The sequence below is a fragment of the Muntiacus reevesi genome, chromosome 2, assembly GCF_963930625.1.
Source record: "Muntiacus reevesi chromosome 2, mMunRee1.1, whole genome shotgun sequence".
NCBI classification, from domain to species: domain Eukaryota; kingdom Metazoa; phylum Chordata; class Mammalia; order Artiodactyla; family Cervidae; genus Muntiacus; species Muntiacus reevesi.
Genome location: NC_089250.1, coordinates 180,888,300 through 180,947,554, shown reverse-complemented (window position 1 = coordinate 180,947,554; position 59,255 = coordinate 180,888,300). Strand labels below are relative to the sequence as shown.

Genomic DNA, 59,255 nt, shown 5'->3' with positions numbered 1-59,255 from the left:
AGCCCCCTCCACACTCCTGGGCCTCCCCAACTGACTTTTGGCAGACAGTTTGGGGCGAAGCATTGGAGATGGGGAGTTTGGCAGAGCGGGTGCCTGGCTCCCTTGAACACCTGCTGGGTTTCTTCCAGAGATCACCCAGCTTGGGGTTGGACAGGGTCCCTTCCTTCATGGTCCTTCCAGGGAGCTGGGCAGGGGCCCAGGTGATGCTTGTTTCTGCCCAGGACATTTGAGGAAAGTCCACATTCCTTGAGCACTGATAGTGTCTGGGGTTCCACCACCCTCTGTGGAGGAGGGGACTCTCTTACCCCCTCTTTCTTCAGATGGTAAATAGCCAGTCTGGGAGTTTCCTGGCTGTCCAGTGGTTAGGACTCGACACTTTCTCTGCCAAGCCTGGGTTTGATCCCTGGTCGGGGAACTAGTAAGATCGCATAAGCTATGCAACGTGACCAAGTTTAAAAAAAACAACAACACTGGTTTAGTTCCTTGATCACAGAAAGTGAAGAGCCGGGATTGAAACCCAGGTCACTACCATGCCAGGACAGATGACGCCAGTTTCTATCCAGGACATTGGGGAAAGGTGTGACCTGGTTGACTGATGCTTTGTATATCCAGTCCCATACCTTTCACCTGTCAGCAACAGTTCAGTCTCATCCATCTTCATTTCCCCTTTTACTTGATTGGTTACATTGGTGCCTAAACCTGCTGCTTCCTTCCACTCCTGAACCCTCTTCCCTCCAGCTGTCACTGCTCCTTTTAGTCCCAGGGGCAATTCAGGCACTGCCATCCTTTTCCCATCCTCCTGACGTCACCCTCTCCTCCTACTTCCTACTTCATGGGCCCTTTCTTATCTCTTTCTCTTGTTCTTCCTGTGACCTTTGAGCTTAGGAGTCCCCGTGTCTGGTCCTGGGGCTCTTCTCCCTGTTCTGTGCTCACTCTCTTGGTCTCCATGCTCACAGCTTGAGCCAGGACTTTCCCTTGAACTTGAGTCCCTCTTGTCTTAGCCTGGAAATCAGAGTCTGCTGCAGAGTTTTATTGGGAGGTGAAACTTTGAGGAAGGCAGAGTTAGGGAAGAAGGGAAGTGAGGCAGGGAAGGGGGTAGAGCCAACATGGAAGGCGTGGTCCTGAGCTGACCACAGCCCCGCTGGCTCCCAGCATGTAGGTCCCCCCGTGCTGGGGGCGTCCATCGGTGTACCGAAGAGCAGTGACTTCTCCACCACTTGCCCCTATTTCTTTGTGTCACCTGGCTCCTCTGGGCAGCCCCTGTGGAAGCCAGCACCCCTGTAGGGCCAGTATGGTGAAGATGCCAAGGAGAGGCTGTGCTAAAGGCTGGCTTTTGCCCAGTTAGGGGCTTAGACACCCTAGGGAGAGGTGACCAGAGCTTTATGATCACAGGGATGGGGCACACTGTTGCTGAGCCATTCCAGCTGGGAGCCAAGCCCTGGGAATGGGTGTGGATGAGAGGATCTGGGAAGGCCCTAAAGCTGGGTCCAGGTCACCCCCAAACCTGCCTTCTGCATCTCATTGACACACTTGGCAACTGCCTTCTTCCAGTGGCTTGGGCCACTCCATAGTCACCCTAGACTCCACCTTCAATCCAGTGATGCCTCCCACCCATCCTGGGGTGAGCTTCCCTCTCAGCTGCTGCGTAGTAGGTGTTGATCCTCCCTACTCTCGGCCACCCCTGACACATTCCAGCTAAAGTCACACCTTGCTGTCCCTCTGCTCCAGATCCTCCATGATGCATGTTTGGTCAGAGCTGGGTGTTAGAACCACTCCTTACTGGGGCCTTGAGGACCTTGTCATTCAATCTCCCCTCCTCTGATCCTTTCTCCCTCGGCTCCAGCAACTCAGCCTCCTGTTCCCAAATATCCTAGCCCACCCTTGCCTTGGAAAAGCCCCCTTCTCCGGGGGAACCAGAACCCAGATAAGGAAGCAGCAGATCACAGAGGGACGCAGGCAGCAGGCCTGTCTACTATTGCAAGTCCCAGCACAAAACACGCTGAAGCCAGGACTTCGGTCACTTCTCCAGCATTTTATTTTGGTCTCGAGTTCCATGGAACCTGTAAGGCCAGAGGCCAGACCGGAGGCGAGCAGCAGAGCTCGGCCCATAGGCCTCTTTCCTGACGTGCAAACAGTGCACAGCCTCCGGGGCTACAGTCACTATCCCCCACTGTCCCTCACTACAAGATGGGGAGACATAGGCCAGACCTGGAGGGGCAAGACGGCAGTACCCAGCCAGGCCTGTGGGGTTCCTGTGTGGAGAAGCAGGCGGCGGGGTGGGTGAGCAGGAGGCCGAATCCTGAAGGGAAGGGACATCCCGGGCTGTCCCTGCCTCCCCCGTCGGCAGCCCTGCGGGCCCCCCGTGAGAAGGCCACCACCGCATCGGACTCCTCCACTTCTCCCCCGAGCCTCAGAGGGAGAGGGTTCCAAGGGCAGGGTCTGGGGACCACCCAACAGAGACACCACAGGCTCTGTGTGTGACGGCACTTTAATAAGCCCCGCCCCTTCTGGCCGGGCCTCCCCAGGCTCTGGCCGCCGGCTAGTCACAGGAGCCGTCCTTCCAGCCGTCGCGCCAGCGCTCGTCCACCAGTGAGCAGTCGAAGTCTGGCTTGCCCAGCTTGCGGTTCACCTCGTTGTGCAGACGGCAGAGCCACTGGGTGAAGCTCACCCGAGTGCGTGTGTCTGGCTGGTCCCTGTATATCCTGCGTGAGGGGGAGCACGTGCAGGAAGGGGCAGGCGGTGCTCCCAGCGTGCCTGCCCCACCATCTCCTGGCCTGCTCAATCCAGGGAGGAGAGCTGGGGTCTAGACCCTGGGGTGCCCTCATGCTCTGAGGAATTCCCAGAAGGGGGCTGACCCTCCAGCCTCAAGGCCCGCGGGACTCTTAGACCTGCTCCAACCAGTATGTAGGGCGCGTGGCAAACCCTGACAAGAGCCCTGGGCAAGACATTAAGACACAAGGTCTCCACTTTACAACCTCATAACTATCAGGAGGCCTCACCCCAGCGTCCCTGGCCCCAGGCAGTGTGTAGAAGGGCGGGGCTGGCATAAAGGCCTACCTGAAAACCAGGTCTACTTCTTTGGCCCTGCCACACCACCTCAGCAAGAGACCTCATAAATAAATGCCCAGGCTCTAAACAGCAAGGGCTGCCCTTTCCCCCACAGCCAGCCCAGAAATGCTTATGGCTGCCAAACAACAGTTCTTGGGTTCCCCAAAAAGGCGGCTCTTGGAAGCAAAAGCAGGTGAGTTCCCAAGGCCTTGAAACTGAAGGCCCTGCTCCAGAAGTTAGGCACACGTCCCCAGAAACCTGCCAGAGGCTCCATCAGTGCTAAGCAAGGGATCTCATGAGAGTAGCCCACCCTGGGAGTGAGCTCCGTGGCTGCAAAAAGCAGCAGCCCCTAGAAGCAGCCCCAGGCCTGGCCTTTGAGGAGAAAGGCAATGGCTCTGGAATCCCTCCGCTGTTGCTGGTCCCTGCTCTCGGCAACCCGCTGCCACCTCGGCCTCTACTTCTCTAGGCTCCCCTTAATGACATCTGCCAGGGGCCCCAGACCCAGGCCGCACACCCTGCAGACACGACTCACCTTTTCCTTATGTCTTCGGCACACTCTTCACATGGGTAAAACTTGGAAAATAAATGTATGAACTGAGCCATATCCTGCTGCTGCTCTGGGGTGGGCAGGTCGGGGTAGTAGGCAGCCAGGGTGTGGAGGACAGCCCAGCTGTGGCGGCCCAGTTCTTCGCGATCCTGAGGGCAATCCTCCCTAAATTTGCTGTCCCGCTGTGGAAGGAGGCCGATCAAGGATCAGTTCGGTTTTCCCCGACCAGAAACCTACAAAACACCCCTTTTTTTCGCCCCAGCCGGAGACCCATTGACCGGAGACAGAAGTCCTGGGGCCGATCCAGCCCACACGTGGCCAAGAGCCGCAAGGCCGGGCCTACCTTGGGGGCACGGTTAGGAAGCGCCGACCCCCGGGGAGGGGACGGGCAGCCTGTCCAGGGTGCCCGAGGACAAGTTGTGGGGGCCCCCCTGCGCTTGCACCTTCTGCTGCGTGCGCATCCACGACTTGAAGTCCAGGCAGGCCCGGCAGGGCCGCCGCGGGGAGGCGAGCTCCGAGGCCGGAGGGTCGGACGCCGGTCCCGCGGATGGCGCCCGGGCCGCAGCAGCGGCTTCTCTCCGCCCCGCGCCGCGGCCGCGCGCGTCCGTCACCAGGTCGTCCGTCACCTCGGAGCGCGCGCCGCCGGGCAGGAAAGAGAAGAGGCTCCCGGCGCCGAAACGGCTGCGCTCGCTGGGCGCCGCCATGCCGCCCGCGCAGGGCCTGCCGGGCCAGCGCGGCCTCCACACCGGCATCCAGGTCGGCCTCCAGGCCAGCGCGCGCGCCGCCGCCAGGGCGCGGCCGCAGGAGCCGGGCACGCGCGCCGCGGGCGCGGAGCTGGGCCCGGGGGCGGGGCCCGGCGCGGGGGCGGGGCTGGCGGCCGGGGTCCGCGCCCCGGGAGATGCAGGAGTGCGGGAGGGGGACGTGCCGGAGGCCCAAGTCGCGGTTTGCTCGGCGCCCGAGCCCCGAGTCCTAGCCTCGCCCTTGGGCCTCGTTCCACGTCCCGGGCCAGTCTTGTGTCGGCCGTGGCGGTGCTCCTGCTTCCTCCAGTAGAAGACCAGCTTGCTGTGGACGACGCGCCGTGGGCGCGACGCGGCCTCGGGCTGTGGCCTCTTGGACCTCCTTGTTGCGGCCCGCGACGCCCCCATCTCTCCGCTCCGATCGTCTCGCGTGCCTGCGGCTTGGTTCTGTGCCCTCCGCTGGGGGCGCGCCCGGGGCCGGGTGCTTGGCGCCTGGGCAATGCGGGGCGGGGCTGTGAGCGCACAACAGGGCGGTGCGGCTGGGGTTCGGGGAGTCAGCCAAGGCGACCGGCGCCATGGCAACGGGCGCCCGCCTAGGCTGGGAGGGTCGTGCCTGCAAAGGAGGAGGTGCGTCTCTGGACTCCGGGGAGCACTGAGCAGCCCCTCTCCTCTCTGCTCAGTCCCACAGCCTATCTGAAGGGGTTAAACCCAGGTGGGGCGTGGCCTCAGGGATACCACTGCTTCCAAATGTATTAATTCCATATGTATATTAACATGTACATTAATTCATTCTGCAAATACCTGCGTAGTGCCTAATGTGTCCTTAGCACTGCTCTAGGCTCTGGACAGGGCAAGGAGCAAGATTCGTTCCTCCTTGACCTCCTCAGCCCATAGTCTAGTGGTCAAAATGGAAAAAACAAGAGTCACACTAAGTGTTTAGGTACAAGCTGTGATGGAGGCTCTGAACAGGGTGGGTTAAATCTAGGAGGCCTCCTTGAGGAGTTGACCTTTAGGCAGACAGGCCTGAAGAATGAGAAATCAGCGGAGGAGGGTAGTCAGAGCCAATGTAGGAGGGAGGAGGAGCTTGATTTCCTGCAAGGGCAGAAAGGCTAATGTGGGACAGGACCTGGGAAGGGTGGTGTGAGCAGAGGTCCTGAGGTGGCCAAGGGCCCACTGAGGACACCATCGACTGACCCAGGAGCTGGGGATGTATGCTGAGGACCCTGGGATGGTGCTGGGAAGTTTGGGGCAGGGTATCCTGCCCTGATCCCATTTTGGTTTTGCAAAGTTTCCTCTGGAGAGTGGATTTCATGGCAGCAAGTGAGGACCACAGGCTTTGGGGGGGAGCACGGAGCTGTTGTAGTGGTCCAGGTGAGAGGTGAGGGAGGGGGTGGTGGAGAGGATCTCCCTTGCTGGGAGTGGGGAACACGGGGCTGTCAGCAGTGTAGGGAGGGGCTGCAGCATCCTTCTAGGTCCCTGGCTGTGAGCCGACTGGCCCTTCTCCAACTTCACTGTTTTCCAAGGGAGCTGGAGCCGTCCCACTCTGTACCCTACCGGGCCAGCGGCCCCCACTGAGATTGGCAAGAGTGTGGCAGCCGGACAGAAGGCACTTTGCAAAAATCAGGCCTGCGTCCACAGGTGTTCATTGCCTGGGCCAATGAGGTTTGAAGGCTTCAGAGCACGCCTCTGACTGGACAGATGCACAAAGGCCTTTTGTCAGGCCCAGGTGGCTTCCTGACCCCTCCCTCATGGAGGGCTTGGGTGGAGGGGCTGGGACTGAGGCCCTCCTGCCAGAGTGGGACTGAGGGAGGAGGGGAAGGGCCATCAGAGTGCCGCCAGGCTAGCTGCCCCTCCCGGCTCTCTGAGCTGTGGGCGGGGGAAGGAAGAACCCCCGTGCGCCAGGTTTGGATGGGCTCTATTCTGCCCTATAAGGCTGTGGTTCCGAGATGTGGGCCCCTGGGCACAACATCTGTCTGGGGATTCTAGGGGCCTTCCCTTCACCACCCCAGCTTGTGGGGGGAGGGTCACTCCAGACCTCAGAGGCTGTGTCTGCAGCATACTGTGATAAAACCATGAATTCAGAGGTGATTCTCAGAACAGTCTTAGCCATTCCCAATTCCACCTCGCCATTCCCAATGCCAGTGACTAGAGATGGACCCTCTTCATCCTGCTGCAAGCCCCTCCACCACAGTGGGACCTGTGGGGTGAGCCTGTGAGGTCTGCCTCTCCCCAGCAGATGGGAGAAACCCTGACAGTATCTGTTTAACACAGATTTCCTCCTCTGCCATTTGGGGACATTAAGAGACCTTTCTTCCAATGTGAGGATTAAGCCAAACAAAGCACTTAGAGCCTTTAACACTTTCCTGGTGATGACTGCAGTCAGCTCAGGGACAGAGCCAGGGGCACACCAGGCCACTGGGCAGCTCTGCCCAGCCTGGGCACTAGCCCAGGGCATGGCGAGCCGGGAGGGGTGGCCTGGCGGCTCTCTAATGGCCCTTCCTTCTCCTCCTCCCCTCAGGCTCACACTCTGGTAGGAGGGCCTCCACCCTGGAAGCCCTGTACCCCTGCCTCCCCAGGTGAGGGGCGTGGTGTCCAGGAAGTGGGGAAAGCCCCAGTCAAGGGCAGGGGAGTGCAGCCAGGGCTGGGGTGCTGCTGGGGAATTCCAGCCTTCCGGGTGCCCAAGACCTCCCCTCCTCCCCACATGGTAGGGCGGTAGTGGGACCCAGGGTCACACCCAGCAGACTCCACAAGCCCGTCACAGACATCTAGGGAGGTCACCAGGATGGTGGGAGCCCGGCACCCGGTGTGTGTGAGCGGGTCAGCTATGGTGCAGACAGAGAGGCTCCAGGTAGGAGTGCATGGGACCCCTGCCAGCCCCAGAGGAGGTGGGGGAGCTCCTGGCCCAGTGCCTCCAAGATGCCCCTGACCTTCCCCCAGCAGATGTTCGCCTTCTCTGTGTGCTGGTCGGATGACAGCGACAGCTTCATACGCAGAAGCTGGGAGGACTTCAGGAGACTCCACGTGAGTGAGCCTGGTCACCCGACTTCCCCCAGCAGCCTGACCCACCTGAGACCACCCCCGGCCTGCCCTTGTGCCCACTCGGGTTTTCAGCCAAGGGACCCCTGCCTGCTGTCCCAGGGGAACCTAATGGGCCCTCGGAGACCGATGATGCCTCTTCTCACTCTCAGAAAACCCTCAAGGAGACCTTCCCAGTGGAGGCGGGCCTACTGCGGAGATCTGACCGCGTTCTCCCCAAGCTGCCAGGTCAGGCCAGCAGGGATCCCAGGAGGGCAGGGGCAGCAGCGGTGGGATGTGAGGGGCCGGGCGGGGCTCCCACAGCCGCCCCGTCCTACCCACAGCCGACACACCCTGGCTGGTGCGCCGAGGCCGCACCAGCCGAGGCCTGGCCCGCCTGCAGCTGCTGGAGGCCTATTTGAGGGCGCTGCTGGCGGCAGGGGAGCGTGTGTCCCGCAGCCCGGTGCTTACTGGCTTCCTTGCGCCACAACCTGCAGACTTGGAGCCTATGCTGCCACCTGACAGGTGCCTGCCCCGAGGATGGGGGAGGTGTGGTGGGGAAGGGCCCACAAGCAGGGAGACTTGGAGGCCGGACGGGTGTGTGGCAGACACTTGACACCTCTCCCCTGCACCCTGGGCCCTCACCAGCCTGGTGATCCTGCCCACCCTGCAAGAACCCCCGCCAGGCCCCTCAGGCAGCCCTGCCATCCGCACCCTGGAGGCCCAGAGCCTGCGCTGCCTGCAGCCCTTCAGCACCCAGGACACGCGGGGCCAGCCCTTCCACACTCAGGCCCAGGAGGCCCTGGATGTGCTGCTACGACACCCCTCAGGTGGGCTGGGCAGTAGGAAGGACATGCTGTCCTGCCCCTGGGATCCCAGCGGGCTGCAGAACTGAAGCCCCTGCCCGTCCCCTTCTTGGGCACAGGCTGGTGGCTGGTGGCGAACGAGGACCAGCAGACGGCGTGGTTTCCTGCTCCCTACTTGGAGGAGGCGGCCCCACACCAAGGACAGGGTGGGGGACAGCCCCTGGGGATAAGCGGTGAGAATGACCCTCCTCCCCACACCCCTGCTTTCACAAGGCAGCGTCCAGCACGAGCTGGGGAGGGAGGCCCTGCCAGCGTGTGCTTGGTCTCAGAGCAAGCCAGAGCCCGCTGGGCTTTAGAAGCGGTCTCTGGTATTAAGAGAAATGCATAGGGGTGCCCCGAGGGGGTGACTCAGCAGGGGTGGTGACCATCCAGCGTCTACCCCCAGGACCCCAGTTCTGTGCTGTCCGCGCCTATGAGAGCAGCCGGGCTGATGAGCTGTCTGTGCCCGCAGGGGCACGTGTGCGTGTGCTGGAAGCCTCTGACCGAGGTTGGTGGCTGTGCAGGTGTGTGGGCTGGGGCTCCGGCAGCTGGTCTGGTGGCAGGGCGGGGGGGACAGGGCCCAGAGCCAACCAAACCCTGTGTCCCACAGGTTCCGAGGCCGCACCGGTCTTCTCCCAGCTGCGACGCTGCAGCGTGATGGGCTGGGTACCCTCCTCAGTGGGCCGTGGCTCCACCACGGGGCTGGCACTGCGGAGGGTGGGGAGGGAGGGCAAGGCCCACGGCTCCCCCAGGTTCCCCCAGGCCGCGATGTTTCCGCCTCCTGTGCCTACCCGGCCGCCTCTGAGCACCATTCAAAGCCGCTGCTTCACCATCACCCATAAGGCACTGGAGCGGGAGCCGGGGCGGCAGGGAGCCCTCTGAGAGAGCGGTCCATCGTGGAGGGCGGTGCTGTGCACCCCAGGGACCACCCCAGGCTCCAGAGCCCAGGGATGACCGCTGGCAGCCGCCTCAGCCTCAGGGCCGTCGGAGGAGCAGTGGAGGTGGGGCTTGCTGGGCCGTGCGCCCCCGGTGTGCCCTGAGTAAAGCTCTCCTGACTGACCGCGCCGTGTCTGTGCTAAGGGAGGGGGCTGACTAGTGGGCCCACCCTCAGGCTGGCCAGCTGTGGCCCAGGACCAGGGGGTGAAATGAAGTCAAGGCGGACACAGGGAGCCGAGATAGTGAAGTCCGTGTTTCAGAGGGCCGTGGGGGCCGTAGTGGCCATGGGGAGAGTGGGCAACTTCATGTTGTGCCACAGGAAGTCCAGGAAGGTGGCTGCCTGCAGCATCCGGCTGAGCCGCTGGAAGTGCCGCTCTAGGGGAGGAACACGGGCTGTCAGGGGTGGCTGAGTGTGGCCGACAGCCCTGCCTGCTCCCAGGGCCGACCCACTCACCGGTGTAGGGCAGCAGGCCCTCCAGTGAGGCCCGCACACCGTCGTAGGCCAGCAGATTGTCCGGGGCCTCGTGCCGCAGGAGCACGCCCAGCACGGCCTGGGCCTCGTGGCAATGCCGCGAGTTGGTGTTCCACGTGACGCAGAAGCGCAGCAAAGCCTCTGTGGGCGACGGGCACAGTCACACCTGCCCCTGGGGCCCCAGCCTTACACGGCCCCATCCAGCCCGACCTGCCCACTCCAGACCTTTCTGGTCGCGCCGCAATCGGAGCACCGTGGTCTCCAGCTTCTTGCAGGACTCGGGGTCCCTTCGGATGGCTGCGGGGGAAGGGGAGGTTAAGCCCTGGGGAATGGGCAGCACAGACCCCGAGAGACCCCCACCCCGTGCGGCCCGAGGTAGCAATGACCCTGGATGACGGTCAGCACGGTGTGGGGCCGGTCCAGGGAGATGGCCAGGCCCAGCGCCCGCAGGTACCGCTTCTCGTGGAGCAGGTTGTCGAGCTCTTGCTGCCTGGAGGGCAAAGAGGGGACAGGGCACAGGGCTCCTGGGGGACACAGCCACGCCTGACCCCGCCAGGGGCGAGCGGGGTGGCTGCTCCGGAGAGGAGGGACCAGCGCGCCGACTCCAAGCTGGGGGGCAGGGAGACCCCACTCACTTGACCACCTGTTCCTCTTTCTTGGCCTGCTCCTCGGCCTGCTCCGCCTCGGTCATGTCCTGGGGTCAGAGCGGGGTCACACTGGGCTCAGACTGGCCCCCATGCTGCCCTGCCCACTGCGATGCCCTCCCTGGCCCACACACCTTCCAGAGGATGACACAGGAGTCGCTGGCACCAGTGAGGGCGCGGTCGTCCAGCCGGCTGCAGTGCAGCCCCCAGACCTTGTCCTCGTGGGCATCCAGCGTCCGCACGCACTCATTGTTCTTAATGGTCCAGAGCTTCAGGAGCCCGTCAGAGCCACTGGGGTGGGGATGGGGAGGGGTTCAGCCTGGGGCCTGCCCAGCACACCCCGGGCCTGCCCAACCCCCACTCACCTGGACAACAGCTGCGTGCCGCGGCTTACGAAGGCCACCTTCAGCACAGAGGCGTCATGCCCCTCGAAAGTCTGTGGGCAGGGTGGGGGTGGGGTGAGGCGTGGGGTGGGGGGCCGGGTCTGGGGTGGGGGGTGCCAGGCCTGGGCCAGGGGCAGTTCACCTTGAGGCAGCTGAAGTCCTGCAGGGCCCAGAGTTTGACGGTGCCGTCGGCTGAGGCCGTGGCCAACACCTGGTCCATGGGCGAGAACTGGACACACCAGAGGCCGCGCCGGTGGCCTGAGAAGACGCCCAGCAGCTGGCACTGTGGCAGGGCCCAGAGTTTGGCCGTGCGGTCCTGTGAGCCTGTGGCCAGCAGCTTGTCATTGGGGGCGACGGCCACACTGTTGATGTCCTGGTGGCGAAAGCAGGCAGCCACTCAGACCCCCGTCCTGGTGAGGGCCTGGCCATGACCCCACCCGGGCGCTGTGTGCAGTCACCTTGTCGTGGCAGCGCTGCGTGGCCTGGGCCTGCAGGAGGACCAGGCCGCCCTCGGGGCCGGTGCCCTTGGACAGCAGGGCTTCAGGGAGGGGCCAGAACTTCACAGTGCAGTCCTGGCTGCCCGTCACCAGGAAGGTCTCCTTCAGCCTGTGGCCGGATTCAGGGGAGGGGAGACACCTGCTGAGCCCTGGCCAGCCCTGCTGGCAGAGCCCCACAGCTCAGGCCTCGGGCCAGCCCGGAAAGCCTGCCCCACGACCAGAACTGCTGCGTGCCCCCCACCCTGGCCACCCCTGGTGACTCAGTCCAACAATGGGAGCCCTGCCCCGGCCATCACTCAGTGTCCTTGTACCCACTGGTCAAGGCTACTTCTAGGGAGCCGCAGCCCCTTGGGGTGCCCTGCCCTGGCCTCTGTTCTGCACCCCTGGGCTGGAGACTCGGAGAGCAAGGCGAGAGCTGCCTCTGCTTCTGCGACACCCCCGGCCCTGACCACTACCTGGAGCAACAGATGGTGCCCACGCTGTGTGTGTGCCCAGAGCCCTGAGCCACACAAGCCACCTCGCCGGCCTTGTTCATCCTCCAGAGGCGGATGCTCTGATCCTGGGGATGCAAAGGGTGAGGGGAGGCTGGGCGGGGCTTCCCCACCAGTCCCTGCCCCCCAGCTTCTGTGGTGCCTCACCTTGGCACAGCTAGCAAAGAGCCGCCCCTTCCGGAACACGTCTAGGGCCAGGACGATGTCTGGAAGAAAGTGGAGTGGCCGTGGCTAGAGGTCAGCTGAGGCCAGGCTGGGCACTCCATCCTGGTGAGGGCCCGGGGCCTGGTTGGTGCCCTCACCTGTGTGGCCGTGGAGAATCTGGCAGGCTGAGGTCTGCAGATCAAACACCTTCAGGCAGGGGCTGTTAGAGGCCACGACAACGTGGGAATCTTCGGGCCCGAGGAACCGGACATCTAGCACCTCCTCGCTGTAGCCGGCGAACTGTGGGGCGGGAGGGACACGGGGCGGGCTGGGTGAGCAGGGGGCTGGCGCCCGGGCCGGGGGCTGAGCAGGGGCAGTGCGCGCACCTGTTTCCGCAGCCTTAGGGAGCGAGCATCGTAGAGCAGCAGGTTGTGGTCGGCAGTGACGCTGAGGAGCAGGCTGGCAGCGCGGGACAGGGTGCAGTGGGTCAGCTCTCGCCCGGGGCCCGGCAGCCGCTGCTGTGTGTGGACACACCGCCCAGAGGCCACCTCCCACACGCGCAATGTGCCTGGGCAGAGACAAGGCCGCTGGCACGCTGCGTCCGCCGGCCCCCGCCCCCCTCCCGCCCAGCCCCGGCCCACACACCTTGGTCACCGGCCGTCAGGAAGTGCAGGCCTGCAGACTTCACACCCAGCTCTGGTGCCGGCTCCTCTGGCAGCAGCACGGCGGCCTCCACGCTCTGAGGACAATCAGGTCAGGGGTGGAGCCCCCAGCCCCGCTGCCCCTCCCCTCCCACTGCCCTCACTGGCCCTGGCGCCCCCACCTCAAACACCGGCACAGTCCTTGTGGCCTGGAGGCTCCGCAGGTCCCAGACGACGCAGATCTTGTCCCGGCCCGAGCTGGGGGGACACCCGCCTCAGTGCCCGGGCTGTGGCTGTGGGCCTCCCTTCCCTGCCAAGGCCGGGGGGGCTGGGCTCTGACCTGAGCATGGTGTGGCCGTCGGCGCTAAAGGTCAGAGACGTGACGGCGCTGTAGTGGGCAGTCAGCACAGCCAGGCACGACCGCTCCTGCAGCGACCACACGCGGACACTGGTGTCTGCGGCCGAGGAGAAGAGCAGCAGGCGAGCGGGGTCCGGGTGGAAGGCCACCAGGCTGCAGGCAGGCAGGCGGGACTGTGAGCTGCGCCACCCTGGCTGTGACGCCCCCTGCCCCGCCCCCCGCTGCCCCGACTCACTGCACGACACCCGGCGAGCCCCGAAAGTGGTGCGTCCCATAGTATCGCACGACGTCCCAGACGCGCACGGCCCCGTCACAGCCGCCTGTGGGAGTGGATCTGAGGTGGGGGCACTGTGGGCCCAAAGATCCCCGCCTGGCTCGCCGCCCCCAACCCAGCCGAGGTCCTACCTGTGGCTAGCAGTGTGGAGGTGGGGTCGAATGCCATGGTGGCCACAGGGGCCGTGTGTATTGCCTTCCACAGGCGGGTGACGCTGCCCTCTTGCCAGGCCCACTGAGCCAGCAGCAGGGCCCGGCTGGCTGTCACCAACACCTAGGGGAGGACGCAGTTCAGCTGGGGCATGGGTGTGTGTGTGCCATCTGCACCCACTCAGTCTGGGCGGGAGGTACCGGAGCCCGCCTCCTGTCCTGACCCCACACACCTTGTCATCGGGGCTGAGGTCAAAGGCAGTGATGTCCTCCTGGTCCTCCTGGGGCAAGAGTGAGTGTGCAGGGTGCTGTGAGAACAGGCTGCCGTCCACACCGGCACCTCGCCCTGACCCTCCCCGCCCTCACCTGCTCCAGGCTCTGCAGCACGGCCCCCGAGGCCACGTCCAAGATGTTGACTCTGGTGCCACAGACACAGAAGAGGTGCTGTCCAGTCTGGTCCAGCTGGGGACAAAGTGGTCTCAGCCAAGGGAACACCCTGCAGCCCCAGGCTGCCTCATCACCCTGCCGACCCTCCCCCTGATCCGCCCCACCTCCCCCCTCCGGGGCCAGTACCTGCACCTTCCCACCCTTGTAGAAAGGCTCAATCTTGCGCTCGACAGCATAGCTGGAGGAGAGACAGGGCAAGAGAGTGAACCACCACCCTGTGGTCCCCGGTGCCCAGCCCTTTGCTAGGTGCTCTCCCGGAGGTCAACCCAATAGGACCCTGCCCTTGAGGAGCTTCTGGGAGGGCAGGGATTCTGGGGTGCGTGTGTGCATACGCATGGTGGGGTGATGAGTTCATCTGTTACCTTCTTTACCCCTCTCAGCCATATTGGGATGTGGGTGTTAGTACCCCCTTGTTACAGAAGATTTGGGACCCTGAGTGGGTCAGTGATCCACACGGGCCCAGGGAAGCAAAGGCAGTCCAAATCTTCCCACAGACTCCCAGGTGCCCAGGAAGCCAGGCCTTGGGTGCCCTCTGCTGGCCATGGGAGGCCAGGTAACATCCTGGTTGGTTGGCAACCAACCCAGAGCAACATCCTCTTCAACATCCTTATCCTAGAGGTCCAACTCCAGCCTGCCCCTCCACAACCCTAGTTCCTTCCTCCACCCCACACTCCAGGCAGATTATCCTCACCCCTCCCTCTTGGCTACTTCCTTGCTGGTTCAGGCCATGGCACTCTCCTCTCTGGGGAGCTGTTACAGCCTCTTCACCATGTACCGACCACTCTCTCAAAGCTTGCTCCCAGAGAGGCGTTTTAGAACACAACTTTTGTTTGTGTTGTCCCCTGCCTTGAAACCCTCTCCTCTCCTTACATGTTCCCAAGAACCTGCCGTGAGGGGTCTGCTGATCCTTGTGTTCACACAGACTGTTCCCTATTCCCAGTCTGGGCCTCTCTGAATTTCCAAGGTGCCTGGCTAACTCCACTAAAAGAAGCCTGACTGCCAAGAGGAGGCTGGAGGCCCCCTGAGCCTGCTCCACCATTCAACAGAGGTAGTCTTGGCATCAGGGCTTTCACTTGCTAGTGCTTGTCGCAGCCACTGCTGGAAATGATCTGCTTGGTAGGTTTACCCAAACTCTGCTCCTACGCGTTAGGCTGAGTCTGTCTGGACCCGGGAAGTGAGCACTTAAGACATTGAACATAAATTTGGGGATTGCATAAGCCCGGGTATTCAGGGCCTCCTGGCCACGGAGGTCTAGCTCATCTCCTGACCTCTTCCCAGTCCTTGGAGAAGAGAGACAGCATGTGAAAGCTCCCCAGGCCGCCTGCCCCAAAGGTGGCTCTTCTGCCGTCGTCTGGGCGGTGGGGACTCCCACCGTTCAGGACCGGCCTTGACCCTTCTTCTCGCTTTGGGATCTCTAATCCCCGCCCCCGACCGAGCCTGCTTCAACATTAGGTCGCGGAAGCTAGCTGCACCCGACCAGGCTTCAGGGCCTGCCCTCCGAGAGCTGAGCGCTGTCAGTGCCTGCTCTGCCACCTGATGCCGCAGCCGCGACGCCGCCGCCCGCCTGTTAGGACCCAGCCCCGTTATTACCTCATCCCTTCCAAACCGATGCGTGTGGGACCCACGCCGGCGCCTTCGCTACTCCGGCTGCGAACCCGGCTACCTCCCTCGGCGGCGACCCAAGCCCCAGCGGCGGGTTCACCCCCAGTCCCAGCGCCCCAGCTTACTTGGACTTGAAGCGGCCCACTCCGGCCGCCACCTCAGCCATGTGGCCGGTGCCACCGCGTGAGGGAGACCCGGGAGCCATTCCGCACCTTGGGCTCGCAGAGATGGCGTCACCGACCACTACTACTGTTACGTCATCGGCGCTGCGACCTCGGCGACATCTTTGCTGTGGGCAGTAGCGCGGCGTCAGGAAGCGGAAGATGGCAGAGGCGTTTCCGGCCTGGAGGGTGGGGCGTAGAGTAACGTGGGAGCGGCGGGGGAGGGAGGCGTAGACTGGTCCGTGCTGGAGTCGCCAGTCACCTGTCTTTTAAGTGGAAATTTGAAAAGGTATTCATAGGAACTGGTTATTGAAGTAATCCCAAGACTCCTGCCCCCTTGGCATTCTGGGGTTTGGGTTAAGCGCGGTGGGTTAGCAGAGCCCTGAACCAGGCTCCGCCTTAGCGTATGGTATGAGAAATAGCGCAGGTAAACTACTTCAGTTCAGTCGCTCTGTCGTGTCCGTCTCTTTGCGACCCCATGGACTCCTTCCCTGTCCATCACCAACTCACGGAGTTTGCTCAGACTCATGTACATCGGGTCGGTGATGCCATGCAACCATCTCATCCTCTGTCGTCTTCTTCTCCTGGTAGTAAATCGGGCGATTTCGGGGCCGTTCAAATATTGATTGAGCACATTCTCTGTTCTAGGCACTTGGGAGACACCAGAGAAGGCTGGCTAGTGAGGCCGGGGCTGGGCAGAGGAAGGGCCCGGAATAATCTTGTTAAGTGGTTAGTGATCTGGAAAGAATGTAGCAGGGTTAGGATGGAGTGGAGTGCAGGTGGCACAACTTTAAACTGGGTGACGGAGGAGGCTTCCTTGTAAAGGTGAACTGTGAGCAAAGCCCGAGGTTGGTGAAGCAAGGAGCCCTCTGATTATCTGGGGGACCAATGCTTCAGACTTAGGAACAGCCAGTGCAGAAGCCTGGCATTTAGGAGAAACAGAAGCCGGTGTGGCTGCAGGGAGTGAGTAAGAAGGAGAGTATAGGGCAGAAACAAGATAAGGAGGGATCCTCGGGAATCACTGTGAGCAGTTGGCTTGTACTTTGACTTCAGGGGTTTGAGCTGTTTGTGCTACTGGCTGCAAAGCCAGGAAACAGATTGGAAGAAGGAGGACTGGGAAAGGATGGGCAGGGGAAACCTCTGCAGAGGAGACAATCAAATGAGAAAAAATCAAGCGGAGAGCTGAGGGGAAAAGTCAGTGTGAGGAACTGGTGGGAAAGAACTTGGAGAGGTCCAGGGGAAAAGCTAAGGTGCCTCTTTCCCCTGAGAGGAGTAGTTCCTAGAGGAGGTGAGGTGAGGTCCGCAAGCATAGTGGTAGCGAGGCAGCCAGGCCTGTGCTCTGCATTTATTGACCCTCTATTTACAAGGTAGCTTGGCCCTGGGGCCCCCCCCACACCTCAGCCCCAATGCTGCCTTCGGGGGTGGCCTCAGCCTCCTCTTGCGGTGCACCCACGAGCAGGGGGTCATCTTCCTCCAGGAATTCTGCCAGCTGCCGGCGGATGAGGCCAGTGGTCCGGTGCATTTTGCGCATGTGCCGCAGCAGGCAGAGCACCAGGGTCCGGCTGCGCTGCTGGCGCTGGCACCAGGCCTCTCGCAGTTCCTGGTAGCAGTTGTGGTTTGCACGCTCGGCTGGGCCCAGGGTGGCCCCGCAGCCCAGGGAGCAGCGCTGATGGGCACCGTGCTGGCAGTTCTGCCTGTGCTCAGCCAGGGCCCCACGAGGCACCCGCAACATGCAGCCTTCATTGGGGCAGACCATCAGCTCGAAGGGGCATGAGTCCTGGTGTCCCTTGCGATGGGCCAGGGGGCACGTCACCTGGCAGCCAGCTTCGGCGTTCCTGCACTGGGGGTGGAGAGCATCGTGTGAGCCAAACCAGGTTGGGGACATCTCCAGCCACCCCCAAGAATCCCCCATCCATGACGTTCCACTGACTAGGAAACACTGAACTGGCAGCCTCCCAACCTCTTAGGCTACCAGTGATGTGGTGGAGAGAGGTAAACTGTAGCAAATCCTTGAAGGTAGGAAAAATCTAGATCTCAGAGGAGTGGGAACAGGAGGTTTAGAGAACAGGGAGTTACATGGTTGGCTTGGTCTAGTGGGTTGTTTGTATGTATGCCAGGCTTTTTTTTTTTCTTCTTTTTTTCCTGGAATCAAACCCAGGATATAGCAGTGAATGATCACACCATCGTGGTTATCTGGGTCATGAAGATCTTTTTTGTATAGTTTTTTGTATTCTTGCCGCCTCTTCTTAATATCTTCTGCTTCTGTTAGGGCTTCCTTTGTGACTCAGATGGTAAAGTGTCTGCCTACAATGCGGGAGACCCGGCTTCCATCCACTGGGTTGGGAAGATCCCCTGGAAAAGGAAATGGCAACCCACTCCAGTACTCTTGCCTGGAAAATCCCATGGACAGAGAATCCTGGTAGGCTAAAGTCCATGGGGTTGCAGAGTCAGACACAACTTGGCGACTTCACTCACTCACTCTGTTAGGTCCATACCATTTCTGTCCTTTATTGAGCCCATCTTTACATGAAATGTTCCCCTGGTATCTCTAATTTTCTTGAAGAGATTGCTAGTCTTTCCCATTCTATTGTTTTCCTCTATTTCTTTGCATTGATCACTGAGGAAGGCTTTCTTATCTCTCCTTGCTATTCTTTGGAACTCTGCATTCAAATGGATATATCTTTCCTTTTCTCCTTTGCCTTTAGCTTCTTTTCTTTTCTTAGCTATTTGTAAGATAGCCATGATGGTGTGATCACTTCCCTAGAGCCAGACATCCCGGAATGCGAAGTCGAGTGGGGCGTTAGGAAGCATCACTATGAACAAAGCTAGTGGAGGTGATGGAATTCCAGTTGAGCTATTTCAAATCCTAAAAGATGATGCTGTTAAAATGCTGCACTCAATATGCCAGCAAATTTGGAAAACTCAGCAGTGGCCACAGGACTGGAAAAGGTCAGTTTTCATTCCAATCCCAAAGAAAGGCAATGCCAAAGAATGTTCAAACTAATGCATAATTGCACTCATCTCACACACTAGTAAAGTAATGCTCAAAATTCTCCAAGCCAGGCTTTAACAGTACATGAACCATGAACTTCCAGATGTTCAAGCTGGATTTAGAAAAGGAAGAGGAACCAGAGATCAAATTGCCAACATCTGTTGGATAATCAAAAAAGCAAGAGTTCCAGAAAAACATCTACTTCTGCTTCATTGACTACGCCAAAGTCTTTGACTGTGTGGATCACAACAAACTGTGGAAAATTCTTCAAGATGGGAATACCATACCACCTCACCTGCCTCCTGCGAAATCTGTATGCAGATCAAGAAGCAACAGTTAGAACTGGACATGGAACAATGGACTGGTTCCAAATCGGGAAAGGAGTATATCAAGGCTGTATACTGTCACCCTGCTTACTTAACTTCTATACAGAGTGTATCATGCAAAATGCCAGGCTGGATGAAGCACAAGCTGAAATCAAGATTGTCAGGAGAAATATCAATAACCACAGATATGCAGATGACAGCACCCTTATGGCAGAAAGTGAAGAGCGTCTTAATGAAAATGAAAGAGGAGAGTAAAAAAGTTGGCTTAAAACTCAACATTCAGAAAACTAAGATCATGGCATTTGGTCCCATCACTTCATGGCAAATAGATGGGGAAACAATGGAAATAGTAAGAGACTTTATTGAGCTGCAAAATCACTGCAGATGGTGACTGCAGCCATGAAATTAAAAGACACTTGGTCCTTGGAAGAAAAGCTATGACCAACCTAGACAGTGTATTAAAAAGCAGACATTACTTTGCCAGTAAAGATCCGTCTAATCAATGCTATGGTTTTTCCAGTAGTCATGTGTGGATGTGAGAGTTGGACTGTAAAGAAAGCTGAGTGCCGAAGAATTGATGCTTTTGAACTGTGGTGTTGGAGAAGACTCTTGAGAGTCCCTTGGACTGCAAGGAGATCCAACCAGTCAATCATAAAGGAAATCAGTCTTGAATATTCATTGGGAAGACTGATGCTGAAGTTGAAACTCCACTACTTTGGCCACCTGACCCGAAGAACTGACTCATTGGAAAAGACCCTGATGCTGGGAAAGACTGAAGGTGGGAGGAGAAGGGGACGACAGAGGATGAGATGGTTGAATGGCATCACCGACTGAATGGACATGAGTTTGAGTAAACTCTGGGAGTTGGTGATGGACAGGGAGGCCTGGTGTGCTGCAGTCCATGGGGTCAGAGTTGGACATGACTGAGCGACTGAACTGAACTGAACTGATGGCAGTGAAAGTGCCATATCCTAACCATTAGACCAAAAAGGCACTCCCCAGCCAAGGTTTTTTTTTTTTTTTTTTTTTTTTAATTTCAATTTCCCTATCTATAAAACTATGAGGCTGGAGAGCAATGGCACCACAGCAGGCTCTCCATCCTTTATAATCCCCATTTTACAGCTGGGGCTCTTGGAGCTCAGAAAGGTTAGGTAACTTGCCCAAAACCACACATCAAGTATGTTGTAGAGAAGTGACTCACATTCAGCCAGGTCTGATAACCCTAAGGGGAGCAGTGTGTTGGTGGAATAGAAACCCTCAGTTCTGAGAATGGGGTTCTTTTCAACCCCTCTGCTGGCTTTGCCCCGACCCATGCAGAGGGAAGGAGGGTAGGGTGACAGGAGGGGGTGTTCTGAGTTACCTTGACTTCCAAGCGGTCAATGATCTTCTGGAGTTTATTCACATGGACCATCTTTCTCCGTCTCACCTCTTTCCTGCAGCATGGACAGGTCTTTTGTCTAGGAGACATGAGTAGGGGTGATTGTTGGGTGTGGAGGTGGCAGCAACATGCCTCCCCTGGCGGTCCTTCTTTCTCTCTAGCTGGAAGAGGGATAAGAGGGCTTTATAGGGAGCACGAAGCTCTGAGGCTGGGGTGCAGATTCCACAGGGGCCCAGCTCATATATTAGCATCCCAGGAGATTTGGCAGCTGAACCTAATGGCCACCATGACCAGTGCTTAGCTGACCTTCCTCTCTGTTCTGGCTCCTAGGAATGGCTCCCCCAGCCCTGCCCTGGCCCTTGAGCCTCTTGGGTGCCCAGTAGCACCTGGCTAGCCACCGGAGGATGCATTTCTTGCAGAAGATGTGGCTGCACGGCAACCTCACCGGCCTCTTGAGAACTCCGTGGCAGACAGAACACAGGAAGTTGCAATCGGGAGGGCTGGTGAAGAGGTTGAGATCATACCCGCCACTCTGCAAAGGCCAGGTCTGCATCAGGGCCTGGCTGGGACCAGGATCTGACTCCCTACTCCACATGCCCAGAAAGGGACTCCAGGAAGCTTTGGTTGGGAGGTGGGCCACATGAGAACCATAAATGGAGGGTTGGGTCAGCACCCAGTTTGAGGGGGCAGCAGTGAGGGCCAAGATCCTCCATTTCTACCAAACCCAGCTACAGAAGCTGGCCTTGGCCTGGAGTTAGACCTGGGCCAGAGGTCTCTGAAAGGTTTCCTTGTCCCATTTGGGGCCCTGTACCCCGTTGTGCAGATCATCTCCGTGAGGAGTGGGGTCCAGCTTGGGAAGGTCTCTGAAATTAGGCTCAATCTAAGAGCTCACCATGATCTGTGTCTGGACGGCAGCTCCACTGAAGCCAGGGCTCAGGAGTCACCATTTCATAGCAGGAGCGGGCCGACATCACAGGGGCATTGTCCAGCTCAGGCCAATCACAGCCCTGGCCCAGGGTACCACCTGGCTCTGCTCCTGCCTCAAAAGCCTCAGGGGTAGGGCAGCTTATACCCAGGACAGGTCTCTGGAACCCCTGACTTCAGGGTGGCTGACAGTTGACCTTCAAACAGCAGTAAGGCTGGAACCAAGCTTCCAGGGGCTACTTCCTCAAAGCTGAACTCCAGTACAAGCACACGGTTTGTTTTCCTTTCTCATGTGGTGCCGCCCAGGTGACTAGGTCCCCAAGAGCTCTGGGGGATTTAGACACTGACCCATCACCAGGCCTCTTGGGATCAGACCCACAGTTATTTCCAGGGTACAGACCAGGAATGAGGACCTGATTTCTGTGGTACCAAAGCAGCAGCCTGGAATGTGGAGAGCCTCCCAGAGCCTGCTCTGACCACCTGGGTATGCCTATGAGGAAAGGCATGGATGGATAAACCATTCCAGCTTGGGAAACTAGCATATCCGCATATAGGAGGCACAGAAGAGAACTGGTTTCCATGCCACTAGGTGTTTGCACAGGCTTAAATTGCTCAGTTGTGTCCAACTCTTTTGAGATCCCATCGACTGTAGCCCACCAGGCTCCCCTGTCCATGGGATTCTCCAGTCAAGAATACTGGAGTGGGTAGACAGTTCCTTCTCCAGGGGAGCCTCCTGACCCAGGGATTGAAACCAGGTCTCCTGCATTGCAGGTGGATTCTTTACCATCTGAGCCATCAAAGAAGCCAGAGTGTAGAGTTCATCAAATCCTAGAAGATTTTGGAAGGTCCAACCTTCAAAACTGGGTTCTATCCCTGGGTGGAATTCAAAGCAGAGCCGAGATGGCTGGAAGAGAGATGTCCCACAAAAGTATCTCCTCCACAGCACACCTCGGTCCCAGCAGCCAGAGATGCGTTTTGCAGGCTGATAACCAGGGCCCAAGAACACACGCACACACGGATGAATTAAATCAACAGCTTTATTGAAAGATAAAAGGCGAGCCCCCCACGGTCTTGGCGGCATTGGCCTCAGGTTCTGGGTATCCAGCTGTCCTGCGGGTAGAAGACAAGGTCAGATACCAGAGTCCGAAACACGCGAGAGGCCGCAACCGAGCCCGAAGCGGCGGCGCGTGTCGGGGCCTGGGTTTCACATCCCCACATGGAGAAGCGGGCAGTGAGCTAAAGCCCCCGGTGGCTCTGGGCGCCGAATCTCACCTGCGGCCATGGTCAAAGTCGAAGGTGATTTTCAATCAACGCCGACCTCTCAAACCACCCCCACCCCCACCCGCCCCAACAGCTTCGCGAACAGCAGGGAGCCAACTGACCGACTAGCACAAACCTACCTGCAGCCGGAAAACGCTAAGTGGCACCGGCGCGAGTCCTTATATGGGTTGCGCAAGTTCCGGGGCCACAGACACGCATGCGCACGCAGAGCTCGGTGGGGGCGGGGCCTCGCGCAGCCAATCACGAGCTCTTTAGTATACTCTTGCGGCAGCGCCATTGGGGCGGGGCAACCGAGATCTCGCGACCCTTGGTGCCTTATAAAGACACCGTCGCGCGCGATCTCTCTCTTCTTCTTCGTGAAAACACGTGAGTGACCATATGTGTGGCTGAGGCAGGCGGGCCTGGGCCGCCATCGGACGGGGCCCGGGATGCTGCGCCCGTGCTCCGTTGTGGAGCCCGGCTTGGGCCCCCGAGGCGGCTGTAAGTGCCAGGACTTCGCTCACCGGCTGGTTTTTGTTTCTTTTTTTAGCAAATGGCGGATGACGCCGGTGCTGCGGGAGGGCCCGGAGGCCCGGGGGGCCCTGGAATGGGAGGCCGCGGTGGCTTCCGCGGAGGCTTCGGTAGTGGCGTCCGGGGCCGGGGTCGTGGCCGGGGTCGGGGCCGGGGCAGAGGCCGCGGAGCTCGCGGAGGCAAGGCCGAGGACAAGGAGGTAGGTCTGAGCTGGGCGTGTGAGGCAGGCCCTTGGGCGGCACCGGGGAGGAGGCCCTGGTCACCTGCGCCTTTTTCTCTCGCAGTGGCTCCCCGTTACCAAACTGGGCCGCCTGGTCAAGGACATGAAGATCAAGTCCCTGGAGGAGATCTACCTTTTCTCTCTGCCCATCAAGGTAAACACGGGTCCTCATCCGGCATGGGGCTGTGGCCTGTAGTCGAGGGAACTCTTGTCGTTGACCAAACCTTGAGAGGTTCTAGACTCCCACTTTCCCTGGGCTTCCCTGGTGACCCAGACAGTAAAGAAAATGCCTTCAATACAGAAGACCCGGGTTCGATTCCTTTTGTTGGGAAGATCCCCTGGAAAAGGGAATCTCATTATTTCTTGGAAAACTCCATGAGCAGGGGCGCCTGGCGGTCTACAGTCCATGAGGTCCCAAAAACTCCAACACGACTGAGTAACTAACACTTAAGGCTCCCTCTTAGGTGTTTGTTAATTTTTTTTTGTAATGAGTTTATTTCTTGCAGGAGTCTGAGATTATTGACTTTTTCCTGGGAGCGTCCCTCAAGGATGAAGTTTTGAAGATTATGCCCGTGCAAAAGCAGACCCGTGCTGGCCAGCGGACCAGGTTCAAGGTACCCCAGTCGTCATACCTTTCTGGGCAGTTGCTGCCAAGGGCCTTCATGAGACTCTCTCAGCTCTGCATGGTTGCACTTGGCGTCACACGTGTGACTTTCGTAAAGGGGAGAGAGAGGAAGGATCTCCTCAGGATCTCAGATTGGCCTCCTGGTGGCCAGTCTTGCCTTGAGGGGCGCAACAGACCCTGTGTGGTGGGTGGTTACTGATGCTGTGGAGGCCCCTGGCCCACCACCCACGTCAGTCTCTCCGCAGGCATTTGTTGCCATCGGGGATTACAATGGACATGTCGGTCTGGGTGTCAAGTGCTCCAAGGAAGTAGCCACTGCCATCCGTGGGGCCATCATCCTGGCCAAGCTGTCCATCGTCCCTGTGCGAAGAGGCTACTGGGGGAACAAGATCGGCAAGCCCCACACGGTTCCTTGCAAGGTAGGCTGGATGCTGGTACACAGTAGGGCTTGCACAGGTGTAGACTCCCGCCTGTCTTGTCTCCTGACGTCTCTACTCCTTCACAGGTGACTGGCCGCTGCGGTTCCGTGCTGGTGCGCCTCATCCCTGCCCCCAGAGGCACTGGCATCGTCTCCGCCCCTGTGCCCAAGAAGCTGCTGATGATGGCCGGCATCGATGACTGCTACACCTCTGCCAGGGGCTGCACCGCCACCCTGGGCAACTTCGGTAGGTGGCCCGCAAGCCAACTCCAGCTTCTCTCAGCTCCACTTAGCCACATTCTGTGTGTCGTGGGCGTATTTTCAGAGAAAGAGAGGAAGGCTCTCCTAATGCACGACAGACTGGCCTACAGTGGCCTGTTTGTTCCTAGGAGCGCAACAGCCTCCATCTCCATCTGGGGGTTCACCTCGGGTGAATTCACCAGCCTTCTCTGGTTTTCCCTTTTCTAGCCAAGGCCACTTTTGATGCCATTTCTAAGACCTACAGTTATCTCACCCCTGACCTCTGGAAAGAGACAGTGTTCACCAAGTCTCCATATCAGGTACTGCCTGCCCCCCACCCTGTTGAAGAGCAGAGGGGAGTCCTCTGTCTAGGTGCACAACTAAAAGTGTCTTGTTTTTCTAGGAATTTACTGACCATCTTGTGAAGACCCACACCAGAGTCTCCGTGCAGAGGACCCAGGCCCCAGCTGTAGCCACCACATAATTTTATAAAGAGAATAATAAAAGTGAATGAAACCGGTTTATAGTTGCATCTTGTTTTTCTTCCCAAATGTTTTTGGTTGCACGTGTAGTTGATGGGATCTTTCCCAACCCCCCAGCAGTGGAAGCCATTGGACTTAAGCTCAGTGGTGGCTGAATTTGGACAGGAAGTAGGACCAGTGAGATGAAAAGTGTGTCTAGGAGCTGAAAGGAACACCACAGGCACAGGCTCTCTCACTCTTTATTGGAGCAGCAGTGACGACACAGGGACAAACAGTGGTCTCAGGCGGCGGCAGCCTCTTTGGCGGCTTTTCTCTCGGCCAGCATCCTCTGCTTCTGCTTTGCCAGGCACTTCCTGGCAGAATAATGGGCCCCCAGGTCGTGATCTGGGAGAGAGATGGGGGTGGGAGTCATGAGGGGAACCTCTGCATGGAGGGAGCTAAGGCAGGTCACTGAGCAGATAAACAGGGTGACTCAAAACCTCCAGAGACTGGTCTAGTTAGTAAAGCGTTTAGCACAGAGCCAATGTGGAGATTGGAAGTAGGATCGGGAAGGCAGGCAGGTGGGAGAGGCAGGAGGGCTCACTCACAGCGGTCCTGGTAGGCCTTGACCACCTGGGTGAACTGCTCCAGCTCCTTGGCACAGTTCTGCCTGTGGCTCTCACCTTCCCTCTGCTGACAGGCCTTCAGCCTCTCCTGGATAATGTTGACGATTTCTTGATCAACTTTGCTGAAAGGAAAACAAGGCAGATGGTCTATAAGGACTCCTTTCCTGTACTGAGAGTAAAATGAAGGCAGGGCATGGGAGCCCTGTGGTCTGGCCTCTCCACCCATGGCTTCCCAAAGGCATGATGGCCCCCAACAGGGTACATTCATTGTGCAGGGTTCTCTGTATCCCCTGATTAAACAGAAGCCCAAGGGGAAGACCTTACTAATCTCTTCTCCACTGCATCTCTGCTTCAAACATGCACAAGACGTCCTTCTCCTGGCACTCTGTGATGTCCGGCACGCGGCGGAACTCACGGTGATAGTAGTAATACTTGTTCTTGGCATGCTGCTGCTCGATAAACTCTGCAAAGGGAAAAGCCCAGACCCAAAAAGGCTACTGGTTTGGACAGGTCACAGTCTGAAGGGGCTCTTAGCTTTGTATTTCTCCTAAGCTGTGGAAGAGGCAGGTTCCCCAAATGTTCCCCGTTTTACAAAGACTGGCAACGACTCCCCAAGAGGTGTGGGAGAGCTGGCAGCCAGTCCTGGAAAGGACTGGGCTTACAAGCCCGGATGTCTGCAGTTTATGGAGAGTTCTATAAGGCAGGTACCACCCTTATCTCACTCTGTACCCACAACAACCCGGTGTAGGGCGGGGCCTTTTCATTTATAGAGAGGACATCCAGGCTCTGAGACGGCAAGATTCAGAGCCTGTGCTCTGCAAGCCCCCACCTGCTAGCCCTGCTGGCCCACCTCCCCCAGAGCACAGGGACTCCACTGTGGAGGCAGAGGCCCCAACAGGGAGCCATCAGCAGGCCTCCACTCCCAGTTCTGCCACCTCTGACCTTCAGCCTCAATTTCCCCATGTGTAAATGAACAAGCTGGATCTAGTGAGATCTCACCTATCCAGACAAAGAAAACACTTCCCAAAAAACTGCTACACAAAAGGGAGCAGTTCCACTCCTGTTTATTCAAGACCTTGACAGGGGCAGGCATCTAGTGCCTCCACCAGAAGAGAGCCACCAGAGCATGCTATGCACCCCAAATGCTTTGCTGTTGAAGGAATGGATTAACTGCACGGACGCATGGCCTGGCACTAGTGATTAACGGCACAGTGCTCTGAGTGCTGCACCCACCGAGCTGGGTGACAAAACAATGCCTTTAAAAAACATTCGTCTGGTTTGGACCAGAGATGGCGGCATTTGGGCAGCTCAGGGAGGGCAAGTTACAGTACACCTCGGGGGGAGGGCCATTTTGTAGGCCTTCGAAGGGGTACCGGAGCACCTCTGCACCTCAACAGCCTTCGCGGACCGACTGTTGTGCAAACATGCGGGATTCCCAGCGCGCTTGGAGAGTGGGATCTAACAAGCCTCGGAACGCAGATGACTTCGGTCCGCAAACAGCCCCTAATATGTGAGATGCCTGAGCCCAGGGGTGCGTGGACGGCTCCCCAGGGGGCAAGGGCCGTACGGGGCGGGGGGAGACGGCGGGCGTCCCGGGAGGCGAGGAGGCCTGGGGTGCAGTGGGGTCCACGCCGAGTGACCGGGGCGAGGGCGGGGGGCCCGGTGGGGCTAGTACCTCTCACGAGGGTCACCGGCCGGTCCACGAGGAGGTCAAAGGCTTTCGTAAGGTAGGTAATAGGGTTGGGCAGCGAGGTCTGCGGCGAGGGCGCCGGCGTGCGGCGCGGGGGCTCGGGGTACACGTCCTTGTCCCACCTGTCCGGCATGGCTGCGGCGGGCAGCGGGCTCAGCTCTCGGACGCGCTGCCCGGCCTCCGCCCGGGTCCTGCGGCCTAGCTCGCCCGCACAGAGGACACCCGAGGGCGGCCGCGCCTGCGTAGGACGGCCGGCGCCCGCAGGGCACCATGGGACTTGTAGTTCGCCCTGACCGCCCAAGAGAGGCCTCGGGAGGATTGCGGGTTCTCCGGAGATGCTTCGAGACCGGTGCGAGCGCCCCCGCGTGGGATCGCAGCGCCATCGCATACGCGAGGAGTGCCTGCCCTGCGCCGGGCGTTGCTATCAGCGGTGAAAGAAACAGAAGATCCCTAGTTTAATTCTGGGAGCAGAGAGACACAGTAAGAAGTGTAAGTAAGGTGTAAGGAAGCCACTCATTCCAGATGCACGTGCCAAGTGCAGCAGGGAGCAGGATGGTGAACACACCAGGATGGCGAGCTCAGTTCAGAAGAATGAAGTCAACAGATAATGCAAACTATCAAATACCCTACTCTTCCAGGAAGCCTTCCTGGGTTGTCCATTCCCTACGGCTCTCTCTGGGCCCCACTGTCTCTGCCAGGGCCTCTCATGGACTGGCTGATGCCGGTGAGCTAGCAGGGCGCCTGGGGGGACGGGATGCTGCCTGGGGCAGCACAGGGTGTAGGGTTTGCACCATCCACCCCCACCCCCACCCCTACCCCAACTAGGGAGAAGTGGCTCCTCTCTTGGATACAGGGCACTCTGTTCTGGTTCTGAGGGTTCCATCCTGGCCCTGAACACTGTTGTGCCCTTGAGGCCAGCTCCACTGACCAGGGCCTTGCTGGCTACCCTCTGTGATCTCCATACCAGGTATAGCCCCTGGCTAGCACCAGGGAGGGTGGGTGCTGGTCATTTCCTGCCCAGAGGCTGGGGTCAGCCACTAGCTCTATGGACACACAGAATCCAGAATCACAGCATCCTCAGATCTTCAAATCATGAACTCATAGTACTGTCAGACTCAGCAAATAATAACCCTGGACAGCAATGTCGGACTGAACCAGGGGACCCGACAGCAGTGGGCCAGAGGCATTACCATGACATGAATGAGAGAAAGCAGAGTTCAGTACTCCGTTAAGGGAAAGCGCCCAGATGACGGATTTCTGCTGCCACCCTGCCACAGACAGATTTGGAGATCATGCAGCAGAAGGAAAAAGGCAAACGAGAAGGGGGAACCCAAGAAGCTTCATGGCTCCATGTCCAAGCCTCTGACCCTTGACCTGTGTGTCTGCAGCCCCTAGTACGTGCTCCCTGGCGCAGCATGAGGGTGTGTGCCCTTGGCCCTGAGTCTGCAGCGTGTCCCTTCTGTGCTTCTTTCCTTCAGAGAGTCCCTTTCCCCGGATCATTTCTGGGCTGGAGTTTACCGCTGCCCAGTGATTTTTTTTTTCCTGTTGATCGCAGCCCAAAGAATTAAAAGTAGCTTTGTCATTAAAAAGCAATGACAAAAATGAAGAATTGTAACATTTCATTAGCACAGAATTTTAGCACCCAATGATGCAAAATCCACAAGACCTGCAGAGATATATCAGGCCTATAAAAAGTCTGATTCTGGGACTTCCCTGGTGGACCAGTGGCTAAGACTCTGTGCGTCCAATGCAGGGGGCCGGGTTCGATCCCTGGTTGGGTAACTAGTTTCCACATGCTGCAACTAAAGATTCTGCATGCCGCAATGAAGACTGAGAATCCTACACACAGCAACTAAGAGCCAGTGCAGTCAAACAAATTGACAAATATGAAAAAATCTCTCGCTCTAAAGTTAAAAGGCTTTATAGCCATAGACTCTTTGAATAAAAAAAAATTGGGAGATTTCAATCCCCTTTTCATTCAAAACTTAACTTTGAAATGTAAGTTCAAAAAAAAAAAGTGAGTTCATAAAAATATCTAAGAGTTCTTGGCTCACAGCTACTAGAGTCCAGCGGCCTTGACATTGAATCACACCCTGGTGATCCTCTGGGCACTCATCCAACCCTTGCTGTCTCCCCCCAGTTTGCCTAGCTCAGGCTCACAGCCCTCAGGACAGGACAGGAATCCACTCAACTTCAAGGCCAGCAAACGACGCAGACTCTGTTAATGGCAGCTGCCGGAGGGAAGCCCCCCAACCTGGGCTACTCAGCCCTCTACCAGACCAGCTTGCGCCTGTCCTGGAGAGTCCCGTGAGGCAGAAGACAAGGTGTGTGAGCATCCCAGGACCTTTGGGAAGGAGTGCCAGCCCGGGCTCCAGGTGTCCCCCCGGGTGCCCCGGCTGCCTCCCTTCGCCCGGCCCCGGGCCAGGCCTGCTCTTGGCACCAGAGCTCACACCCGCCACGGGAGATGACAGAGCTCCCCTGCCAGGGGCTAAATCTGGGATCTGGCCACAGTGCATCCTGGCCCTGCCACTCGAACTCTGGTGCCTGCCGGGAAGGCCCCTTCCCTTCCTGACCCGAAGGACCAGCTGCCATGGTCAGTGGGCTGTGGTGGGGGTGGGGGTGGGGAGCACGGAGGCCTCCTGGGGAGGGGCAGGTGGGCTCCTGGGGTCTCTCCCAGCAGAGAAGGTCCTTGGGCCTGTGAAGGGGTCAGTGAATAGGGGGACAGCGGGAGGCCTAGGCTCAGGCCTCCAGGATGCGCAAAGTGGGGGGACGGATGGCAGTGGCCCCTTGCCCCTGTGCCCTGGCCGCAGCGAGGATCTGCTGGGCCCGGCCAGGCAGGACCACTGAGGACCACTGAGGGGAGTCTTTGGGGGCCAGGGGCCGAAACTGGCTTTGTCCCCAAGACACTGCCCTCGGCGAAGCCTCCCTCCTTTCTCGTGGACGATGCAGGCCCAGAAGACCACCGGCCCGCAGCCTGAGGTCTCTGGCTCACTTCCGGTCTGGACCCTGGGACAGTCTAGCCGCCCCTCCTGGGGAGACCCCAGCTCTGACCTACCTCCCCTCCCACCCCCAGTCCCACCGGAAGTTCTCTGCCCCCCGGCATGGACACCTGGGCTTCCTGCCACACAAGAGGAGCCGCCATCACCGGGGCAAGGTGAAGACGTGGCCTCGTGACGACCCCAGCCGGCCCGTGCACCTCACGGCCTTCCTGGGCTACAAGGCGGGCATGACGCACACTCTGCGGGAGGTGCACCGGCCCGGCCTCAGTGAGTGCTGCGAGGGGCCCTCCCGGGGGCGAGCGGCGGGCAGAGCACCCGGACCTCCGGGAGATCTGGAGGCCCTTCTGATGCCAGGAGCCACAGCTGGGCTCCCGGGGGGAGAACAGCCCCAGAAAGGGTCAGACGCTGACTGCTGGCCACGCCCCCAGAACCCATCTGTCATTGCCCCTGGTTCACAGAAGAGGAAATGGAGAAGTTATGAGTTGGGATTCAGGGCAGGCGCGACAGTATACTTTTGGTCTTGAGAGCTTTGTAGATTCACGTCTGGTTTTAAGAAGAATGCCACATACCCTGAAGGTTTCCTCGATGGAAACGTCTCCTGTAACCATGGTACTATGTCACAGTCAGAGAGTGACATGCAGGATTCTCCTGAATAAGATGTGTGTTTATGTAGCTCTGTGCAGTTCTGTCACATGTAAATGCATATACCCCCCACCCTTGGACACTTCATTCCCACAAGAGTCCGTCCTGGTGACCTTTTTACAGCCACAGCTGCTACCCCCAACTTCCTGGCAACCCTCATCTGCTCTTCATCTCTTCTATTGTATATATATATATATTTTGCCTCAGCACAAGGCTGGTGGGATCTTAGTTCCCTGTGCATGCTTAGCTGCTTCAGTCGTGTCCAACTCTTTGCAACCCTATGGACTGTAGCCCGCCAGGCTCCCCCATCCGTGGGATTATCCAGGCAAGAATACTGGGGTTGCCATGCCCTCCTCCAAGGGATCTTCCTGACCCAAGGGTTGAACACGTGTCTCTTACATCTCCTCCATTAGCAGACGACTTCTTTACCACTAGCGCTACCTGGGAAGCCCCCCTGATCAGGGATTGAACCTGGGCCCTCGGCAGTGAAAGTTCAGAGTCCTAACCCCTGGGCCGCCAGGGGAGGCTGAGGGCTGGGGGGCTGGGGGGCTGGGGGCCTGGGGCCCTGCGCACAGGGGCCTCTGTCTGCAGAAGCCCTGGGGCTATGGTGCTCTGCACTCTCACAGGCGGGTGGGCGGTCGGCTCCTCCACCCTTCTCCTCCCCATGGGACACGGAGGCCCCCCTTCATGTCTTCTCTGTCTCTGGGTTTCATCCAGAAATTTCCAAGCGGGAGGAGGTGGAGGCAGTGACGATCGTGGAAACGCCACCCTTGGTGGTGGTGGGTGTGGTGGGCTACGTCGCCACCCCGCGGGGCCTGCGGAGCTTCAGGACCATCTTCGCAGAGCATCTCAGTGACGAGTGCCGCCGCCGCTTCTACAAGGACTGGTGAGACTCATCCTGCAGGGTGGCCGGGCGCGGGGAGGGGTGTCACAGTGAGCAGAAGGCAGGGAAGGGGGTGTGTGTGGGGTGCCTTCACTCCAGGAGAAGACAAGGACTAAGGGCTGGAGAGGAAGCTGTTAGCAGAAAAAAAGAAAGCAAATGTTCTCCACCTCAGGGTGATGCATGTCAGAGTTGGTTCTGAGCTTCCTAGCAGCCAGGGTGAAAAGGGAAATGACAACTGACAAGCTCATTAGAAAGAAAGGCCTTTTTAGGTCTCAAATCTTCCCTGGCATTAAGTCTTGAAAGGGAAGGTCCCCTCCCTGACTGACGACCCTCACAGACCCGCCTTCCAGATGGAGGTAGAGGCACCGTAGTCTCCACGGGAAGTGAGGGTCCTGGGCCCCAGTGTCAGAGCAGGCTGTGTGACCACAGGCAAGCTGATGGACCTCTTAGAATCTCATCTCACCCCACCCTCTGCCATACACACACACCACAGACACCATCACCCGGGAACAGGACAGGTCCCCGTGTTGTGGGGCAGTCACGAGGGTGAGATGAGTAGTGTGTGTTAAGTGCTCAGCACAGAAAAAGAGGTTGGCAAATGCCACCTGGCCTATGTTCGCTGTTGCAGTTGTGATCAGCTTGCTCCTCATCCAGGGGCTCTGATCTCTGTGAGCCTCAGTTTCTTCGTCTGTAGGATGGGAATACTGATGCCCATCTTCCAGTGTCCTGTGGAGGGTTAGGAATGACGGGGCTTGCGGCCTGGCCAGTCCCGGCTGTTCACTTTAGAAGTGGGCTCAGCAGCCGTGGCCAGGTGGGTATGTGGCCGTGGGCCGGCTGGCACGTCCCTTCCCCGGGCTCCGGCACACCTGCTCACTCTCAGGTCCAGGAGGCAGGGAGGGTACCCACTTGATGGAGGAGGAAACTGAGGCCTTGAGGGTGGGACCATCTGTGCTTTAAAGAGGGTGACTGGAACCAGCCCAGGGACCCCAGGGACCCAGCAGTGCCTCCCCTGGGAAGGGGAGGAGGGCGGAGGGGGACATCTAACCGGTGCTTGGTGGACTGCGGGGAGTGGAGGCCACCCCGCTCGCCCTGCTGAGCATCCTGTGTGCACGGCTCAGGCACAAGAGCAAGAAAAAAGCCTTCACCAAGGCCTGTAAGAGGTGGCGTGACGCCGACGGCAAGAAGCAGCTGCAGAAGGACTTTGCCGCCATGAAGAAGTACTGCAAGGTCATCCGGGTCATCGTCCACACCCAGGTCAGCCCACACCCTCTGGTCCACACTGGCTAGTCAGTCCTCCCCCCAGGTCTACCCTCCCCCAGCCGGGCTTCCGGGAGCCCTGACAAATGTCAGCCTAAAAATACCATGAGCCCTGGGCACAGGCCCAGGGTGCTGGCTGACCGGTCGTGCGGGCCGCTGGCAGCCTGGGGCTGGCATGTTGGGCGTCTGTGGGGGCTGCAGAGCACTGACCACACCAGCGGTCAGCCAAGGCCCTGAAACGCCCTGAAGGTCCCGGATCTCCTGCCCTGAGGCAGGTGTGGGGGGCTGGTGCCTCCTGTTGGGCACACGTGTGTGAATCCACATTTGTAAGTAGGGTCCAGGTAACCAACCCCTTCCACCTTATTCTGGAACATTCACAGAAGCCTTCCAGGCCCGGGGCGGTGGCCCTCCCCAGCTGCCTCAGTTACTCTCACACGTGCAGTTCCTGGTTAAGTGCGTCATTGGTTAACCCGTCTCCGTCCATGGACGTGAACTTCACGGGCTGTAACTTCCTCACTGCTGCGCCCGCAGCAGGTGCTCCACCAGTGCTGGTTGAGCCCTATACTGTGACCTAACCCAGCCCTGCTTCCGCTGGGGGGTCCCCACAGCCTGTGCCTCACACGGCACAGAGATGTGTGAAAGCACGCGTCCGACCACATCACCCCCCACACTTGGGATAAATCCCCAGCTAATCCCTGTGAGACCTGCCTGGCCAGGACTTTGCTCACCTCTCCTTATCCCTCTCCCCATCCTGAACCTTCCTCCTTGTTCACCATGATCCAGACACAATGGCCCTGTTTCTGTCCCCCTGCTCCCCAACCAGGATCTTCCCTGCCACAGGGCCTTTGCATATGCGGTTCCCTCTGCCCTAGAAGCTCTCAGATCTTCACCTAGTGGATCCTTCTTGTTCCTGATGTCACCTCCTCAGAGAGGCCCTCCTTGACCACCTTCATGTGCAATGACTGTCTCCTCCACCCTCTATCCTATCACAACACAGGCCTCTCCAAGAGTTTTCTTGGCTTCTGTTCCCCAGTTGGTTGGTGGCTCCGTGGGGGCCAGGACCCTGTCTGCCTCATGGCAAGCTGCGTCCCCAGTTCCTCACACAGAACGTGGCACGCAGCCACACCAGAGTGCAGGATCATCTGTTGAATGAACGTGTGCCGAGAGGCCTGCCAGGGGACCCCAGCTGGCCATGCCGTGTCTACAGATGGGGGGGTGGGGGTGACTTTCTGGGAACCAACCGGTCTTGTCACATCTGCCAGATGAAGCTGCTGCCCTTTCGGCAGAAGAAGGCCCACATCATGGAGATCCAGCTGAACGGCGGCACGGTGGCTGAGAAGGTGGCCTGGGCCCAGGCCCGGCTGGAGAAGCAGGTACCGGTGCACAGCGTGTTCAGCCAGAGCGAGGTCATCGACGTCATTGCCGTCACCAAGGGCAGGGGCGTCAAAGGTAGGGCCGGGTGGGGATGGGGGCTCCAGCGAGGCTGCCTGGAGGGGGCGGGAACCACACTGGCCTCTCAGCCACCAGCCCCTCCCGCCTGCAGGCGTCACGAGCCGCTGGCATACGAAGAAGCTGCCACGGAAGACCCATAAGGGGCTGCGCAAGGTGGCCTGCATTGGTGCCTGGCACCCTGCCCGCGTGGGCTGCTCCATCGCCCGGGCTGGGCAGAAGGGCTACCATCATCGCACGGAGCTCAACAAGAAGGTGTGTCCACAGGTCTGGTGGGGGGATGTCCATGACCACACCCCAGGGACCCAGACACCTCCTGGCTCCTGAGGCTCTGAAATGCCTCCTTCAGCGCCTGGGTCTCAGCCCACGTTCTCATGGGCATGGACATCTTGCTGACCCTAGAGGCCACCTACTGTCCCCCACATGCCCTGTCCTCCTGGTAGATCTACCGCATCGGCCGGGGGCTGCACACAGAGGACGGGAAGGTGGTTAAGAACAACGCATCCACCAGCTACGACGTGACTGACAAATCCATCACGCCGCTGGTGAGAGTGGGCGGCTGGTTTGCCTGAGGGGTCTGGTGTGCGTGTGTGGGGCAGGCCTGCGGGGCACCACCCTTCCCAAGAACTCAGGCACCAGCAAGCCGCCGCCAGGGTGGACCAAACCCCTGCTGTTTCCTGCATCCTCAGAGTCTCCACTGCAGACAGCATGTCCTCCAGCTGCTTTCCCAGAGTTCGGGGTGCAGCAGCTCCGACTCTGCCCTTGGAGCCAAGCTGCCTGGGCTCACACCCCAGCTGCAGGATGTGGCAGCTGCGGGGCTGGGAGCAGTGACATCACCCCCCACCCCTAGCCTGTTTCCTCTTCTGTAAAATACAGAGTTTTAGATAAGACAGTCACAGGATGGACTTAGGGTCTGGCTCAGAGACTGTCCTGATGTGATCTAGAGTGTCACCCCAGGCCAGGGGAGTTCCCATAGTTTTCTCAGCCGCCCCAAAACCCAGAACCTCTTTTCTGGACCCACGTTCCCTCAGGGCGGCTTCCCGCACTACGGGGAAGTCAACAACGACTTCGTCATACTGAAGGGTTGCATCGCGGGCACCAAGAAGCGGGTCATCACATTGAGGAAGGTCAGTGCCAGGTGGCGAGCTGGGGAGTGGGAGCCCCATGGACTGTGGAGTGGGTTGGGGGGGAGCTGGTCTGCTCTGTCCCCCATCCCGCTCCAGGAGGGCAGGGTGGGGAAAGCAAAAAGGGAGGGGTTCTAACAGAAGGTGGGTGAGTGAGACCCTCCTGTGTGGACAGGGGGTGACAGGAGGGGCTGAGTGGGGACCTCCCGCCTTGACGTTTCCTTCTCCACGGGCCCCAGTCCCTCCTGGTGCACCACAGCCGCCAGGCCCTGGAGAACATCGACCTCAAGTTCATTGACACCACCTCCAAGTTTGGCCACGGCCGCTTCCAGACAGCCCAAGAGAAGAGGGCCTTCATGGTGAGCCCATCCGCCTTGCTCTCTGGGGCTCAGACCCCACATCCCACCTGTCCCAGAGCAGGCATCTGTGGCACGCATGCCCCTGCACTCATCCACAGGAGGGTCTTTCAGGGGTCTAGTCCTGGGCACGCGCAGTCTTGCCGGAAAGAAAGAAGGGGAGAGACCGTGGTAGCGGGAGCAGGGCTGGCTCCGAGTAACCCAGGCGGCTGGTGAGACCCTGTGACTTAACCCTCCTCCTGTCCCTCGCCCCCCAGGGTCCCCAGAAGAAGCATCTGGAGAAGGAAAAGCCGGAGACCTCGGGAGACTTGTAGGCAGAATGAGACGGCGGGGGCCTGGAAGAAGCGCGGCGCAACCCCAGCTGGTGCCCTAGTCTAATAAAAGTCAGAGGCAGTTCTTCCGCTGTGTCTTAGAGTTGGGGGGCACGGAAAGGCTGGTCAACAGCCGGTACTCCGGGGCTTAGAGCTGGGAAGGGGAGAAAGCTGACGTGTCTCCCAGTTCTCTGCAGCCGCCGCCCAGTGGCGGACGCGGTTCGGCGGCGCACCCTGCGGCTCGGGGCTGGGCCTCGGGAACCGCAGAGGCAAGGTCCTGGCTGGTGGGCGGGGCCTGCTGGAAGATGGCGGGGGCGAGTCCTCGGAAGGGCCCTCCCGGAGGCGGAAGTCGGAGCGCTAGCTCCGGGGAGGGGTTGGTCCGCGGAAAGGGGCGGGGCAGTGGGAGGCGGGCCCTGCGAGCCCGGGCCCGGGGTCCTGAGTCTGGCCTCGGATCGGTCGGAGGCGGCGGGCGTGCGGCCGTCCCTCCGGCGCCATGTCGTTCTGCAGCTTCTTCGGGGGCGAGATTTTCCAGAGCCACTTTGAGCCGGGTACGAACTGTAACTTCTGGGAGGGCAGCGGGCCGGGCCGTCGCTGCCCTCCGGGTGGCGGCGAAGCCCCAGGAACGCGGAACGAGTGTGGCCGCGCGGAGAGGAGCGCATGCGGGGCAAAGACGATACGGAGGAGGGAGGAGTCTGAGGGGCCCAGAGAGTGGGGGTACCCTAGGGGAGGGAGACGCTGGAGAGAGCACAGGCCCTGAGTGCGAGCGTGGCCCTTTCCGGGGAAATCTGTGCGGTCAGGGTAAGCGCGGGTGGCGACGCCCTTCGGGGTATCCGGGTCAGGATCGGGACTTTAGAGGGACGCCCTGGAAGGTCCTGTCCAGGGGCATCTCCTGTGACTGGCTCCCTCTCCTTGGGGCATTGCGCGGTTCTGACCCCATCCCTTTCTCCTCTCCAGTTCCCCAGACCTGCGGGGTGAGCTGGAAAGCACAGAATGTCCCGTTGGGATCCAAATGTAACTGCCTGGGTGCCTCCCCCGCCTTCCCAGGGGGTCCAGGGTTGGGTAACCAGGCCAGGCTGCCAATGGTCAGTCAAGTTTGACTGGACAGCCTGGGCCAGTTAGGAGATGTGGAAGGTGAGGGGTGAGTGTTTGGTTGGGGCATGGCCCACCCTTAGCCCTGGCCCCAAGCTTTGAAAGATCCAGGTGAATCACATGCTGGGCTGTGCTGCCTGGTCATGGACTAATTTGGTAAAAATATGTCCACAGGCAAGACTAGAGCCGAGACCTACCCCTGGGCGGGGTTTCTTGGGTGTCAACTCTCTAGGGGGCTGGGCTGTGACACTCGGCATCTCTGTGAGCCAGCTGCGACATAGGACCCTCTGGTTGTGGAACTTGGGGTTGTCCTCTGGCTACTCAGCCACACTAGAAACCTCACTTCCACAGTATCTCCTGGTTCCTCTTTTTTTCCTCAAGTTACTGTTAAATGCTGAGTGGTCATGGACTCCAGGGTAGACTGTCTCTAGGCTGGGCAGGGGGCAAAAGGTGACTCAGTACCCCTTGAGGGACCCCCAAGCAGTTTCCTGTTCCGCAAGTCAATTTTGCAAACTTTTTTTCCCCCTCAAAGTGATCTTTTGGGGATAGATTAAAACCCATTTTTCTCCCTGCCCCGTCTTCCTGGGCCCTCTGTCTGGACCAGAAGTGTTTTTGCTGGGATCTTTCTTTTCCTGTTTGGAGAGTAGGCCAGTGGCTGGGCTCCAGTTTAAGGCTTCTTTGGGCAGAGGGTCAGCCATGTGGGAAGGGAGGTGGGCTAGTGGTGGTGGGACTTGTTTGGGTGTATGTGGGGCAGAGCTGTGTCCGCATCAGACTGCCTGGGTTCCTTCCTGGCTGCACACCCTGTAGCTGAATGTTTTGTATCCCTGCGCCTCAGCTTCCTCATCTGTAAAATGGGAACATTTGCGTCACAGGGTTGTTAAGAAGAGCCAGTGAGATAAGTGTGAAAAGTGACTCTCCTGGTCTCTGGCACAGGCTCAGAACCATTCAACATGAGCTCCATGCCATATCTCCCCCACAGAGTTGATGTCCAAGCCTGTGGGTGGTGGGTGGGTGCGTGCGGAGGATGTGCAGCCCACCTAGTAACTGGGGTCCTGCTGTCCTCTCCTGGGGTCTCACCCAGGATTTGGGAGCTCACCCCCGAGGTGCTGGAGCCAGCATCTCTGCTCTTGCCTCCCTTCCGCCCCAGGTATCTACGTGTGTGCCAAGTGTGGCTATGAGCTCTTCTCCAGCCGCTCCAAGTATGCACACTCATCCCCATGGCCGGCCTTCACTGAGACTATCCACGCTGACAGTGTGGCCAAGCGTCCAGAGCACAATCGGCCGGGAGCCATAAAGGTGGGTGGTAGCAGCAGGGCGGCGGGGAAGGGGTGTTGGCCAGGGGGAGCTGAGAACTGGCCCCCCCTCCTTCCTGCTGCTGCCCCTCAGCTGCAGGGCCCTACCCTCTTTCTATTCCAGGCCTCTGGCCTCAGCCTGGGGAGCTGCCACCCCAAACTGTTGGGAGACCCTGGGGCCTTGGTGAGGACAGGGAAACTGCACTGCTTTCTGGGGGAGGCTGTGGGATGGGGCTGACAGCAGTTACCTTGGGAAATGGGCGTGAGGATCCCCACTGCGGGGGCCGTGGCTCTAGCTGTTTTTAATGGCTGTCTTGTCTCCAGGTATCCTGTGGCAGGTGTGGCAATGGGCTGGGCCATGAGTTCCTGAACGATGGCCCCAAGCCTGGACAGTCCCGCTTCTGAATTTTCAGCAGCTCATTGAAGTTCATCCCTAAAGGTGCGCTTGCTTCCTGGCACCTGGGCACAGGCCTGTGTAAACTTCAGAGGCCCAAGGGTACACTGTTCTCATTCATTTATGGTGACAAAGGGTGGGGGCACCAAAGCACACTGCCCAGGTTCTGCCCAGGGCCACTGGAGGGTGGTTGCGGGGCAGGGACAAAAGACAGCTGTCCTGCCTCCCACGCTGGTTGATCACATGCAGGGCAGCACAGAGGCTGAGGACCAGGGCTGTGTGGCTGCAGGCTTGCTTGCCGGCCTTTCTGAGCCGCCTCCTCTTCTGTGCAGTGGGCGTGATGGCACAGTCTCCTTCACAGGCCTGTTGAGACTGGCTGCCCAAGAGTGCTCTGGGTTCTGACATGCAGTAGGAGCTGGCAAATGTGTGCGTGTGTTGGCAGCATTCATCACTGGTGGATATTTAGGGGCCATTTTTCATTTGTGTGCATTTTATCTGAGCTCCCCGGTGACTCAGACAGGAAAGAGTCCTCTGCAATGCAGGAGACCCGGGTTTGATCCTTGGGTCAGGCCTGGAGAAGGAAATGGCAACCCACTCCAGTATTCTTGCCTGGGGAATCCTATGGACAGCAGAGCCTGGTGAGCTACAGTCCATGGGGTCGCAAAGAGTCAGACACAACTGAGCAACTAACGCTATCGGAGGCCAGCCTCCTCTCTGGCCCTCTGCGCTCTGCCTCCCCAGCCGCCCTCTGAACTTCTCTGTGCTCTTTATGGCTCAATCCCCTCTCCTCATTTGTTGCCCATGGGACTGTGGCCAGCCCCCAGTCTCAGTTTTTGTTTTTTAAATATTTATTTCTTTGGCTGCTCTGGGTCCCAGTTGCGACATGCAAACTCTTACTTGTAGCATGTGGGATCCAGTTCCCCAGTCAGGGGTCGAACCCCGGTCCCCTGCAGGGGGAGCACAGAGTCTTCGCCTCTGGACCACCAGGGAAGTCCTCCTAGTCTCAGTTTTATCCTCTGTAAAATGGGGTTGCTAATAGCACCTGCTTGTTCCCTCACTGTGGAGGTTAAGTGAAGGTGTCCCTAAGGGCCAGCATGTGATAAAGGTTTGAGAGTACTTTGTCCTTGTGTGGTTATTCGTCCTCCGGGACGTGTGGAGGAAGGATAGACTCTGGGTTATCCTGCAGTCTCAGCAGATGAACCAGACACACAGATGCCCCAGACTAGGGGTCAGGATCCTCCAGGCCTCGCCGAGCCGCAGGCTGGAGACACTGGGATAGCCCAGGGAGCGGTGTCAGACCTGTTAACAGCGACTTGTTTCTCTCTCCCCTCCCTCATGTCTTTCAGGCGAAGAAACCTCTGCCTCCCAGGGACAGTAGGCGGGCTACCCATACCCAGATCAGGTGGATACCACCTGATGCCACCCACCTCAGTCGTGGAGCCACAGACAGAGCAGTGGGGTCGGGATTGGGAGAAAGGAGTAACTGAAACCTCAGGAAGACTCCCGAGGCCTTGGCTCTTGCTGGGAAGAGAAGGCTTACACTCAGCTGCCAGGACGGGCCCTGCTGTTGGCTCACACAGGGTCTCAGGGTGTGGACTCCAGGCCTGGTCTATCTTTGGATGATGCTGCAAGCCCCACCTTCTCTTCCTCTCAGCCCACTGCCCCCTTACTGCCTGTCTGGACTAACCCCATGGGGCCCAGCCCTGAGATGGCACCGCCCTCACCAAAGCTCTTGCCCACCTTCTCCAGGCTGTGCCAGGAGATGGGATGCAGACAGGGGTGGCTCTGCCAGCTGCCCCAGCCTGGTCACTCTATGATTCTCTCTGGTTAAACCCTTGCAGGCAGCCAGAGTGGTGATGACCTGTGACCCGCTGGGGAAGCAGGCAGAGGGGATGGACTCTGACCTCAGTTACAGGAGGAGAAATCCCAAACCTGGTTGCGCCATCTGTGCGGATGTGGCTTGCCTCACTCGGGCTTAGGAAAGCAGCCTGTTGCTTCATCATCTTGACAGTGCAAGGCTGGGGACCCTGAGCTCACAGCCTCCTGTCAACCCCTCCCAGTAAACAGTGAGTGAACCTCACTGCATGTGCTCTGAGGCGCCTGCCATCAGCGGGGGGAGGGTGAAGCCCCTTCCATCTTGAATCCTCTCTAGAGTAATCAGGAGGAGACCAGTAAACAAATGGAACCCAGGCTTGCTGTCTTTATTAACCACATCAGGAATTACAGGAGAGCTGCTGTCATTGAACTAACTGGAAGCCTGGAATGCATGGGAGTCACTGGATCCTAGGGCAGCAGGGCCAATGGCGGCTCACAGTGCCGGTCAACAGAGTCAAAGCGGTTGTCAGAATAATCTGACTCACACAGAATTAGAGTCGGCCAGTTGGGCAGGGTGTTTCTCAGAGCGAAGTAGATTGGAAGCCTGATCTCGCTTGATCTGTATGAGCAGAGGTCTAACTTGAATCATAAAGATGATTTCCTCCTTGCCATTTCCTCCTCCAGGGGATCTTCCTGACCTAGGGCTTGAACCTGCGTCTCTTATATCTCTTGCATTAGCAGGTGGGTTCTTTACCACTAGTGCCACCTGGGAAGCCCTGTATGAGCAGAAGTCTAACTTGAATCATAAAGACAGACACTAGACTCCTGTCAATTCACAAGCTTGAGCCAGTTTGTGCTGTCACTCAGTCATGTCTCACCTTTGTGACCCTATGGACTGTAGCCCGCCAGCTTCCTCTGCCCATAGGATTCTCCAGGCAAGAATACTGGAGTGGGTTGCCATTTTCTCCTCCAGGGGAACTTCCCAACCCAGGGATGGAACCCACATTTCTGTCTCCTGCATTGGCAGGCAGATTCTTTACCCACTGAGCCCACCTGGGAAGCCCTTGAGCCAGTTTGCATGCCATAAATGAATGAATGAATGAATGAATCAGAGCCAGCTGAGTGGTCAGCAGGAAACTGAGCTCCAGGGCCAGGAAGGACCTTGGACTTTGCTTATCTCTCCCAGCACTCCTGGCTCTGCATTCTGGCTAGGGTGTCCCCTGAGCTTGAACTTGGCTCAAGAGCAAGTTGGCTTCCTGGGGCAAGCTGGGCCCATGTGTCCAGGCCACACCCCTGTGGCTGCCCCTTGGGCTCAGAGCTATAGCACAGTGGGCTGGGGGTCGGGCCTGGGGATGGTGAGACTTGTGGGGGAGCTGTGAGTGGCAGTGCTCATTTGTACAGGGTGGTAACTGGGGGCTGGCAAGCTGTGTTCTGGGAGGAAGGGAGTGAGGAGAGTGAGCACCAGGACCCCAAGGTCCCCTTATGCTGGGAGCCTGGAAGTGGATGGCCCCTGACAGTGTTTCTATCAAAGGCTGGGTGGAATCATAAATCCACCCCACCCCCCTGTAGGATTGCATCATAACCTCTGGCCTGCAGCTGCAGTTCCTTCTTGAGAAACAAAAGGCTTTTTGAGAGCCCATCCCCCTCTGCCCCCTACCTCTGCTTGCTTTGCCGGGTGGAGGCCCCGGGACACAGCCTTTTGAGCCAAGGGTTGCATGCAGGGGCAGACAGCTCCAGTTGCTCTGCCAACACCAGCCAGCAGGCCCAGGCATGGCAGGGCAGGGCACCTCGGACAGGGGACCAGTGGGACTCTGCTGATCCCCAGCCTGGAGGTGTGAGTGGATGCAAAGTCGCTTCAGCCGTGTCTAACTCTTTGAGACCCCGGGAACGTAGCCCACCAGGCTCCTCTGTCCATGGGATTCTCCAGGCAAGAATACTGGAGGGGGTTGCCATGCCCTTCTCCAGGGGATCTTCCTGACCCAGAGATTGGACTTGAGTCTCCTGCATTGGCAGGTAGTTTCTTTACCACTAGCGCCACCTGGGAAGCCTGGAGACTGGGCTCAATAAACACAGCAGATAATTGAATTGATGATGCCTGGGGCTTTCACTCATCCAGGGCTTTCATTTCTTCTGAGTGACAAGTCCAGTGCCAGGGAGAGCCGTGACCCTGGTGAGGGTGCTACTCAGGTCCTGTTGGTAGGTCTCAGGACCTCCTGACACCCTGCATGCATGTGGGCAGGGGCAGCACATGGAAGGGGGCGCCTGCAGAGGTCAGCGAAGGTCACCACCAATCCAGCCACATGCCCCCACCCCATCCCAGGCCCAGCTGGGGGCCTAGTGCTATGATCCCCTTCCGAGTCAACCAGTCCTCAAGGTCCTTTCTGGGAGTGGGCACAGGGACCGTGTGCAGGGAGGACCGGCAGAGGCCGCTCAGGCCCCTGGAGCGCCCGAGCAGTTCTGAGCGGCGCGGCACTTCCCCGTGGTGTCGCCGGGGGCGCTGCGGCAGCAACTTCGACGGCTGGGCGGGTCCCCGCCCCCGGCTCCCGCCCTCGCCGCGCTTCCCCGCCGCACTAAGGAATCAGCGCCCGCATCGTCCCGTCTCCAAGCCAGGCTGGCTCAAGAAGCCAGTGCCCCCCAACCTCCCCCACGGGCAGAGGCCTCCTGGCGTCCGAGGGTGCGGCGGAGGCGCATTTAGTGGGCTTCAAGACAGTTACTGGTCGGAGGACTTCCCTGGTGGTCCAGTGGCTGAAACCCTGCACTTCCAATGCAGGGGACCCAGGTTAGATCCCTGGTCAGGGAACTAAATCCCATGTGCTGCAGCCAAAGAACCCGCATGCCACAGCCAAGATCAAAGAGCCCACATGCCAGCAGCCAAAACTTGGTGTAGGGAAATACATAAATAGTAAAAAAGAAAAAGACAGTTTCTGGTTGAGACTTCCTTGGCAGCCCAGTGGTTGAGACTCCTTGCTTTCAGAGCAGGAGGCAGGGGTTATGCTCTGGTGTGGGGATAGCAGTGGAGGCCCAGTGTGCCTCTTTCTGGAATCAGCAGAAGCAGACAGAGCTGGGGGCTGGGAAGGTGGTGACTGATCCTTCCCAGCCCCAGCCAAGCCCCAGACCCTTCTCCAGGGCATTTGGGTGGGACCCACCTGCTCTGATGCCCCTAGCCTCCTCTCTGTGGCCCTTCCACACCTTCGTCGTATCTGCTGGCCCACGCTGGGTGCTTCGTTGCTCAGTGTCTGACTCTGCGATTCCATGGTCTGTAGACCACCAGGCTCCTCTGTCCATGGGGATTCTCCAGGCAAGAATACTGGAGTGCGTTGCCAGACCCTCCTCCAGGGGATCTTCCCAACACAGAGATCGGACCAAGGTCTCTCGCATTGCAGGAGGATTCTTTACCATTTGAGGGGGCACCAATTCCTGAGGTTCCACCTCCCACGCATCTTTGTCCACTTCTCCCAGTTGTCCCCACCAGTGTGGTCTTTGAACAATAATCATCAAACCAGGTAACTTCCCTCAGTGGTTCCGTCATGCTCTGCCTGCCAAGGCTCTGCAGAACCCCCTCTCGTCTTGATCCTTGATCCCCGACTCCATAAGTGGTAGCAGAGTTGTTTATTTATCATAACTGTGTTTTTATTACGCACACCATCTGCACCCAAACCCCCTGTGCCTGGGCCTCTAGACCAGGCAGATTCCACTCTAGAATGGTGGAATCTCATTCCCTCGATCTTTCCCGGCATCAGGGTCTTTTCCAATGATGCTGTTTCCAACAGGTGGCTAAAGTATTGGAGCTTCAACTTGGAAAGATTGAGGGCAGGAGGAGAAGGGGGTGACAGAGGATGATATGGTTGGGTGGTATCACCTACTCAATGGACATGAATCTCGAGCAAACTCTGGGAGATAGTGAAGGACAGGGAAGCCTGGCATGCTGCAGTCTATGGGATCACAAAGAATCAGACATGACTGAGCGACTGCACAACAACAATCTTTCCCTGCCCCAAAGAGTGAGCCCTGAAACGGGGCTGCATGTGGCAGCATCAGATGAATGCGCACCAAACCACACTGCCTCTGCTTGCTCCCTCTGTGGGGGCCGCACAGTCTCAGGAAGAGCGAACCACACATCTGTGTGAGTGTGTCCGTGGCCTGGGGGAGGCAGGAACGCCAGTCACCCTACCCCTGGCCCTGGACTCTAGAGCTAGAGGAGCTTAGGGGTAAGACGCGGAGGGAAGATGGTTGGTGAGGTTCTGGCAGCAGACAAGAGGTGGGGCTGCCGGGGAGGGGGTTACCTGCCAATAATCTCCTTCCGCCCCAGTCCCTCAGCTCCCCCAGCACCTGTCTCTAGGCGTGACTTGTTCCTCGTAAAACCGTGGAGATTATCTGTGTTTCAGCCTCTGGCTTCATGTCTTATCATGTTTCATCTTCAGTCAGGACATTTACAAGCTCCTGTTGGCTTCAAAGGGCTTGGCGGCTGCACTGATGGAGGCTGGAACAGAGAGGAGAAAGGCCCAGGGGCTCTGCTCCCCGAGATGCTGTCTGCCTGCTGCTGGTGGCTTTTCGGTCCCTTAGTCTCGGCTAGGGTGGGGTGTTTGTGCTCCATCCCTGAGGTCGAGCCCCTGGGATGTGCCTGGAAGTCGGGGGAGGACAGGGAAGCCAGTGTCAGAGGAAGGACAGTGCTGACCGTATGGGGGACAAGGGTGGAGTCACTGTTCTCTGAGGAGGGTGTGGCGGTCAGGCTTTCAGGTCCTGTTGTCTGAGCAGGGAGCCTGCTCCTTAGTGGGGGATCTGGTGGGGAGCAGAGCAGAGTGCAAGTTGCATGTCCAGGATGTTCGGCCCTGGGGCTCTGGGCTCTGGGTCTTCTCAAGCCCTAGTTGAACAAGCCTGGCTGAATGCCCATCTGCCCGTCTGTCTGGCCAACTGTGGGCACGGGGTGTTTCCCCTAGAAGCACAGGTGGATGGGTGTGAGGGGCATGGGCCTCCGTGGGGGGTTGTTCCCTGGCCTTGCTGACTGTGAGTAGGTCACTGGTGTGCAGAGAGGTTCAAACTTGGGGCTCTCCACATGGGACAGGGGATGGTGGCTGGGGCTGGTGGGGAGGCCTCCGAAGCCCCTCTTGCCTGTGTGCATGTGAGTGTGGTCCTGGCCCTTGCAGAGCATGAGCTTCCTGAGCCTGCACTGGCCCCCCAGTTCCTGATGGAATGTGTTCAGCCCGTGGGGGCCCCCTTCAGGGCACAGACAGACCTGGCCACAGAGCCCCAGCGGCCATTCTTGGATGACTCCCAGACTTCTCCAAGGCTCCAAGAGGCCCAGCATGCGGCTGCGAAGCTGGAGGAGGTGGGGGGGCAGAGGAAGTCCTGTTTCTGTGGGCCCCCCTTTCTGCCCTCTTTAGACTCACCTTGGGTCTAAAGGCTGTTACCAGCCTTCTCCTTTGTGAGGCTGGGACTCCCAGCCTAGGAGGACTGTTATAAACGGAGCTGGGCCAGGCTGGTGGGTGGGAAGCAGCTTGCAGGGCCCACTTATGCGTCCTGGGACTTGGAGCCCCGCCCTCTCCTGGGGAAGCAGGGGCCCGGTGGCAAACGGCCCTCTTTCTTCTGAGCCCCCCAGGAAGACCCACTGAGAGGGGTGAGGGTGGCTGGAGGCAAGCTGGGGCCATCCTGGCACGGGAGATGGTTCTGGCTCCTCCTGGCAAACCCCAGGTCCCCAGGCAGGCTTGGCGCATATGTGTGAACACGCAGTGGGTCCCCACTCCTAGGAATCCTGTCTGCCCTGCAAGCATTTCTGTCCCTCTGTGTCTTCACATTTAGCTGGTCTCTAGGAACAAGACCCTGCTGCTACTGCTGCTGAGTTGCTTCAGTCATGTCCGACTCTGAGACCCCATGGACCGTAGCCCGCCGGGCTCCTCTGTCCATGGGATTCTCCAGGCAAGAATACTGGAGTGGGTTGCCATTTACTACTCCAGGGTATACTGCTGACCAGGGATGGAACACGCGTCTTCTGCATTGGCAGGAGCGCGCTTTACCACTAGTGCCACCTGGAGCACCCTGGGACTAGGGAGGCCCTTCCTCTCCAGCCTGGTCCCCAGGAGGACAAATTAAGAAGTCCTTAGGGCTCCCCTTCTTGTGCCAGTCACTGTCACATGCCCACTGCCTCCATATCACAAAGAGCTTAAAAGCCAGGCGCGCAGAGAGGTGGGGGCTGGTGTCATCTCCACCTCATAAAGTAGGGGAGTGAAGCTCAGAGAGGCTGGCCCCCTGCCGAGGGCGCATGCTAGGAGGGTCAGAGCTGGGCCTGAGTCCGCCTTCGTCGCTGAGGAGTCCTTGCGGCTGGCTTTGTGCTGAGCTGCACGCCCCCACGCCCATGGATGCCTGCCCCTCGCTTCCCACCAGACTGGGCTGGGCTATGGGGGTGGGTGGGGCAGGTGGGGAGACGTCTCTCAGGGGCGCCTTCCCGGGAGGGAAACCGCATCCTCTATATGCTCGGGCAGACCCGGCATCTGAAGTGGAAAAACCCCACACAAATCAAGGACAGCTGGGCCCACCCTCGGCCTCGGCCCCCTCTGCTCGGCTCCCCTCGCAGACTGAGGAATCTCAGAGGGCTGCGGGGGAATGGGTCTGGGGGGCGAGGGTGTGGTCTCAGGGAGGAAGTTTCTGGAAGCCCTGCATGTGTGAAATCTCCCCCAGCTGTGCCCCGCGGAGGGAGGGACTGAATGGTGTTATTAATCATTTTCCAGAGTGGAGCCGCACACCCTGAGAGGATGCCTCTGGGGGCCTGGACTGGGCAGGGGACAGCCTGGGAAGGAGAGGAGCATGGGGGAGGTGGTCCACACCTAGACTGTCTCAGACATACACGCAGAGTTGGCCACTCAGCCACTCAACACAGGTTCATGAGCACTCACGATGCTTAGGTATGGAGCCACGGAAGGATCAAGACCGACCCCATCCCTGGCCTTGCAGAGCGCATGGGTGGGTGGAGGAGGTAGGTGGGGATCAAAATCGCCCGCAGGGAAATCATCACTGTCTGCGAAGGAGACGCAGACACAGCTGGGATGGCTGGCTCATAGACCTGTGAGGCCAGGCTGGACTGTCCGCGCACTGCGACCTTGCCCCCGGGACTCTCTCCGGGGTCGCCCACCCTGGCTCTCCCCCAGGCATGCTGTGTACTTGACCTCTTCCACCTTCTCCCTGCTCAGGCCCTGCTGCCGTGTTAGATACAACTTCTCTGCACGTCTGATGGCTGGCCAGGGAGGGTGAGCAGATGGACCTTTGCCTGGCCCCTGCCTGGGCAGGGGACCCAGATGAAGTGAAAGGGGAATTGAAATTGGGCCATGTAGAGCCCTCAAAGCTAAGGGGCCCCCGCGGAGATCAGACTGGACAGAAAGGTGTGGTTGACACCTGTTTTCTCTGGACAGGAAATGTGACCACAGGGCAGGAGTTGAGCCACTCTCGCAGGGCACAGGGGCCCCCGCTCGCCCTGAGCCCCCATGGCCGGGTCTCTCCTGGAGCCCCAAAGTGACTTTTCACCAAGCGGTTCAGAGGAGGTGATCCACCCTCCCTAGGTCACACAGGAGAAAACTGGACTCTGGTGGCAAGGCAGGGTGGAGGGGTCAATCAGACATCCTGTGGAGGAGGGAAGGCAGCAGCCCTGAGGGTGAGGAGTACGCAGACATAGATGCTGAAACTTCCATATTTAACCTTCAAAAGGACTCTTCAGGGGGTTCCCTGGTGGTCCAGTGGTTAGGATCTGGCACTTCCACTGCCGGGTCCTTGGTTCAACACCTGGTGGGGAAACTAAGACCCCACAAGCTTCATGTAGTTAAAGAAAAAAATGAAAGAGGACTCTTCATAAAGGGATAAACATAGTTACCATCTGACTGGGCAATTTCACTCCTAGGTATATACCCAACATAAATGAAACTTAGGCTCACGTGAGATCTTGTAAATGAACGTTCACAGCAGCATGATTCTCAGTAACCAAAAGGTGGAAAAAAATGCAAGTATTCACCAACTGATGAATGGATAAGCAGAACATGGTCCATCCACACAGAGGAGTATTACACAGCTATGAAAAGAGGGAAGCACTGACATTCACACTACAGTATAAACGACCCCTGAACACACTATGCTGAGTGAAAGAAGCCAGCTGCAAAAGGTCATATAATGTATGATCTCCACGTGTATGATACGTGGAGAAGAGGCAGATTCAGAGACAAAAAGTAGATAGTGGTGGCCAGGGGCTGAGGGAGGGAAGAATTGATGCTTTTGAACTGTGGTGTTGGAGAAGACTCTTGAGAGTCCCTTGGACTTCGAGGAGATTCAACCAGTCCATCCTAAAGGAAATCAGTTCTGAATATTCATTGGAAGGACTGATGCTGAAGCTGAAACTCCAATACTTTGGCCACCTGATGTGAAGAACTGACTCATTGGAAAAGACCCTGATGCTGGGAAAGACTGAAGACAGGAAAAGGGGATGACAGAGGATGAGATGGTTGGATGGCATCACTGACTCGATGGACGTGAGTTTGAGCAAGCTCTGGGAGTTGGTGATGGACATGGAAGCCTGGCGTGCTGCAGTCCATGGGGTTGCAAAGAGTCGGACATGACAGAGTGACTGAACTGAACTGAGCTGCTGACAGGTATGTGATTTCTTTCTAGAGTGATGAATATGTTCTGGAACTCATTGTCGTGATGGTTGTACAACACTGTGAATATGCTGAGAACTGTTGAATTTGAGAATGGTGGCCGAATTAGGTGGCTGAATTGCATGGTAAGGGAATTGTGTTTCAATGAAGCTCTTCCTTCAGAGTCAGGATGGAGTTTTCCACTCCATCCACCAGAGATCTGGGCTGGCAGGAGCCTGAGGGCAAGCTCTAGAGGAGGAGGAGGCTGGGATGCACTCCCCTGGGACAGCCTTGGCTCTCTCCATCCTCTGCCTCCCCACCCGGCCCCCATCACTGTGCTCTCTGAAGCTGAGCCTTCCCCCGGCCAACTGGGATGCTTTCCTGCTGCTTGCCTCACCATCATCTCCTCTAGAAATCCCTCCTCAGCCTCTCCCTCCACTCCCATCCTTCCACTGGCTGGTTTTTATTGAGTGCCTGTCAGGTACCAGGCTCCACGAGGTGCTGGGGATACACTGGTGAACAAACATCCCAAGGCTGTCTTCCTGGATGTCCCCAGATCTGCACCCACCCCTCACCTGAGAGGGCTTCCCTGATGGCTCAGATGGTAAAGAATCCGCCTGAAATGCAGGAGACCCGAGTTCGATCCCTGGGTTGGCAAGATCCCCTGGAGATGGGAATAACTATCCACCCTGAATTCATTGGAAGGACTGATGCTGAAACTGAAGTTCCAATACTTTGGCCACCTGATGCAAAGAGCTGACTCATTGGAGAAGAGCTGACTCATTGGAAAAGAACTTGATGCTGGGCAAGACTGAGGGCAAGAGGAGAAGGAGGTGACAGAGGATGAGATGGTTGGATGGCATCACCAACTCAATGGATGTGAGTTTGAGCAAACTCCAGGAGATGGTGAAGGACAGGGAAGCCTGGTGTGCTGTAGTCCATGGGGTCACAGAGAGTCAGACACGACTTAGTGACTGAACGATGACAGCTCACCTGGGAGCCAGGTGGTGGGTGGAGATAGGGGATCAACTGCCAAACATGGAGCAGACTCTTGTCCCTGAACATCACTCCCCCACCCCCAGCATGTTCGGTGTCCTGCTGTTCTTGGTGAATTCTTTCTGGAAACTCCCCAAGCAGGCGCACATGTGTGTGTGTGTGTGTGTGTGTGTGTGTGTGCGTGTGTGCTAAGGGCAGGGACTAAGGGAAAGGCATGCCCAGGAGGGAGTACAGCCAATGCCTAGCCAATGTTGGTGCTGGGGCAGGGAGACAGAAGGGCCACCAGTGTTTAAAGCTGGAGTTCGGAGCCCTGAGAAGTGGTTGCTGAGGTTGTTGTTGGGTGCTGCAGGTGGAGTGGGTGGCTCTAACGAGAACCAGACTGTCTGGAACAAATCCTGTTTTAAGCTAGACCAGAAGAAGAACTTCCTGTGACCCTGCGTGTGCCGGCATGCACCCGAGATGGTGCTGTGCCAACACTCTGCCCACGGGGCTCCTGGCGGAGTCTTGCCTTGACAAGCAGGTGCAGGTATGGCATCTGGGAACTGGGCTGGGGCGCTGGTCAGTGGTTTTCACCCCTTGGCTCTGCAGGTGGGTCGTGGAGGCCCCTGCCCCGGGGGAAGTGCTCCAGGGTTCTCTTAGGTCAGGATACCATTAGGCCCAGGAGCGGCCCATTAACCAGTAGAGGCTGTTGGTGTCTGGCCACTGGTTGGGGGAAGCCTGGCCTCTTTGAGGAGTTCATGCCCACCTGCCCCAGCCCCGAGGCCAGGAAGGCTGGGGAAGAGGCAAAGGGAGCACGTGGGTTCCATTCTGTCTGTCCCTGGGGCTGTGCTTGCCCTCTCCTGGCCGGCCTTCCAAGGCTGTGCTAGGGGCTCAGTCAGCCTGGGATATCAGAAAAGTCCCTGAGTGTCCAGCGCCCAGCAGGTCTTGTTACTGGGATGGGCCCTGAATTTCCCTGCCCCTCAGAAGAAGCTCTCTCAAAGGACACCCACTCCTGGTTTCCCCATCACAGGTAGGTCTCCTGAATCCTTCACATCTCCAATACAGCCGCTTCGCCAGCGTCAGAGATGGGCCACTGACGTCCCATGGGGGACACCGGGGGCCTAGGCTGCACACACAGACACGTGGAGAGGCTCAGGAGACTGAGGTCTGAATTCCACTGGGCCTGTCTCCCCTGAGTATGTCTCCTGGACTTTAAAATGGTAATCAACTTGGCTAGTCCTCTCCAACCGCCCTGTCCGTCACCCTGGCGCAGGGCAACAGGAAACCGATTGTCAGCAAGGTGAGCCGGTTCCCGCCGCAGACTTCCCACTTTCCCGGAGCCCCTCTGAGCACCAGGACCGGATCCGCGAGCCACCTTGACCCACTTGTTCCGCCCGCGCACCTGCCGCGTCGCCCGGGGCGGCGATCGGCCCTCTAGGAGCGGGTCCTTTGGATAGCAGCGCAGTCCTGTCACCGTCCTGCGGCCGCCGCCGCCGCATCCCGAGCGGGCTGGGGCCTGGGGTCTCCGAGAGGGCGTGCCAGGCTAATCTCTAAGGCCCCGAGTCGCGCCGCGGCGCCCGTGGGTGCCGGTGTGTCCTGGGATGAGCAGTGGTCTAGGAGGGGCGGGGCCTCTGGGCGGGGCGGGACCTCCCGCCCTCGCACTGGTCCCGCCCCGCTCGCAGAAGACCCGGCAGTGGGGCGCAGAGCAGAAGTCCGGCGCCGACGGGCTGCGCGTGGCGCCGGCGGGGATGTGCGCCCTCCTGCAGCCCGCGCTCGCAGGCCTGGGCGCGGTGCGGCCCCATGGCAGGTAGCGGCGGCCTGGCCGGCGGGGCCGGGGGCAGCCAGGGCACCGCGGCAGGGCCCGGGGCCGCGCTTCGGGCGTCCCGTGCGCCTTTGCTGTTCGCCGTGCTGGTTCTCGGCGCTTACTGCCTCTGCGCCCTCCCCGGACGCTGCCCGCCGGCCGGCCGGGTCCCCGCGCCGGCCCCTGCGCGCGCCGAGCCGCCCCGCGCATCCCGTAGCCCCGGGGCGCCGGGTCTGCCAGTGGCCAGTGGCTCGGGCCGGCGGCGCTTCCCGCAGGCCCTCATCGTGGGCGTGAAGAAAGGTGGCACGCGCGCCCTGCTGGAGTTCCTGCGGCTGCACCCCGACATCCGCGCGCTCGGCTCGGAGCCCCACTTCTTCGACAGGTGCTACGAGCGCGGTCTCGCCTGGTACCGGTGAGCGCCCGGGCCCGTCGGTCCCATCGGTTTCCTGGCGGGTGCCTTCGGGGAAACGGCGTGGTGCGCTCCAGGGGCTTCGTTGGGGACGCGGCGGGGCGAGGACTCGGGGTATCTTCTGGGGCTGAGACCAACCTGCGTGCGGGCTGAGATTTGACTTCCTTAAGCGGATTTTATGGAAAAGAAGATGGGTGGCCGTGGTCTCCCAGAAACTTTGAAAACTCCGGGGAAAGCCTTGGTTAGGGGGCTAGAGTGTGATTCCGGCTGAGAAGTAGTTTCCAGCCAGTGGGGTCTGAGGCGCTTTGAAAATGCTTCCTGCTCAGTCGCCCCTCTCTGCTGCGGCGCTTTGAAAATGCTTCCTGCTCAGTCGCCCCTCTCTGCTGCATCACTCGGGGAAGGAAAGCCTGTCTGAACTCTGGTCAGTGACCTTAGGGAAGGGCCTCCTGGTTCCTTGCAGCCTCTTAGAAGTATCTGTCACCCCATTCCCACCCCAGGATCCCGGATCCTGGAAAGAGGAATCCTTCTCTGCAGTACTGGGGGTCTGGAGAAAGTCTGGTCTTTACAAAAGAGGAGGATGCCTTTGAGTCAGTGTCCAGGGATGGGAACTGGGGCCTCAACTTCATGTTATGGGATTCTGTAGCCACCCTCACTCCCACCAGGTACGGCCTCAGGGGTGTGGAGGAATGAGGGGGGCACCAGCCCCCACTGAAGTAGCCTGTTTTGGTGGCTGATTGAACACCAGCCCCTCCCTGCGGAGGTTCGTAGGGAGGAGTGAGCATGAGGCCCTGTCTGCTGCCTCTGTTGTTCGGGCACAAGTCCGCCTCGGTGCCCTATACCTCCCTTCGGGAAAATGAGAGCTTACAGATGGAGAGTGAGTCACCCCACTCCCTGTGGCACCCACCTCATCCCCAAGTCCAGGCCTAGCCCCTAAGAGCCAACGAGGACCCTGCCCACAGTCACCTGGTGAACAAGCGGCGACTGGATGGTGGCAGGACCCAGACTTTTGACCTCCTTGTTTACCAGGCTTTCTGTACCCAGATTCCACCCTGCCTCCATCCCCTTTTTATCTTTGCTTTTTGCATCAGAATCACTCAAGGATTGGCAGGGTTCCCACTGAGAATTGGGGGTCTGGCTCCTGAACTCTGAAGGGTGGCTGCCTTTAGGGGTCTGGGAAGTTGTGTGGTGATGGGGGAGGTGGGTCCATCCTTGGAGCTGAGTGTCTGAATCCCTGCCTTCTCGATGATTACGGAGAGACCACTGCCCACTCTGACAGTGCTCCAGCACCCCAGAGCATCCTTTATTTACCACTTCTGTGCACAGAAGGAAGAGGGGGAGGGGAGGGAGAAGGAGGAGGGGAAAGTGGGCTCCAGTGGGCAAACCTCAGAGCTCGGCCCTGATCGGCTAGCCAGGGAGGGGCTGTGGGGGCTCTAGAGCTGGGTTTAGACCTAAAAGGGTTCTCAAAGAGCTGGGGATCTTGAGGCCCCCATCCAGACAGGCCCTCCCTGGGCACACGCTCCAGCTTTGGGGGACTGGTCTGGGGAGCCTAAGGGTCCTGAGAGGAAGCCAGCTGGACCCAGACTCCGGGTCAGGTCTTTAGCTCTGGGGAGGGGTTTTTGGGCCACTGACATCTCTGAGGCCCAAGATGAGAGTGGGAGGGATTCTGGTCTGTTTAAGTGGTGGAGGAGGAGTCCTTCCTCAGCCCAGCCTCTGTGCGGGGATGGGGGGCACCGAGCGTGCAGAGGGTCGGTCCGGTCCCTCCTGCCCCTTTAATCCGGAGCTGTCCCTTGGGGCTGGCTAGCACTGACCTCACCGGTGGTGCAGGCCTGAGCTTCTGGAGGGCATGTGCCCATGTGCACAGCTGGGCTTGGCGTTGCTCACATACGCCTGTGTCCCTGAACCTGACTGTCCTTCCAGCCAGCCCTGTGTGTGCACTGAGCCTCTGAAATCCCACCCCTGCCTCAGTCTCCCTAGCTGCAAAGAGGATGCCCAGCCCCCAGGACGGGTCTGCTCTCAGGACCCTGGACCCAGCCTCCAGGGCTCTTTCTGGGCAGTGGTTTGGGGCAGTGAGCAGAGGAGTGGCTAGTGCCCCAGTTGGGTTTTGGGGACACCCGTTCCTCCCAGACTGTGACTCGGCTGTGGCTCTGGCCCTTCTCTTGGCCTCAGCAGGCATCCTGGGCTACTCAAAGCTGACCTTGGCCAAACCAGTCCCCCTCCCGGGGCCTCAGCTCCTCCCTCAGGCTCTTGAGGGTCCTCCTCCTTGGGGACTGGGGCCCTCAAATGTCTCACATGGCACTTGTTCATCCATTCACTGACTCACCGATCACCTTCTGTCTGGCAGAGGCTGGGGCCATGCAAACACCCCAAAATCTCAGTTCAGTGGGAGTGCCTTGTCTGGGGGAAAGTGGGGGTCGTACTCTGACTGTGGCTTTGGAAAAGCAGACAGACCAGGAGAGGTGCAGGTCTGGGAACCCCCTTGGCTCCTGGCACCATCCTGTTTCACGTGGGAACCCTAGCTGGTTCCTGATGGGTCCCAGGGCCCTCGGGATGGGGCCCAGGCGAGGTGTGAGACACGGAGGAGGGGCACTGAGATGGAGGGAGGCTGAGACAGAGAGGGGTCTGGGGCAGAGGGGGAGCTGAGTGGGGCATGGATGGCCCCCCAAGGTGGAGGGGCGTCCTGAGGCGGAGGGGGGAGTCACCCAGGCTGAATGGAAGCCGCAGGGAAATGCAGACCAGATGAGCTGGGAGCGCGTGTCCACGGAGCAGCCCATCAGATGTTGGCTGTGGGGGGGTCACAGTCCTGCCTCTCTCATCCTCTCCCCCTTCTCTCCTGCCCCCCCAGGAGTCCCCATCCCCACCCTCCTTCCTGCCCGCCTGCCTGGGAGACCGGCTTCTGAGGCCGGGGGTGGGGGGTGGGGTGGGGGCAAGTCATTGATCCCAAAGATCTTAGCTCTCCAAGCTGCTGTGTGGCAAGAGTGGGCACCCCACCCCATCCCATCCCCCTTCCACGGTGGGGCACCTCCCTCTTCCTTGGAGAGAAAGCAGCAGTGGGCACTAAGGCCCCTTTCAGTCTCCCTGACTTCCTTGCCGCCCACCCCCGCCAGGCGTGAGGGAGTGGGACTGCTCAGAATCTGGGCGGCCTGTCTGGGGACTGAGAGAGGGTGCTCCTGGGGTCACCAGGCACCTGGGGAGGAAGGGGATGGGAAGGGGTATCAGTCGGTGAGGAGGGTCCTGGAGCAGTTAGGGCTGGTTCCCTCCCTGCAGGGGATGCTGACTTCTGCTGGGGTCTGTGGGCACTGGCTTCTGTCTGTGGGTCTCAGCATTGAGGTCCAGTGTGGGGAACACCCCTCCTTTTGGCCTCCCTCTCATGGGAAGGGGGGTTCCCTGAGCTGGCCATCCCAGGCTGCAGCCCTGGACTCGGCCCTGGGCCTTGTCCCCACCCCCAGTCTCTTTGAACTCACCCTTCAGTCCCCACCTGCATTCCGGGCTGACATGCCTCCCAGCAGCTGCAGCGCAGGGGTGGGGTGGGGTGGGGGCCCATGCCCTCCCCAGCACTTCCTGCTCCATCTCTGAACCTCAGTGTGCCTGCCTATAGATGGGGCAGTGACTGGTGTGGACGGAGTCCCAGCTCACTCCTGGGATGTGGGGGAGCAGAATTGTCCCCCATGTCTTCCGTAGACCGGCTCTACCCAGGGCTTTATTTCAAGGGATGGGGGCAGCTCCCGTAGCCGGCTGACTACACTGTCTACCCCACTTCCTGGAGCCAAACGGGGGTGTTGGGGGAGTGGAAGGACCCCCGGGACCCACATGTGCACATTCTCTGGTCCTGACATCAGCATCCTCCAAGCTGGCATCCCAACTCATGTTGTCTGTCCACCCAGCAGAGCAGAAGAGGAGACTGCCTCCCCAGGGCCAAGTCCGGGGGTCACTGTCCTGGCTGAGACCCTTCTGGCAGGGACCAGTGCTGGGCGCTGTCTGTGGGGCGGGGCAACTCTGTCAGAGAAGCGGGTAGAGACCCCCCTCTCGAGCGTAGGTCCCAGCCTCTGCCTCTGTTGACCTAGTTCCCTGCCCTCCCTCGGAGTTGTTTGCTCAGCTGGCCCCGCCACTGCACCCTGCCCCGCCCCACCCAGCTCTACCTGGTTGGCAGGGTGGCCGGGACGCTGCCAGGGCGAGGTGCTAGGAGGGGCTTCTCCACGGTTAGGATGGTCAGGGCGCTGTCACCCGCCCTGGGATGGGATCAGTGCCCCCCAGCCCTGGGCCATAGAGAGGGGGCTGCTGAAAGGGCTGCATGCAGCCCTGCGCCCTGGGTTCCCAGTGGGGTCTGGGCAGCTGGACCGCTGGGGTTAGAGACGGGTGCTCAGGCCACCTTGCTAACTTCTGTGGTGTCCTGGGCTGCACTGTGGCTTTCAGCTTTCTGGGGTGGGTAGCGGGTTGGGAAGAATTAGCAGGGCTGCCTTCAGACGCGGGGAGGGGCAATGCAGGGGAGTGACGGAGAGGAAGGCTGGATGCCCTTTGCTGGGGACACTGGTCAATAACTAATGACCTAATTCAGGGGACACCATGAGCCACTTAATGAGAGTGTGACTGGGGTAATTACAGTGCAGGGGCCTGCGGGGGTGGGGGGGCAAGTGGAGCCTTGTGGGCGGCAGGCCTGGGGCCCCTGGCCTCATGAGCATCGGGTCTGGGGTGAGAGGCACCCGTGTCAGGGTTGGGGTGCAGCTGAGCCCTGTGGGGGTGTGAGCAGCCTTGCAAGTTGGGCCCCACTTCCAGCCTGTGCTCAGGCTGGGCACCCTCACAGCCCACACCCCAGGCTGCCCACCCAGGCACTTAGGATGGGTGGGCCTGGCAGGGTGGGTGAGGGGGAGGCTCAGCTACCCGTAGGTTTGGGGCTCCCCTGGCGGGGGCGGTTGATCCTGGCCCTGGGGCAGATCTAGTGTGGGAGGAGGGTCAGCGCCCACTCACACCCCCTCTCCACGCTCTGTCCCGCAGGAGCCTGATGCCCCGCACCCTGGATGGACAGATCACCCTGGAGAAGACCCCCAGTTACTTCGTGACGCGGGAGGCCCCGCGCCGCATCCACAGCATGTCCCCGGCCACGAAGCTGATCGTGGTCGTGCGGAACCCCGTGACCCGGGCCATCTCCGACTACGCGCAGACCCTCTCCAAGACCCCGGGCCTGCCCAGCTTCGGCGCCCTGGCCTTCCGCCGCGGCCTGGGCCCCGTGGACACGGCCTGGAGCGCCGTACGCATCGGCCTGTACGCGCAGCACCTGGACAACTGGCTGCGCTACTTCCCGCTGTCCCGCTTCCTCTTCGTCAGTGGCGAGCGCCTGGTCAGCGACCCCGCCGGGGAGCTGGGCCGTGTGCAGGACTTCCTGGGCCTCAGGCGGGTGGTCACGGACAAGCACTTCTACTTCAACGCCACCAAGGGCTTCCCCTGCCTCAAGAAGGCGCAGGGCAGCGGCCGGCCACGCTGCCTGGGCAAGTCCAAGGGCCGGCCGCACCCGCGCGTGCCCGAGGCCGTGGTCCAGCGCCTGCGGGCCTTCTACCGGCCCTTCAACCGCAAGTTCTACCAGATGACCGGCCAGGACTTCGGCTGGGACTGACGGGGCTGGGGCCCACACCCTGCCTGGGGACGCTCAGTGACCTTAATTTATGTCCATCACCCAGCCGGAGCAGACCCTGAACACACGCTGGGTGGAGAGAAATCTTTACAAAATAAAGTTTGCATCTGTGTTCTTCTAGGAGCCCTTGAGGGTTGGAGGGTGGGGCTGGAGTTGCCACCTCCTGGAGGTAGAAGTGGAAAGTTAAAGTTGCTCAATCGTGTCTGACTCTTCGGGACCCCATAGACTGTAGCCCACCAGGCTCCTCTGTCCATAGGATTCTCCAGGCAAGAATACTGGAGTGAGTTGCCATTCCCTTCTCCAGGAGATCTTCCCGATCCAGGGGTCGAACCTGAGTCTCCTGCACTGCAGGCAGATTCTTTACCATCTGAGCCACCAGGTCAGACCCTCCGAGGTTGGGGATAATCATACCGGCTAACGTGGCCGGGGACCATTCATGCCAGGAGTGGACAGAAGCCTGATCCTTATCTATCCCTTGAGGTGGGCAGTGAGCTTGGCGCCTGTCACAAGCAGCAACTCAGGCTCAGAGAGGTTTGGGTCCTGTTCGGCGACACACAGCTCCGCACTGGTGACTCTGGAGACCACCCTCGGGCTCTCTTCTCCACCCTGGGAGGCCGAGCTGGGCCTTCCCCTGTTCCAGGTGGGGAAGTGGAGGCCCCAGCTTGCCCACCTGAGATGAGTCTGTGTGGTTCTCCAGGCTGCACCCGTGATCCCAGCTCACTCTGTGTCCCTGTGCCCAGTGGACACCTGCTCCTGGAAATCCGGACAGCGGGTGTGGGGGACTCCTGTGTGCAGAGTAGTTCTTCTGACAGCCTCCAGGCAGCTCCCTGCATAGCCCTGCATCACCACCCCGCAGGCTCTGACCATCACAGGCCCCGCCCACCAGACTCTGCAGGGCACGCCCACTCCCCAGGCCCTCTGGGTCCCACTTCTGTGGTGTTTATCCAACTTCCTCCCCTGGGGGTGGGCAAGCAAGAATGCCCAGCTGCAGCCCAGCTGCCAGCTCGGCTCTTAACCAGGCTGGACTGGGGCAGGCTGGGGTGCCCAGTCCATCTGTCTTCCCCCAGAAACCCAGGGCCCCCTCAGTAATGATTGTCACCTGCCTCTGGCCATAGTGCTGTCTGCCAGGTGCTCACCAGCTGTCC

The 59,255-nt window shown here is 59.3% G+C and overlaps 9 protein-coding genes and 3 non-coding genes across 22 annotated transcripts; 7 read left to right on the top strand and 5 right to left on the bottom strand.

Moving 5' to 3' along the window:
* Positions 1–2,016: 2,016 nt before the first annotated feature.
* Positions 2,017–4,419, bottom strand: GFER (growth factor, augmenter of liver regeneration). Its single transcript, XM_065924043.1, has 3 exons — positions 4,039–4,419; positions 3,581–3,777; positions 2,017–2,702 (listed from the first exon to the last, which is right to left on the bottom strand). The coding sequence occupies exons 1-3, from the start codon at positions 4,345–4,347 to the stop codon at positions 2,540–2,542; spliced, it is 669 nt and encodes a 222-aa protein (XP_065780115.1). The 5' UTR covers positions 4,348–4,419; the 3' UTR covers positions 2,017–2,539.
* A 114-nt stretch (positions 4,420–4,533) lies between these two features.
* NOXO1 (NADPH oxidase organizer 1) lies at positions 4,534–9,237 on the top strand. 8 transcript variants are annotated; one of them, XM_065924037.1, is made up of 10 exons: positions 4,534–5,541; positions 5,621–5,703; positions 6,851–7,180; positions 7,270–7,353; positions 7,521–7,596; positions 7,692–7,872; positions 7,996–8,177; positions 8,273–8,386; positions 8,599–8,700; positions 8,803–9,237. In XM_065924037.1, exons 3-10 carry the CDS (start codon positions 7,115–7,117, stop codon positions 9,072–9,074), a joined length of 1,077 nt encoding a protein of 358 aa, XP_065780109.1. In that variant the 5' UTR covers positions 4,534–5,541; positions 5,621–5,703; positions 6,851–7,114; the 3' UTR covers positions 9,075–9,237. The 8 variants fall into 8 exon arrangements, with proteins under 8 accessions (XP_065780109.1, XP_065780106.1, XP_065780107.1 ...); XM_065924034.1 differs by having other exon boundaries at positions 4,534–5,703; positions 6,851–6,908; positions 7,041–7,180; XM_065924035.1 differs by having other exon boundaries at positions 4,534–5,703; positions 7,041–7,180.
* A 130-nt stretch (positions 9,238–9,367) lies between these two features.
* TBL3 (transducin beta like 3) lies at positions 9,368–15,495 on the bottom strand. The gene is made up of 22 exons (XM_065920252.1): positions 15,356–15,495; positions 13,755–13,806; positions 13,548–13,643; positions 13,415–13,462; positions 13,164–13,305; positions 12,994–13,078; positions 12,741–12,911; positions 12,583–12,658; positions 12,405–12,498; positions 12,146–12,327; positions 11,918–12,059; positions 11,763–11,821; positions 11,580–11,683; positions 11,086–11,233; positions 10,770–11,000; positions 10,610–10,680; positions 10,379–10,535; positions 10,236–10,294; positions 9,987–10,090; positions 9,826–9,897; positions 9,583–9,741; positions 9,368–9,503 (listed from the first exon to the last, which is right to left on the bottom strand). The coding sequence occupies exons 1-22, from the start codon at positions 15,433–15,435 to the stop codon at positions 9,385–9,387; spliced, it is 2,451 nt and encodes an 816-aa protein (XP_065776324.1). The 5' UTR covers positions 15,436–15,495; the 3' UTR covers positions 9,368–9,384.
* Positions 15,496–16,751: 1,256 nt separating this feature from the next.
* On the bottom strand, positions 16,752–22,569 carry RNF151 (ring finger protein 151). Its single transcript, XM_065919262.1, has 6 exons — positions 22,412–22,569; positions 22,079–22,121; positions 20,980–21,136; positions 20,474–20,705; positions 20,070–20,166; positions 16,752–17,231 (listed from the first exon to the last, which is right to left on the bottom strand). The coding sequence occupies exons 1-6, from the start codon at positions 22,567–22,569 to the stop codon at positions 16,752–16,754; spliced, it is 1,167 nt and encodes a 388-aa protein (XP_065775334.1).
* LOC136162356 (small nucleolar RNA ACA64) lies at positions 22,197–22,323 on the bottom strand. The gene has a single exon (XR_010662152.1). It is a non-coding gene; the product is annotated as a small nucleolar RNA ACA64 (small nucleolar RNA).
* Positions 22,570–22,801: 232 nt separating the features above from the next.
* On the top strand, positions 22,802–24,825 carry RPS2 (ribosomal protein S2). Its single transcript, XM_065924029.1, has 7 exons — positions 22,802–23,001; positions 23,087–23,176; positions 23,529–23,636; positions 23,893–24,066; positions 24,153–24,312; positions 24,534–24,625; positions 24,709–24,825. The coding sequence occupies exons 1-7, from the start codon at positions 22,825–22,827 to the stop codon at positions 24,787–24,789; spliced, it is 882 nt and encodes a 293-aa protein (XP_065780101.1). The 5' UTR covers positions 22,802–22,824; the 3' UTR covers positions 24,790–24,825.
* LOC136162237 (small nucleolar RNA SNORA64/SNORA10 family) lies at positions 23,690–23,823 on the top strand. Its single transcript, XR_010662047.1, has one exon. It is a non-coding gene; the product is annotated as a small nucleolar RNA SNORA64/SNORA10 family (small nucleolar RNA).
* On the top strand, positions 24,339–24,467 carry LOC136162239 (small nucleolar RNA SNORA64/SNORA10 family). Its single transcript, XR_010662048.1, has one exon. It is a non-coding gene; the product is annotated as a small nucleolar RNA SNORA64/SNORA10 family (small nucleolar RNA).
* Positions 24,826–25,010: 185 nt separating the features above from the next.
* NDUFB10 (NADH:ubiquinone oxidoreductase subunit B10) lies at positions 25,011–27,332 on the bottom strand. Its single transcript, XM_065924030.1, has 4 exons — positions 27,068–27,332; positions 25,717–25,855; positions 25,375–25,514; positions 25,011–25,171 (listed from the first exon to the last, which is right to left on the bottom strand). Exons 1-4 carry the CDS (start codon positions 27,213–27,215, stop codon positions 25,068–25,070), a joined length of 531 nt encoding a protein of 176 aa, XP_065780102.1. The 5' UTR covers positions 27,216–27,332; the 3' UTR covers positions 25,011–25,067.
* Positions 27,333–29,554: 2,222 nt separating this feature from the next.
* Positions 29,555–36,190, top strand: RPL3L (ribosomal protein L3 like). Of its 2 annotated transcripts, none has more exons than XM_065924025.1 (10): positions 29,555–29,675; positions 30,156–30,348; positions 31,441–31,609; positions 32,725–32,860; positions 34,126–34,312; positions 34,407–34,567; positions 34,756–34,857; positions 35,344–35,439; positions 35,676–35,795; positions 36,050–36,190. In XM_065924025.1, the coding sequence occupies exons 1-10, from the start codon at positions 29,673–29,675 to the stop codon at positions 36,104–36,106; spliced, it is 1,224 nt and encodes a 407-aa protein (XP_065780097.1). In that variant the 5' UTR covers positions 29,555–29,672; the 3' UTR covers positions 36,107–36,190. The 2 variants fall into 2 exon arrangements, with proteins under 2 accessions (XP_065780097.1, XP_065780096.1); XM_065924024.1 differs by lacking the exon at positions 29,555–29,675 and adding an exon at positions 29,861–30,061.
* A 302-nt stretch (positions 36,191–36,492) lies between these two features.
* Positions 36,493–41,067, top strand: MSRB1 (methionine sulfoxide reductase B1). Of its 2 annotated transcripts, none has more exons than XM_065924032.1 (4): positions 36,493–36,651; positions 38,340–38,488; positions 38,809–38,923; positions 40,225–41,067. In XM_065924032.1, exons 1-4 carry the CDS (start codon positions 36,597–36,599, stop codon positions 40,254–40,256), a joined length of 351 nt encoding a protein of 116 aa, XP_065780104.1. In that variant the 5' UTR covers positions 36,493–36,596; the 3' UTR covers positions 40,257–41,067. The 2 variants fall into 2 exon arrangements, with proteins under 2 accessions (XP_065780104.1, XP_065780103.1); XM_065924031.1 differs by having other exon boundaries at positions 38,809–38,980.
* Positions 41,068–41,203: 136 nt separating this feature from the next.
* HS3ST6 (heparan sulfate-glucosamine 3-sulfotransferase 6) lies at positions 41,204–58,200 on the top strand. Of its 2 annotated transcripts, none has more exons than XM_065924028.1 (2): positions 41,204–44,196; positions 57,477–58,200. In XM_065924028.1, the coding sequence occupies exons 1-2, from the start codon at positions 43,946–43,948 to the stop codon at positions 58,090–58,092; spliced, it is 867 nt and encodes a 288-aa protein (XP_065780100.1). In that variant the 5' UTR covers positions 41,204–43,945; the 3' UTR covers positions 58,093–58,200. The 2 variants fall into 2 exon arrangements, with proteins under 2 accessions (XP_065780100.1, XP_065780098.1); XM_065924026.1 differs by lacking the exon at positions 41,204–44,196 and adding an exon at positions 52,078–52,490.
* Positions 58,201–59,255: the final 1,055 nt, after the last annotated feature.

Excerpts from the sequence above, each read along its gene's own strand:
- GFER (XM_065924043.1), bottom strand. The coding sequence starts at position 4,347 with ATGCCGGTGTGGAGGCCGCGCTGGCCCGGCAGGCCCTGCGCGGGCGGC. Across the intron at positions 3,778-4,038 it reads GGATGCGCACGCAGCAGAAG|CGGGACAGCAAATTTAGGGA; the intron begins GTGCAAGCGCAG and ends CTCCTTCCACAG. Across the intron at positions 2,703-3,580 it reads GCCGAAGACATAAGGAAAAG|GATATACAGGGACCAGCCAG; the intron begins GTGAGTCGTGTC and ends CCCCTCACGCAG.
- NOXO1 (XM_065924037.1), top strand. The coding sequence starts at position 7,115 with ATGGTGGGAGCCCGGCACCCGGTGTGTGTGAGCGGGTCAGCTATGGTG. Across the intron at positions 7,873-7,995 it reads CCTATGCTGCCACCTGACAG|CCTGGTGATCCTGCCCACCC; the intron begins GTGCCTGCCCCG and ends GGCCCTCACCAG. Across the intron at positions 8,701-8,802 it reads GCTGGAAGCCTCTGACCGAG|GTTCCGAGGCCGCACCGGTC; the intron begins GTTGGTGGCTGT and ends TGTGTCCCACAG.
- TBL3 (XM_065920252.1), bottom strand. The coding sequence starts at position 15,435 with ATGGCTCCCGGGTCTCCCTCACGCGGTGGCACCGGCCACATGGCTGAG. Across the intron at positions 12,060-12,145 it reads CCCTAAGGCTGCGGAAACAG|TTCGCCGGCTACAGCGAGGA; the intron begins GTGCGCGCACTG and ends CCCGCCCCACAG. Across the intron at positions 11,234-11,579 it reads GGCACCATCTGTTGCTCCAG|GCTGAAGGAGACCTTCCTGG; the intron begins GTAGTGGTCAGG and ends ATCCGGCCACAG.
- RNF151 (XM_065919262.1), bottom strand. The coding sequence starts at position 22,569 with ATGGCGCTGCCGCAAGAGTATACTAAAGAGCTCGTGATTGGCTGCGCG. Across the intron at positions 20,167-20,473 it reads ATCCTCCGGTGGCTAGCCAG|ACAAAAGACCTGTCCATGCT; the intron begins GTGCTACTGGGC and ends CATGTCTCCTAG. Across the intron at positions 17,232-20,069 it reads TTGACCGCTTGGAAGTCAAG|TGCAGGAACGCCGAAGCTGG; the intron begins GTAACTCAGAAC and ends CTCCACCCCCAG.
- RPS2 (XM_065924029.1), top strand. The coding sequence starts at position 22,825 with ATGGCGGATGACGCCGGTGCTGCGGGAGGGCCCGGAGGCCCGGGGGGC. Across the intron at positions 23,177-23,528 it reads TTTTCTCTCTGCCCATCAAG|GAGTCTGAGATTATTGACTT; the intron begins GTAAACACGGGT and ends TATTTCTTGCAG. Across the intron at positions 24,067-24,152 it reads CCCACACGGTTCCTTGCAAG|GTGACTGGCCGCTGCGGTTC; the intron begins GTAGGCTGGATG and ends ACTCCTTCACAG.
- NDUFB10 (XM_065924030.1), bottom strand. The coding sequence starts at position 27,215 with ATGCCGGACAGGTGGGACAAGGACGTGTACCCCGAGCCCCCGCGCCGC. Across the intron at positions 25,515-25,716 it reads ATGCAGTGGAGAAGAGATTA|CAAAGTTGATCAAGAAATCG; the intron begins GTAAGGTCTTCC and ends TTTTCCTTTCAG. Across the intron at positions 25,172-25,374 it reads CAAGGCCTACCAGGACCGCT|ATCACGACCTGGGGGCCCAT; the intron begins GTGAGTGAGCCC and ends TCTCTCTCCCAG.
- RPL3L (XM_065924024.1), top strand. The coding sequence starts at position 30,026 with ATGCAGGCCCAGAAGACCACCGGCCCGCAGCCTGAG. Across the intron at positions 30,349-31,440 it reads GGTGCACCGGCCCGGCCTCA|AAATTTCCAAGCGGGAGGAG; the intron begins GTGAGTGCTGCG and ends GGTTTCATCCAG. Across the intron at positions 35,796-36,049 it reads AAGAGAAGAGGGCCTTCATG|GGTCCCCAGAAGAAGCATCT; the intron begins GTGAGCCCATCC and ends CTCGCCCCCCAG.
- HS3ST6 (XM_065924026.1), top strand. The coding sequence starts at position 52,078 with ATGGCAGGTAGCGGCGGCCTGGCCGGCGGGGCCGGGGGCAGCCAGGGC. Across the intron at positions 52,491-57,476 it reads CGCGGTCTCGCCTGGTACCG|GAGCCTGATGCCCCGCACCC; the intron begins GTGAGCGCCCGG and ends TCTGTCCCGCAG.